Source organism: Camellia sinensis, chromosome 11, assembly GCF_055761805.1.
Source record: "Camellia sinensis isolate YWXY chromosome 11, ASM5576180v1, whole genome shotgun sequence".
NCBI lineage: Eukaryota > Viridiplantae > Streptophyta > Magnoliopsida > Ericales > Theaceae > Camellia > Camellia sinensis.
The window spans coordinates 78,080,921-78,153,009 of NC_138971.1; the positions used below are offsets into that span (position 1 = coordinate 78,080,921).

Genomic DNA, 72,089 nt, shown 5'->3' on the forward strand with positions numbered 1-72,089 from the left:
CATCAAATGTGATAAACCAGTTGCTATCCTTTGCTAATTTTTTAACAGAAACAAAATTAGAAGAAATCACAGAAGCATGAAGAACATGATTAAGTTTCAAAGAATGATGAGGTGTAGGTGAAAGGCCTTTACTAGTATACTGAATAGGGATAGAATTACCATTACCAATGGTGATGTGATTTGGCCCTTGATAAGGCTGACAAGAAGTTAGATTGGTCATATCATTGGTGATATGATTTGTTGCTGCAAAGTCAAGATACCAAGGAACTTGAGAAGAGGCACTAGCAGAACCACTAGATGCAGCAACAAAAGCTCTGGAATGTGAAGAAGAAAAAGGAGAAGAAGATTGATGTGGTTGTGATTGATACTGAGAATCCATCCTATACCTACACTCAAGAGTAGCGTGGCTAGAACCACCACAAATTTGACATTGTTGTGTAAAATGAGAATTTCAACCTCTGCCTCAAACAGAACCTCCTGTGAACCTGCTAGAACCACCACCACCACTTCTGGAACCTTGAGATCGACCTCTATTACCTTTGTAAGAGTTTTTGCCTCTGAAACAATATGTTTGTCCTCTAGACTAAAAGTGTGATGAAAAAGAAGGGCTTTTAACAGTTGGAAAAGCTACTGTAGGTTCTAAGAGAGTCTTCTTAGTTTTGGACTCCATATGAATGGCTTCAGACCAAAGCAAAGAGGATAACTCATTCATGGTGATTGTTTCAGACCGAGATCGAATAGAGGTGGTAAAAACATCAAATTCATCAAGAAGACCATTTAATGTGAGTAAAACAAGATCTTCATCATCAATGATGATTGAAGCAAGGGCTAACTGATTGACAATTTCTTTGATTTTGAACAAATAATCTTCCATTGAATCTGTCTTCTTCACAACATTGTTTAATTTGTTCTTCAACTGATGGATGTGTGATCTGGAAAGCGTAGTAAACCTCTTGTGCAAAGCAAGCCAGATCTCAGATGAATGTTGACTTTGTAATACAATGGAGTAAATTGAAGAAGACAGAGTAGCTGAAATACAACTCAACAGGTGAGCATCGATAAGATTCCATTGGAGTCGATCAGGATTAGGAACCTCTGTTCCAGTTGAATAGGTGATCATAGTAGAAGGACACGAAATTGTACTATCAACATATCCAGTTAGATTTGTAGCTTTGAGGATATTCTAAATTTGACTTTTCCAAATCAAAAAATTACTAGAATCAAGCTTCATAGTAATGAATGAAGAAAGATTGGAGATTAACATTGTGAGATTAGATGGAATCGAAGAAGAAGAAAATAGATCGGCCATAGATGATAGATTGGCCATAGATCTATGCTCGTAGGAGCTTTAAAGCTCTAATACCATGATGAACTTTAGATTTAAGATGAATTCTTATTTTCTCACTAATAGGTTTGTACAGGTTACATTGTATATTTATCAGTTGGGAGTCCGTTATAACAAACTCCTAATACACAATGATTTACACACTAAGCTAATTGACTTTGTAACCAACTGATCTGATGTGGCTGCAGCTGCACTAACTGAAGCTGGCGCTGGCTTAGCGGCTGAGCTGAGCTGGAAAAGTTGCTAAAGTCTGGGAAGTATTCTCAACATCCTTACCCTTCCATTAACTTATGTAGACCTTATGTTAATACCTTGTTAAAATCTGTCAAAAATGTAGCTTCGCTATCTAAGGAAATTGGACTTTGAATGGAGACTATATTGACTCCTCCGATCTTTCCTAGGATCTTGTTTGGTTATTGACTAAAGGACTCATCAGTGACATATCCTAGACTCGTAACTTTAGAAAAATCCTGTATTTATTTGTTAATAGATTCCCTGATGTCCTTGATTTTTAGGGCGTTATAACTTGGTATCAGAGTGTAGGTTCAACCCTTATCCATGTGTTTCGGCCTGCGATTAGAGACAACCTTGCCACCAACATTATTATATTATGATAACACTATTTATTCTATCAACTAAAAGACATCAAAAATAAAAATAAAAAAATATTCTTGACCAACCTTAGGACATTTCTTCAAATTTCGGGCATGGCAATGATGACTCATGAAAGTATATAGTGGTGCAACAGTGATTCTGGTATCGGTACTAGGAGCTAAAAAAAGCGTTTTAGATAAGAGAAAGGGAACTAGAATTTCATAACTAAGTAAGGTAAGGTTGATCAATGAACCGAATTATGTAGTTTGCCACAAAGCGACCGAGAGTGGTGACGGAGACGGTAGATGAGTAGGTTTACATTATGTGCTTATCAGGTGTGTTACTTGGACTGCGTATCTCACTTAGTAATTTCCTTGACTAACCGTGTTGGAAAAACCCTATCTTTAAGATTAGTTTATTACTCTTGAGAAATTGCCTCTATAACTAGACCCAGACTTATGCCTCACCCATACTATGAATGGAATAGTAGACTACACTCAAGCCAACGATTACACTAAAACAAGCAACAATATCTAAGCCCACGAATAACAACACAACAGGAACGAAACACCAGGGAATCAAAACCCTGAGAAAGGACCCGTGCATGCAACCAAAATCCCAAATGATCTAAGTTATTTATATACTAGTTAGCATGTTTTCAGCATAAGATAAGTGGAAAATTATTCATGATTGCCCTCTTTTTCTATTACTCTTCTTATTTCAAGCTTTGTGCAAGAAAGACCTGTATTTTCAGCCCATTTTCAAAAATTCTAGAAAACGACAGAAAAATCCCATTTACCTCATTTTTATATCAAAATTTTCCATAAAGTGTTATCTTCCATGTAAAATTGGTTACATTGAAAAAGAATGAGTGGTTCAAGAAAAAATTCGATTTTCGTAACAGTCAACGAATCTGGATAGTGCTGGAGTATTTTCTTAAATAAATAAAAATATAGAAAAGCTATCCCATTTCTGAAAGATGATATGAAAATTAGATAAAATTCTCTACAAACTAAAGAAAGGCCGAGTTCAGAAAAAATCTATAAATATCTCTTAGATTGTGATCTTTAAAGTGTATCTAATATGGAAATTTAAGTTTGGATGATTTCATGCTTTAAATTTCATGAATGTGCTTCTTATCACTTGTTTGGGCCTTGGTATGATTTTTACATTCTTATGTCCATATTTATTTACCATGGTGCTTTGATTGCTCACACGTTGATAGAAATTATTGTCTCAGTGGCTTATTCTAACCTTAGCTTAAAACATCTAACTCAAAGAGAAACTAAATGTAATGGTATTGGCTCTTTCGATCACTTGAATAATTTTATGAGATAATGTTATATGGATTGATGGGATGCATTACCTAATTGAAAATGAAATTCTTGCTCAAGTTGTGTTGTGGTACTCAAGTTGGCTTAGGTTTAGAACGCGATTCTTTATGTCAGCCATGTAGGGGTCATGCCAAACACAAATGAGAATACTTGTGGCACAGATGAGAATTCCCATGGTAGACTTGAACACAAATGAAAATTCTTGTGGCCACGACAAGTTGTGACTATCCTATATTCCAAAATGACACAACCGGGGGTTCATAAACTTAGGAGTGGGGCATTTGGAATAGTGAGCAGGAAAGGGTACCGGTTTGCCTTAGGCCAAGCTTGTAGTGTGCGGTAGGAATGGCATTCCACGAGGAGTTTCCTATAACTAGATTAATTGTTATTCATAAGAACTGAATTTTATTATAAGCTCTGCCTGATTATTGTTTCGTTATATGATATGACCATGCCATTGTTGCAATTGTGTATTGGATTGGGAAAAGGGGAAGGGGTGTGCTTGCGTTTACTAGGCAATCCAAGCTTATGACATTTCATGCCAAGTACCGAAGAAAATTACGTAGATGAAGGAGAATCGAAAACGTTGGAAGACTATTTCATGACATTTCATGACTGTGATGACAGCTATCGATCAGACGACATCGCACTACGTTGTTTGGAGCTCGCACCTGCAGTTGGAGATCAAACCTCCAACGCCGCTGAATCAATCAGTTCCAAAGAGAAGAGAGAAATGATGAGGACCCCATCGTCGCCGTCGAGCTCATCAAATATCTATATACAAGTAAATACATGTATATGTATGTATATATGGATATTGGAGGGTGTGAGTGGTGGAGATAATGGACGGGTTTTAGAGAGAGAGAGAGAGAGTTGTTGATGGATTTTCACATGGTGAAGATGGTGATTAGGTGATGAAGGTAGAAAATGAGTTTGGTGATTAGGGGATAAGAGAAAGAGAGACAAAGAAATAATGAAGAGGGAGATAGAGAGAAAGAACGATGTGGGTTTGTTGAATAGAGATAAAGAGAAACGAATTTGTATATATAAGTATGAATGCCATGCATTGGTAATATGCATGACTCTAGTGACGAAATGAGTAGTTTGGTCACTTCACACAAGCATGCCTTTATAGACACAGTAATTTAAACCAAGTTTGGCAAGTCCAGAATAAGTCAAAAAGTCAAAAAGTTCCTCAAAAAGTTAAAAAATTAACACTATTCACCAAAAGTCAACAATTACGGCTGCACAACTCTCAATTCTAATTTTCTCTTACAAACCAATTTTTACAATTTTTTATTACACATTTTTCTATAAAAATTTAAAAAGTTAACACAAACATCTATATTTTCTTCCTCAATTTTTAGTTCCAAAAGATAAAAAGTACACTTATTTAGGACACTCCAAATAACTCCTTAGAGTGTGTTTGGTAACGTTTACGTTTTCAGTTTATATTTACAAAAATTTTATAAACTGGTTTTTGTTTATTTTTTGTTTATTTTTAGAAAAACATAAACTACAAACGCGTTTGGTAATTGACAAAATATTTAAAAAAACTTTAAAAATATAAAAAAGAGTGAGAAATGGCAAGTGGTGGCAAGTGGCAGCGGAAGACGGTGGTGGAAAATGGTGACGGTGGGTGGTGGGTAGCTGGTGGTGTTGGGTGGGTGGGTGACGGTGGTGGGTGGTGACGAGTGGGTGGTGGTGGTAGCGACGGTGGTGGTGGCGGCGGGTGGTGGTGGCAGGTGGGTGGCGGATGGCTGGTGGTGGTAGGTGGTGGCAGGTGGGTGGTGGTTGCGGGTAGGTGGCAGGTGGTGGTGGTTGGTGGGTGGGTGACGGTGGCGGGTGGTAGCGAGTGGGTGGTGGTAGTGGTGGCGGCAGTGGCGGGTAGTAGGTGGTGGTGGTGGTGGCGGCAGTGGCGGGTAGTAGGTGGTGGTGACAGGTGGGTGGCGGATGATAGGTGGTGGTAGGTGGTGGGTGGTGACGGTGGGTGGGTGGGTGACGGTGGCAGGTGGTGGGTGGTAGCGTGCGGATGGTGGTGGCAGGTGGACGGCGGATGGTGGGTGATGGCGGGTATGTGGTGGTGGTGGTGGGTGGGTGACGGTGGCGGGTGGTAGGTGGTAGCGAGTGGGCGGTGGTGATGGTGGTGGGTGGTGGGTGGTGGGTGGTGGTGGCGGGTGGGTGGTAAGTGGCTGGTGGTGGTGGGTGGCTAGTGGTAGCAGATGGTGGATGGTGGTGGCAGGTGGGTGGTGGCAAGTACGTGGCGAGTGGTGGTGGCAGGCGGTGGATGGTAGTGACAAGTGGTGCGTGATGGTGGGTGGATAGCAGATGAGTGGTGGTGGTAGTGGTGAGTGGGTGGGTGGTGGGTGGGTGGTGGGTGGTGGTGGGGGTGGGGGGGTGGGTGGTGGTGGCAGAAGACGGTGGTGAAAAATGGTGGCTGGTGGTAACTAGTGTTGGGTGGTAAAAAAAAAAAAACTGAAAACTCAAAATGGAAATACATTTTTTGTGTTTTCATTTTTTGACCAAATTTATAAACTGAGACCAATGATTTATAAATCAAAAATTTTACCAAACAAGTTTTTATTTGAGTTTTATAATTTTTTATAAATATAAACAGAAAACTGAAAACGTAAGTGTTACCAAACGACACCTTAGTGTTTGGAATGTCAAATTGAAGAAATTCAAAATTGGACTTACAGTCTGAATGCCCATATTATTTATTTATTTATTTATTTTGTGCACGAACCTAAAGGCCCACCTACAAATGTCCCAACTCAGTGAACAGCTGGGCGTCCCACAATAACCAACTCGATAATTTTTATTTTTATTTTTTAATTATTTTTGTATGGCATAGCCAATTGGTTTACGCCCCGCTTGTTTGGGTTTATAGGGAGGGGATTGGGATTGATAGTGAGGTAGGACTACTATATAGAATGTTTGTTTTGAGAGATGTGGAGGGGACTATTAATCCCTTGGTGTTAGTAATGACCTTGGAAGGGGATTGATAAGGAGGAGGTAGAGATGGTATTAGAAAAATAGTGGACGGATTAAAAAAAATTATTATTTTTTTATTTTTTATATATTGAGAATTTTTTTAAAATATTAATGTTTAATTTTTTATATATTTTTATTTGTTTTATTATTTTATATAAAAATAATTTAACAATTCCTCACTATTAATCCCTCATTATTAATCTCATCCATTCTATCTCTGAAAACAAACTTAGAGCCTAGAGGAGATAACTATGAGTCCCCTCCATTCTATCTCTGAAAACAAACTTAGAGTCTAGAGGAGATAATTATGAGTTCCCTCCATTTTATCTCTGAAAACAAACTTAGAGCCTAGAGGAGACAACTATGAGTTGAAATCTTAGAAAGAATGAAAATTCAACTTCAATCCAATTTTAAGCGTAATGTAAAATTTATATTTAACCCTAGTTAGGAACAGACTTTTTTGGAAGTTTAAATTTTTTGACCCTATGTTTTTTATTTTTTTTAATATAGATATATATAAATTTGTTTCGTTTGAGTGTTAAAAATAGTTTTTTGAATTTTTAATCCATTATTTTTACTTTTAGTACTTTTTAATATTTGAGATCTACTTCATTTAGATGAACTTAAAAAGTACAAAATTTATATGTATTTTTTAATTTACTAAATATAAAAATTCATTACATTTTTGTATTTATTGAATTTCTACAATATTTCTTCACAAATATTTTACTTTGAAAGTGTATCCAAATTAAGTGGATCTAAAATCAAAACCCACAAAAATATATATATATATATATGATTAAAATATAAAAAAAAAGCCCACTAAAAATATAAAATACGGATTGAAATTTTTTAAAAGAAAAATGTTTTTAAAAAACTCAAAACCAAGCATAGTGATGTTTGTGAATGACTTTTTTGGGATAAATTACATTGATCTTCCCAATATTTTGCCTCCTGTGTTATTTTGATTGATGCACTTTCATGTTTAATTTTGATTTTTATGTCAATTTAGTTCAATTGATAACATCATTATAATTTTTAACAAAAAATAATTACTGAATTGATTGAGATTAACTCATAGAGTTGATAAAAATTTATAATTTTGCCTCTAATATGCAGCCCATGTGTGTATTTTCATAAAAAAAAATAAATTAATAATTGTAATCAATTTGTTAAATTGAGATAAAATCATAAATTAATGATAAAAATCGAATCAATTGAAATTATAAGACCAAAATAATATAATGATCAAAATATAAAAATTATCAGTGTAATTTACCTTTTTCTGTAGCTTTTTAGTTATATAAAAAAACACATACAAAACACACTAGATTTTACTTTAATTTTTTCGACACATACAAAGCGTGCTAAATTTTTACTTTAATTTTTTTAGGGCAAATTACAAACACCTCTAACGAGATTTGGTGAAAATACAGATTCTCTCTGAGGTTTGAAAAATTACATCCCGCCCCCATGAGGTTTATATTTTCATAACAAATTGCCTCATGAGATTTTTATTTTCATACAGATTCCCCCCTAATTTTTCCTAATTTGTTATGAAAATTTGACTTTCAGGGTAATTTCTCAAACTTCAAAGAAAAATTTATATTCTTACCAAAACTCGAGAAGATATTTATAATTTGTCTATTTTTTTAATAACCTTTTAACTTGATGATGTATCGATTCCCGGGTGGATGGGTCGGACCGGCCCAGGTTCTCCAGACTCCGACTCAAAAAGGGGGCTCCGCCAGATGACCTGCAAGCAAGTTCAGGGGGGGAACGGGGTAGTCCCCCAGTGAACCCTCCGGTGCAAGAATTAGAAGAGCAGAGTACGAAAAGACTGTATATCGAGAGATCAAGAGAGAGAGCAACTTAACCTTCTTTTCTTCCTCTTATCCTTGCTTATATCCTTTTGTCATCATTTTTCCTGTCTCTTGTGACGTGTTTTTTCCGCCGAAAGCCTGTGCCATAGCTCATCTTGTTTAGGGTGATGGAGGCTCTGTTCCGGCGGGGAGTGCTGTCGTAATAAATGCTGTGATGGGTTGCATTAATGGTGATGTGTTGTGATAATAACTCTGCAGATCTTTGTCTGCTGATGTGGCCCGTGTCCCACCTGCCGTGTGCCTAAATGCCGTTGGCCCTTCATGCCTAGGTGGGCTCCAGCTGTTCTGGGCCTTGTCACCCAAGCAACCGGGTTGTGCCATTGGCCCCAAGCACTGGGTTCGGGGTGGTTTACCGTGGGCCGTGTGCCTTGTGGGCCTATCCATGTCAGTAGTCCCCCATTTCCGAGTGCAGCTTTAGACCAACGAAGGGAATAGTGAGAAGGGAGAGAAGTGTGAAACGGGTGGAGAGGCCGACTGGAAGGTGTGCCGACTGCGAGGAGAGCCGAGCGGGAGGTGTCGACCGTGAGGCGGGCCGACCACGAGGGTGGCCGAGCGGGAGGGGTCGACCGTGAGGCGGGGCGACCACGGGGGTGACCGAGCGGGAGAGGTCGGCCGTGAGACGTGCCGATCATGAGGGTAGCCGAGCGGGAGGGGTCGGCCGTGAGGTGGGCCGACCACGAGGGTGGCCGAGCGGCAGGGGTCGACCGTGAGGTGTGCCGACCAGGGTGGCGTGGGGTTCTAAAATGTGCTGATGTGAAAATGGAAAAGACAGGGTAAGGGTAGGGGACAGTGCATCGTGGCCATACACGTGGCAGTGTCGTGGGGGAAGATGAAGCGTTGGAGCAGGAAATGAAGCGATAGGTCACGGGGGGTTTTGAAAAGGCGTTTTTGGCGGTTGATTTGAAAGGTTTTGAAACGGGTGAAAATTAATGTGGATCCGTGGAATACGGGCAAAACCGTAGGTTTTAGGTATAATGCGTTTTACCTACCGTGGGACAAGAACTCAAAATATCCAACTCTTTCACGGCGTGCGACATATCTGTGTAGCATTCTCTCAACTTTCTTGGGGTTGCGTCAGAAGTGTTTTGTGAGCAAGCCCTAGAAATGGCACAAGAAGGAGTAGTTAACGTGAGGGTAGACCCGTTGGGGGACGATGATGGGGAGGAGTTAGCAGCGCAGTACAGGGCAGAGGCATCGGGCTTGATATTGGCCCCAAAGCCATTAAACCAGGTGGAGTCGGGGCAGTGGCACACTAAGGCGGACAGATCCACGCTCACGGTGGCGGATTTGGAGGCGATTAGGGAGCGATACCAGATTCCGGCGGAGGTAGATTTACGGTTGCCGACGCCAGAGGAAAGGCCGTCTATGGTGAAGCCAGGGGAGTTTTCCCTGTACGAGGAGGCGCTGAAAGGGGGGCTGAGGCTGCCATTGCCTCAAGTGGTGGTTGATGTGCTAAATCGCCTGGAGGTAGCGCCGGGGCAGTTGATGCCCAATGCGTGGAAGATTCTGATGGCTTGTGCGAGTGCGTGGCCTAAGGCGAATGGAGGAGAGGCCATGACGATCGACGAGTTCTTCTCATGTTACAAAGCGTCGGGGCAGCAAGAAACGTGGGTCACCCTACAGGCGGTGATGGGCAGGGGGTTGGTGGCGGGGCTGCCTACGTCGATCAAGGGGTGGCGGCCACGGTGGTTTTTCGTGTCAGTTAATGGGGGGATGGGGGTGCGCACCATGTGGAAGGTGCCAAATCGGTCGATGGAGTCTAGGCTGGGGGTGGTGGCGGAAGAGAGGGTGAAGAAAGTGAGGGAGTGGAGAGAGAGAGAGAAAGCCAGGTGGGACGATCTTGTCCAGCCGTCAGCACTGTTTGAGGCGGGGCTGGGACCGCAGCCGAAAGGTGGAGACCTCGACCGGGGGGAGTTGGAAGAGAGGAGAAGAGCACAGGAGATGGAGGATCGAGCCATTATGGCCAAGGCCGCGAAGTTGATAGAGGCGCAGAGGGGCCGACCGGCTGAACCGCTCTCGCGGGAGAGGATCCGACCGCGCCCTAGGCCTTTGGGGGAAAAAGACTTGGGTAGCTTTGAGCCGCTTCCGCCGCCTGTAGACCCTGTAAAGGAAAAGGCCAGAGGGGTTGTGACGGCCATGAAGAAAAAGAAGGAGAAGAAGAAGAGGGGGGCCCCAGAGGAGGCTGCAGAGGAGTCTGGGGCCAAGAGGGCGAAGGTGGCCCCAACGGATGCAGAGGAGTCGGCGGCAAAGGACGCCCCAGAGGAAGTGGAGATCATCCCAACGGTGGAGGTTGTGGAGGTGGGTCCACCAGTACAAGCGGAGGCTGGGGTGGGGGAGGCGGCGTCGAGCGGGAGGGAACAGGTTCAGAGGAGGCCCGACCCCCAGGAAGGGGGGGTTCGTGTGGCCACGGCTATTTATCATGCGCGCGCGGTAGCTGGGAGGATGGAGGGAGAAGAAGGCCCAGCCAGGGCGGGAGCCGACCGCCTGGTGAGGATTGTGGACGAAGGAGCTCTGCGCGCGGCATCTGGGTATAGTGAGGCCGACCTGCTGAGGGGGTTATGCTCCGCCCAAATGGAGGTGACTACCTTAGCGGGGGCTCTTCTCAGGAAAGCTGGGGCCGCCAAGTTGAAGGCTGAGGAGGTCAGGGTCCAGCTGGCCAAGTTGAGGGAGGATAGTGCCGACTGGGAGACTGCCTATGCCGACCTGCCAGCAGTCAAGTTGGAACTGGAGGACACACGCCGTAAGGTTGTGTCGCTGGAGTTCCAACTGGCTGGTGAGCACAAAAAATTGGAAGAGTCCGAGAAGGCCTGCGCGGTGGCGGTCGAGAGGCATGAGGAGGCTATGACCAGCAATGAAGAGCTGGTCAGGCAGAAGGATGAAGCGGACTCCAGAATTGGAGACCTGCTGAAGGAGCTGGGGGAGGAGCGCACCAGAGCAGAGGAGGACAAGGGGAGGCTTCTGAGGGAATGGGAGATGGAGAAGGTGAAGATGGCGGCGGAGCTAGAGGGTCTGAGGAAGGGGATGGAAGAGGAGAGGGCGACGGCAGCTGCTGGAAGGGTGGCTCTGCAAAGGGAGCTGGACGAGGGGAGGGCGAAGGCGGCGTCTGAAAAGGCGGCCTACCCTGATCTATGCGTCACAGCAGTGGAGCAGTATAAAGGATCCTCCGAATTTCAAATGGAGGTGGATGCTGCTGTCGCCAGGAGTCTGGCTGGTCAAGAGCCTGGGGGGTTGGGCCCGTCAATGAAGACTGCTGGAGGTAGGACAGAATCAGAGGTGATTGAAAGCTTCCAGCAGTCCGACTTCTATAAGCATGAAATGGCCGAGTACTGGGACAGTGGTTGGAAAATGTTCAAGCGTAGAGCTGAGGAGCTGTTTCCAGACTTGGACCTGAGTAGTGTGACAATAGGCGAAGATGATGTGGCCCAGACCCCCCTGGACGAAGGCGTTGAAGAAGAGGATCTAGCATCCAGCGAGGAAGAGTAGCCAAGGAGAAGAAGAGCTGGGCGTGTTCTGTGGGGTTTGGTTAAGTGTATACATTGTAATTTTTGTGCATTGTTTTTTTTTTTTTTTTTTTTTTTTTTTTTTTTTTTTTTACATTGTAATTCTATGAGTGAATGAATAAATACGTGAAGAGTTTGGTTAAGATGAATTTGTGTACGAATGTTATTTTGTGTCTGTTGGCAGCTGACTGTTTGTGCAGCAAAAGTGAATAAAAACCTTGTGCAGTAAAAATGAGTAAGAAATTTTGTGCAGTAAAAGTCCACAAATGAGGGTAAAGGGTAAGTTACAAGTAGTAGCTAGACAGTTAAGTGTAAATTTGAAAGTGAATGTGAAAAATGTAAGTGTTATGAGGAGGTTTCAAAACGGACGAGTGAGCGTGTAAACATGAAGGTAAGAGCAAGTAAGTGTTGTGGTGAAGTTTAAAAATGTGACCAAGTGTGAAAAAATGTAGCCTTGTTTGGTTTTGAAGTGCTCGGTCGAGTGTTCAGTCTAGCTGGGGCTTTGAAGTGCTCGGTCTGGCCGAGGCTTTGAAGTGGTCGGACTGGCCGAGGCTTTGAAGTGGTCGGACTGGCCGAGGCTTTGAGTGCTCGGTCTGGCCGAGGCTTTGAGTGCTCGGTCTGGCCGAGGCTTTGAGCGCTCGGTCTGGCCGAGGCTTCGAGTGCTCGGTCTGTCCGAGGCTTTGAGTGCTCGGTCTGGCCGAGGCTTTGAGTGCTCGGTCTGGCCGAGGCTTTGAGTGCTCGGTCTGGCCGAGGCTTTGAGCGCTCGGTCTGGCCGAGGCTTCGAGTGCTCGGTCTGGCCGAGGCTTTGAGTGCTCGGTCTGGGCGAGGTTTTGACTGCTCGGTCTGGCCGAGGCTTTGAAGTGCTGAGGCTGGCCGAGGTTGTGAAGTTTTGAGTTGCTGTCGGTGGCAATGTTATGGGATCGTCATACAAACATTTGAATTATGACAGTGTAGATCTGCAATCGGAATTTGCTTTATATATAAAGAAAAGGGGAACACAACAATATTGGTAATACAAAAATATGAACTTATTGATAGTAACGCTTCAGATGTTCTGCATTCCAGGGATGGGGCAGGTCTCGGCCTTCCATGTCTTGGAGTCGGTAAGTGCCTGGTCGTGGTCGGGCTTTGACGATGTAGGGGCCCTCCCATTTGGCTGCCAGTTTGCCCTCGGCTGGATTCTTTGTGGCGAGAGTCACTTCTCGTAAGACAAGATCCACGACGGAGAATTCTCGAGGTCGGACTCGGCGGTTGTAGTGTGTTCTCATTTTCTGCTGGTAAGAAGCCAATCTGACAGCAGCGGTTTCTCTGAGCTCTTCGATTAGATCGAGGTGTGTTCGATGGAGCTCTTCGGCTGAGGCCAGATCCGGGTGTAAAACCCTAGGAGTGGGGAGGCCGACCTCTACCGGGATAACCGCCTCAGCGCCATATGTTAAGCGAAAAGGGGTTTCGCCGGTGGGGGTGCGAGCAGTGGTTCGGTAAGCCCAGAGTACATTGGGCAGTTCCTCGGCCCAAAGGCCTTTAGCAGCTTCGAGCTTGGTTTTGATGATTTTGAGAAGGGAACGGTTGGTGACTTCAACTTGGCCGTTTGCCTGGGGGTGACCGGGGGAGGAGAAGCACGGTTGGATCTGGAGATCTGCACAAAATTTTCTGTACTTCGCGTTATCGAATTGTTTGCCATTGTCAGAGATGATGGCTTGAGGGATGCCAAATCGGCAAATGATCGATTGCCAGATAAACCTGGTTGTGTTCCGCTCGGTGATTGTGGCAAGGGGTTCAGCTTCGACCCACTTGGTGAAGTAATCGATGGCAACGATTGCGAATTTGGTCTGACCTCGACCGGTGGGAAGGGGACCGACCAGGTCAATCCTCCATTTGGCAAACGGGTAAGGACTGCAGAGTGTGATTAACTCTGTAGGAGGAGCATGAGGGATGTTGGCGAAGCGTTGGCATTTGTCGCATTTGAGCACGAAATCAGTCGTATCCTGACTGAGTGTTGGCCAAAAATACCCAGTACGGAGTACCTTCTGGGCAAGGGACCTGCCTCTTGAGTGATTGCCACAAATCCCCTCATGGATTTCCTGCATTACGTAAGTTGCTTGTGCTGGATTGAGGCAGCGTAGGTATGGCCGGGAGAAACCGCGTTTGTACAATATGTCGTCGATGATGACGTAATTGGACGCTCGGGATCGGACTTTGGAAGCCTGCTGCTGGTCCTCTGGGAGTGCTCCTGTGGTCAGGAATAGGAGGATGTCGGATGCCCATGGGATAGGTTCATTTTGAATGTGTTGTATAGCTTGTAGACTCGGTGAAACGGCCGGGTGGTGTAGGTATTCTATGCGGACGTCATGGCTGAGAGTAGGATGGTCAGCTGAAGCCAACTGAGCCATTTCGTCTGCTTTGGAGTTGTCTGCCCGAGGAATATGTCTGATGTGGAAGGTATTGAAGAGGCGAGCAAGAGGGAGTGCCAGGTCTCTGTAGGCTCGCATCATATCGTCCTTGGCGTCAAAGTCCCCCATCATTTGACCGACGACGAGTTGGGAGTCGCTGAAGACTCGGAGGTGGTTGACCCCTATGTCCTTGGCGAGGCGGAGTCCTGCTATTAATGCCTCATATTCGGCTTCATTGTTGCTTGCTTCAAACAGGAAACGGAGGGCACATTTGAAGTGACCGCCTTCAGGAGAGGTGAGGATGATGCCGGCACCGCTTCCTTCTCTTCGGGACGACCCATCAACATTGAGGGTCCAGGAATGAGGATCTTCTGGCTCTGTTAGAGTTGGTAAGGGCGGGGGTGTGGTGGTCGGGGTCGGTTTAGTGAATTCCATGATGAAATCAGCTATAGCTTGCCCTTTGATTGCTGTCCGAGGGCGGTAAGAGATGTCAAACTGGCTGAGTTCTACTGACCACTGCATCAATCTGCCTGAGAGTTCCGGTTGCTGCATGACCTTCTTCAGGGGCTGGTCGGTGAGGACCACTATGGAGTGGGCTTGGAAGTATGGGCGGAGTCGTCTAGAGGCAATGACCAAGGCCAGGGATAGTTTTTCCAGCAAGGGGTAGTTCTGCTCCGCGCCCCTGAGAGCTCGGCTAATGTAATAGACCGGTCGTTGGACTGAGCCATCTTCTCGGAGGAGAGCCGCACTGACTGCGGTTTCGGATACTGCTAGGTAGAGGAAGAGAGGCTCACCCGTGATTGCTTGAGAGAGAAGGGGGGGTTAGCCATGCATTGCTTTAACTGTTGGAAGGCCTCTTCGGACTCAGTTGTCCATTCAAAGGTCTGCCGAAGGACTTTGAAGAAGGGCAAGCACTTATCTGTCGCGCGGGATATGAAGCGGTTAAGGGCTGCCACTCGGCCGGTGAGCCTCTGAACTTCTTTGACCGTCCGAGGTGACTGCATCTCGACCAAGGCTTTGATCTTCTCAGGGTTAGCTTCGATGCCGCGTTGGCTGACCATAAAACCCAAAAATTTGCCAGATCCTACGCCGAACGCGCATTTCTCTGGGTTGAGCTTCATCTGGTACTTACGCAGGGTGGTGAAGGTTTCTCGTAAATCAGTGAGGTGGTCGGAGGAGTATTTGCTTTTGACTAGCATGTCATCGACGTAGACTTCCATATTCCGGCCTATTTGGTGATGGAAGATGGTGTTAACCAGCCGCTGATAAGTGGCCCCAGCATTCTTCAATCCGAACGGCATTACCCGGTAATGGTAAGTACCGCGGTCGGTAATAAATGATGTGTCCTCCTGGTCGGATGTGTGCATTAGGATTTGGTTGTACCCAGAGAAGGCATCCATGAAGCTGAGCATTTGATGACCGGCGGTGGCGTCGACCAACAGATCTATGCGAGGGAGGGGGTAACTGTCTTTAGGACATGCTCGGTTCAAGTCCGAGTAGTCGACACAAAGCCGCCATTTGCCATTGTGTTTTCGGACGAGGACCACATTGGACAACCACCTAGGATAGTCCACATTTCTGATGAATTGGGCCTCGAGGAGTTTGTTAACTTCGGCGGCTATAAGGGTGTTGCGCTCCGGATGGAAGATGCGCTGCTTCTGGCGGTGGGGTCGAAAATGAGGTTCGATGCTAAGGCGATGGGTTATGAAGGAGGGGTCGATGCCTGGCATGTCAGAATGAGTCCAGGCGAATACATCTCTGTGCTCGGTTAAGAGGGCAGTAAGGTCGGCCTTGGCTTGGAGTCGGTAAGTGCCTGGTCGTGGTCGGGCTTTGACGATGTAGGGGCCCTCCCATTTGGCTGCCAGTTTGCCCTCGGCTGGATTCTTTGTGGCGAGAGTCACTTCTCGTAAGACAAGATCCCCGACGGAGAATTCTCGAGGTCGGACTCGGCGGTTGTAGTGTGTTCTCATTTTCTGCTGGTAAGAAGCCAATCTGACAGCAGCGGTTTCTCTGAGCTCTTCGATTAGATCGAGGTGTGTTCGATGGAGCTCTTCGGCTGAGGCCAGATCCGGGTGTAAAACCCTAGGAGTGGGGAGGCCGACCTCTACCGGGATAACCGCCTCAGCGCCATATGTTAAGCGAAAAGGGGTTTCGCCGGTGGGGGTGCGAGCAGTGGTTCGGTAAGCCCAGAGTACATTGGGCAGTTCCTCGGCCCAAAGGCCTTTAGCAGCTTCGAGCTTGGTTTTGATGATTTTGAGAAGGGAACGGTTGGTGACTTCAACTTGGCCGTTTGCCTGGGGGTGACCGGGTGAGCGGGTAATTGGCTGCCGATCTTGGCGGTTCTGATTGGATTGGTGGGATCAATGTTGACTTCAACAAGTTCCTCTACAGGTTCACCTCTGACCAGCTCGTCCTCGTCTCGGACGTCAAGCCCTTCGATGATCATGGCCTTTTTTAGCTTGACTTCTTTGAGTGAGGCGACATAACACTCCCTGGCTGTGGTTTGTTCGCCTTTGACGGTTCCGACGCCGAGGTCGGTGGAAAATTTCATGGCCAGATGGTACGTGGAAGTGATGGCTTGGAAGGTATTTAGGGCTGTGCGGCCAAGGATGATGTTGTAAGCGGAGGGGCAGTCGACCACGAGGAAGGTGAGCAGCTTAGTGGTCTGCCGCGGGTGCTCACCGATGGTGATAGGCAGATCGATGGAGCCGATGGAGGTCACTCGGTCTCCGGTGAAGCCGACCAGAGGGGTTTGGAGAGGGGACAGGCTCTCTTCCCCAACCTTGAGTTGGCGGAAGCAATTGAGGAAGATGATGTCCGAAGAGCTGCCGTTGTCTATGAGGACTCGTCTGACTTTGTAGTTGGAGAGGATGGCGGAAATGACAAGGGGGTCATCGTGTGGGTAACGGACTCCGGCACAGTCGGTATCAGTGAAGGTGATGGGTTCGATCCATTGTTTTGACTGTTTGGGTGGTCGGTCCACCGTCATTACTGATTTGTCTGAGCCTTGTCTGATTTTTCTGAGTTCTGCCTTCTGGGCGGAGCGGGATGGCCCCCCGCAAGCAAGGCCTCCTGAAATGACTCTAATTTCGCCGACTGGTGGGGGGGGATTGCCCGGAGGTCGAGGCTGTGGTGGGGGGCGATCGTGGCCTTCGTTTGGTGGGGCTGGATTGCGGGGCGGTGTGCGTCGGCGATTGTTCCTGGGATGGTCAGTTCTTTGTCGCTGTGGGGGACGGGGGTCTGTGAATCGGCTGAGACGGCCCTGGCGGATGAAGGTCTCGATCTGGTCTTTGAGGTTAATGCACTCGTCGGTGGTATGGCCATGGTCTTGGTGGAAACGGCAGTATTTGGACTGATCTTTCCGGGTGGAAGGGTTTCGGGATGGTAGGGGCCATTTGAGGGGGTAGTCCCGCTGGATCTGGTTTAGGACGTGACCCATAGGGGAGTTGAGAGGGGTGTACCGCTCGAACCGACCGGGCGGTCGGGTCGGAATCGATCGGTCAGTTCGGGGGGGGTGGTCATTATACTGGGCGGTTCTGGGCTCGGAGTCTTTCCTCTTCTCTCTGGGAGTCGGATTTTTAGGGGTCGGCTCTTGTCGAGCGGCCAGGGAATCTTCAGCATTCATGTATTTCTGAGCTTTGGATAGTAGGGTTGCCATGGTGGTTGGGGGGTTTTTGGAGAGGGAGAAGAGGAAGTCAGACGACCGCAGGCCAGCCATAAAGGCGGTGAGGATGACCTTGTCGTCATTTTCTGCTACTTGAAGGGCTTCGGTATTGAAACGGGTGACAAAGCTGCGGAGCGACTCCCCCTCAGTCTGACGAATGTTAAGGAGCTGGGTGGCCGGGCGCCTCTGACGCTGGGCTCCAATAAAATGGCTCAGGAAGGAGTCACTGAGGTGTTGAAAGGCGGAGACGGACTCCGCCGGTAGCTGGCTAAACCACAGCCGAGCTGATCCCTTTAGTGTCACTGGAAAAGCTCGGCACATGATCTCATCAGGAAAGGCATGGAGGACCATGAGGGTGCGGTAGGTTTCCAGATGGTCGACTGGGTCCGTCGTGCCATCGAAGGAGTCAATGGTAGGCATCTTGAATTTGGCAGGCAATGGTTTGTCGCGGATGGAGGCAACAAAAGGTGAGTTGGCGGTGGCCGAGGGCTTGTGCTGGATGTTCTGCATGACCCCTTGTAGTTGGAGTTTCATAGCTCGGATTTCAGCGTCCCAGAGGGGGGTGGTGTCGCCATGGTCGGCCAATGGAGGCTGGACGCTGCTAGCTTCCCCCTCAGGGGTCAGTACTGCAACCGGCGGGCGTGGAGGTGGTATGTTTTCATGTTGGGGAGGAAGGTGCTGCGAACCTTCTGGGTTAGGTGGAGGGGGCTGTGGAGCGAGATGGTCTGGGGCTGTTTCTTGGTTGGGTGGAACGTTTGGAGGTGGAGCGGGGGGGTTTCTTTGGAGTAACGCATTGATCAGGGCCTGGTTTTGCTCGGCCATGCGGTTAATGCTGTTGGTGAGCTCGATGATGTATTGTGGTGGATTGATCGGGTGGGAGGGGTCTGTTTGGTGGCCGGAGGCATTGTGGTGAGAAGCCATGGACCTAGTCGTGACCATACACCTAGATGGGCAAAAAGGAGAGGTGATAGTGAGAAGGGAGGGCTCCGGCGGTAGTGAACACAACTACCGCGCGAATAAACCAGTAACTTCCCACAGACGGCGCCAACTGATGATGTATCGATTCCCGGGTGGATGGGTCGGACCGGCCCAGGTTCTCCAGACTCCGACTCAAAAAGGGGGCTCCGCCAGATGACCTGCAAGCAAGTTCAGGGGGGGAACGGGGTAGTCCCCCAGTGAACCCTCCGGTGCAAGAATTAGAAGAGCAGAGTACGAAAAGACTGTATATCGAGAGATCAAGAGAGAGAGAAACTTAACCTTCTTTTCTTCCTCTTATCCTTGCTTATATCCTTTTGTCATCATTTTTCCTGTCTCTTGTGACGTGCTTTTTCCGCCGAAAGCCTGTGCCATAGCTCATCTTGTTTAGGGTGATGGAGGCTCTGTTCCGGCGGGGAGTGCTGTCGTAATAAATGCTGTGATGGGTTGCATTAATGGTGATGTGTTGTGATAATAACTCTGCAGATCTTTGTCTGCTGATGTGGCCCGTGTCCCACCTGCCGTGTGCCTAAATGCCGTTGACCCTTCATGCCTAGGTGGGCTCCAGCTGTTCTGGGCCTTGTCACCCAAGCAACCGGGTTGTGCCATTGGCCCCAAGCACTGGGTTCGGGGTGGTTTACCGTGGGCCGTGTGCCTTGTGGGCCTATCCATGTCATAACTAAAAAAATCGCATTCTCAAACAAGGCCTTTAGTGATATGCTCGAATTAACCACTCGTTTTCTTTTGTTAATAATTTAATTTTTATATGATAATCATCCTGACTTAAAAAATGGTGACACATCTCCCAAGATTATATTAAATAACTAAATCAACTACATTTAATTGTTATCCCCACTGAATTGAAAGAAAAGCTAAAAAGTTAGTCAGTCAAATAACAGAAACCCAGCAAGTTAATGAATTTGGAATTCTCTTGTTTCATTTTTTTTTTTTTTTTGGGAGAAAATTCTCTTGTCGAAGATTTGTATTCTATTGTAAGAATTTTTTATCTTGATGAAATAATATTATTTCAATAAGAAAGAAAAGAAATAGAAGAAAATTTAGAGGAAAATATTTTCTAATGATTAATTTATAAAAAAAATATTCACCTTGCTTGGTTTTGGTTTTATAAAACACTTTTTAAAAAAATTTATTTTTTCTTTTTCGTATTTTTTTTATTTTCACTGATTTTTTTTAATATTTTAAGTATTTTTTTAATTTTTAAACAGACGTAACATAAATACACTTAAAAATTATAATATTTGTAAAAAAAAATCTTTAAAAAATTTACTAAATACCAAAAATATTAAAAATATATATGAAAACTTAGTATATTTTTCATATTTTTGTGTATTTATTATTTTTTGAAAATATTTTTCACAAATATTTTACTATTTAGATATATCTAAGTAAGGTACATCTAAAAAAATAAAAAAATAACTTAAAATTTTTAAAATATTCACTAAAAATAAAAAATAAAAAAAATAAAAAACACAATTTCTAAAAAACTGAACTCACAAAACTGAAACCAAACACACTAATTATGATTTATAAATTTGGATATTGTTTAATGTGGTCCCTTGCATTTTATTGACCACGTCATATGATTGATGCCACTTTTATTTTAGGAAGCATTGACACTAATATCTTGCAAGCCCATCAAATGCAGTACTTCTTCCATGTATAACACCACATCCAATTGTATTGAAATTTGATCACATTAGGATCACTGTTAATAAGATCAAAATTTAACCAAAATAAATTTACCTGAGGATAGGAAGCTTGATTTTGAAAACATTTCTCGAAGTTATCATACCCAACTTCGTCAACATCTCAAATATGTCTTTCCCTTTCAAATAACTGCTCCCAAAAGCTGTTCTCGAAATAACTTCTGATGTTAATACTTTAAACTCTTCAAACACCTCAATTTCTTCGCCTTCATGTTGCTTCCACCTTTCTAGCATTATCTCTACACTGGAGATCATAGTCGGAATCATATTCTACACAGTACATATACACCATTGTTTGTGTATTGTTAACTCCATATTCACAAAAATTCCTATTTTCATATATGTAATTTCTCAAAAATTAAAAATTATTTGGTAAGAATGATGCATTATACAAACTTTATTGGAAAACTATTATAAAAATTAGAAATGAGAAAATTAAACTATAAGTTATTGAAGTGCATGCAACACCAGTGCCCTCTTTGCAACTGGAGATGATTTACACTATACACCAACTTGCAATTTACTGATTTACAATTAATTTATCAATTTTTTTATTTTTATAATATTTTCTCACCCATAATTTAATAATAATAATAATAATAATAATAATAATAAATAACTAATAAAAACAAGATTGGTAGAAGCATACTTTCAAGCTCTCTGCATGGAAAGCATGGTTGGCTAACTTCCGTAACTTTGACCATTTTTCACCTTCTGATGTCACGAGGCTGCTGCCTAATAGCTTCTTTAAGTAGTCTTCGAATTCCATTTGCGGATAAGCTTTTTCTTTGTTTTTAAGTATTTCTTTGGCAAATTCTGATTCTGTAATAATTAATTGAGCTTTTGGACCATTCCAGGTAAGAAAATTCTTCCCTGTTTCACACCCAAAAATAAATAAATAATTTAACAAAAACTCGAACTTAGTTAAATCATAGTGTAATGAAAACATAGAACTAGAAACCAGCCGCTACATAGCAAACTGGTTGGGTTTGAATCAGTTTTTGAACCCACCGATTCGATAATTTCATAAGAAAATTGGCCGATTTGTATTGTTTATCGCCATGAACTGAATATTGACTTCAATTCGAAATCGAACCCACCGATTCAAAATGCAAAATTCAAAAAAAAGTAAACTATATATATATTTCTTTTTTCTTTTTGTACTTTCTAGATTTTTTATTTTTTATTTTTTAAATTCAAAATTTTTTTACTTTTTCATGTTGAGCCCAAAAATATAACATTTTAAAAAAAATAAAAATAAATAAAAAAAAGAAAACAAACAAACAAACAAACCAACCTCCAACACCCACTAAATTAATATTTTAAAAGGATTTATTACGAATTTACAAATAATTCATTTACAAATTACATTTAGCATTTACCGACGATGTATGAAACCGAAAAAAATAAAATAAAAATATATATATTTGTTACCCGCCCCATAAGCTAATAACCAAATCATACCAAGCTAAACCAAGTCTTAAATCTCATCATATGGGATCAGTTATATGAAATCTTTTTTTTTCTTTTTTTTTTCCATCGATTCTATCAACGACCATTTAAAATTCAAGAAATTCATATATTTATTTAGTACATTTGTCCACGTCAATCTATGTTTGTCTCTTCCCTAACACTTCTAAATATTTTTAAAATTTGGAATCAACTAATGGATGTCATGATTAAATTTGATATATTTAATGGCAAGAAGAAAATAGTTGAAGGAAAATGTTATTGATCCCAAATGAATTATTAAATTTTTTATCAACCTTTTCATATGGGTGTGAAATTCACACAAATCACATGTGTATGGATCTCATACCCACGTGAGAGATTTGGTAAAAAATTTGATAATTTATTTAGAACCCTTAACATAACTCATAGTTGAAACATGTGTATTATTGAGTTTAAGAGGAGTTAGCTTCTTTTTCTTTTTTTTTCCTTTTTGAACAGAATTGGAGGAGTTAGCTTATGATTTCATGAGCTCATTGTGATATATATCATTTGAAACTCACAATACACACTACAAGAATTCACATTTTTGTCGACTAAAAATTTGGTCGGCAAAAGTCCATTTTTAGTAGGTAAAAGTTATCCGCGACTAATTTTTTTGGTCGTCACTTTGGTCGCCAATTGAGGGTCGCGAAAAAGTTGTATTTGCCGACTAAATTTTAGTCGCTAAATATATAATTACTGCGACTAATCCATTTAGTAGCTAAAACACTTTAGTCGCGAAAAGTCATATTTTCCCGACCAAACATGTTAGTCGCCAATTCGCACATTCAACGACCAAATAGTTTGGTCGGCAATTGTCGCCCATTTCCACGACCAACTAATTTGGTCGCCAATTGTCACATTCCGCAACCAAAAAATTTGGTCGGCAATACATTCCACGACCAAAAAGATTGGTCGGCAATATTAATATTCAAGAAATTACACTTTTGCCAACTAAATATTTTGTCGACAAAAATCTATTTTTAGTCGGCAAAAGTCATTCGCAACTAATTTTTTTGGTCGCCACTTTGGTCGCCAATTGAGGGTCGGCAAAGGTAATTGGCGACCAAAACTTTTGTTAGTCAGGAAAAAAATTAGATTTGCCGACTAAATTTTTGGTCGCTAAATATATCATTACCGCAACTAATTCATTTAGTCGCTAAAACACTTTGGTCGCGAAAAATAATATTTTCCCCACCAAATATGTTTGTCGCCAAAAGCAAAAAATCAACAACCAACTATTTTCGTCGCCAAAAGGTAAGGAATTGCCGACCAATTATTTTAGTCGCAAAAGTGTAGAATTTGGCAACCAATTATTTAGTTGCTAAAACTTTTCTCAACCAAATATTTTGTCGTCAAAAGACATTAAACAATCAACGACTAATTAGTTAGTCGCCAAATCTCTTCCTTTATTTATTTATTTTTTTTTTGAACAATCAATTTTTGTTTATAAACATTCAATCCAATATTAAACAAAATTCATTCAACCCAACCTAAATATAACATTAAAATTCATCACATTTTCCTGCTCAATCCCAAACTTTACAATCATTCCATTCAAAACATTAATTGAGACAAGTTTTAAACATCCATCCATTGAAAACCAATAAGTAACTGAACAAAAATTAAAAGGAAAATCAATGAAGGAATCCAAAAAAAATTCTAAAGCAGGAAGGAATATATATGGTTTTGAAGCATCAGCCTTGTGCTTGATCGTTTTTGGAAGTCACCTACAAATAAAATAAGAAAAGTTAGAATTCATAAAAAACATTTAACCATATGGCAAAAAATTGGAAAACAAAAAATTGAGATTCTGAGATGGCTCAGCCTGATTTGCTTTCTTTAAAAGATGCTATAGTTTACTAGAGTATATAGGCAACACTCAGAAGTACAATGGTTATAGTATTTTCATTTGTACTTCAGTTGAGACTTCGCTTTTCAGGTACAAGACAGCTTTCAAAACTTAGCTATTATAATGTAACAAAAGTAGAAAATGAACCAGGCATTTCACAGCAGGATCAGGTCTTCTGAAACTTTAGCAAGTAAGCATAAAAAAATAAAAAATCAAGTGAAATTTGTTGAAATTACACATTACCAACAAAAATGGATCTATTAAATTACAATTTTTACAAAATTACCAGTACTTGCGAGCTAGATCAATCTGAGTATGGAGATGATTGAGGTTTGTTCAAACATTTAATAACCATGAATTTTAGACTCAAGCGTGACCCATGAATACTACCAAGCTTTGCTCTAAGCAAACCAAACTCGAGAAGTTGGACTCCTTTTTTATCTTAGCATACCATATGAAAACATCACACCAACCCCGCAAAACAACAGATAATGTGTACATACCTTCAGAGATGATAAAGCGGCAAGAGTGGAAATCTCAAGTTCATGGTTTTTGACAGTCTCTGCAACTACATCGGTTCAGCAGAGTGCAAAAGCAGCTCGCCTGAAAAAAGAATAACATTTTGCCACTATTATTACGATATTCTAAAAAAGATTTCAGAACAATATTCTTAACCAGCTAGAAATTTTAAATATTGAGTTCTACTTGGGATCCTAATTCCTACCCATTCTCCCTGAATCACATGACACAGTATTTGAATTTCAGAAAACCTGAACTAACTCTGCTATTTATATTTTAAACAAAATGAAGATACAGAACATATACAGCACTGACATAGCATCTATTATCAGAAATACAAAAGAGAATTATTAATATAAAACAAAGATACAACAAGAGAACAAGAAGTCCTCTACAATGAGACAAAACGCCTAGAAAAGGCAAAGGCAAAATAAGCCCTTAAATCACAAATCGCCATTTAATTCTTGTTACACCATCCCTCTTTAGAAAAAAGCAAAGACCAAAAACAAGAACAACAATAATTCTGCATTCCACTTTGCATGATTAATCATTTATTGTCTATCGAACACGTAATTAGAAATGAAACAAATATTAAAATCTCTATTTAAAAAAACATGAATAAATAAAACAAGTTTGCACCATCATAACCAATAGTTGATAAACAGATACAGTACAAATCAACACTATTTAGTTTATCCAATTAGTTCTTCACATAGAACAACCCAAACTGATGAATACTTGTATGTATTATGCATACCAGCTGCTGCCAATACATAAAAATCGAGAAAGATTTTCTAGGAGAAAATTTATAACCGTCCAAAAAGTATAAATCTCTTGCATGAAAGATTCATTTCCATAATTACAACATTAAATGCTTGTCATAACAATCCATGGAAAACAACTGTTGTATACAACTAGAAGCAATATAATAATCATACCCAACGCAATATGCATAACCATAGGCATTTCATAAAATAATGATTGAAATATTTTGAATGAGGAATGAAAAAAAATTAAAAATTAAAAAAAAAAACTTAGATGCTTTAACAAAATAACTTATAAAAAAAATGGTATTAAAAAAAAAATAAAAGAAGAAAAAAAACAGAAAAAAAAGGTAACAAAACAGTATCATTCAAAGCTCTACCTTTCATGCCTTTACTTTGCAGGCATCAATGACCTGAGTGATTTAACCGCAGACTCAACCATATCCATCTCATACTCTATCCTACCATTGGTCCAACACTGCAAACAGTAGAACAAAAGTCAAGCAGGAGCATTAATTGATGTTACTATTTTGTATTCAGAAAGCTTATTACCACCACTAATGATACACAATAAAAATAACAGCAACAGACCCATCATCCAGCCAGTCTTTCATTTATAGGCCCAAACAAAGAAAAAAAATGCAAATTAACATGTCAGCTAACAATCAACATGCTTTTTTCCAAATCGTTAGGACCACCACTCAATCAAATGTGTAGTGTAGAGTATATCTAGGAATAAACATTAAATTCAAATACACTGACCTAGGAAATTTCGCAACATTTGCCTCAATATAGGATAACTCAAAGTGAAAGTCTGCTCAGTGACTTCCATAAGAAAGCACATAACAACATTAAAAAATGAAAAGAATAAACCAAGTACTTGAAACACCAACCAACATTAAATCAAGTCACACAAAAGCTTCTTCTATGCCAAAAATTACTACCTACTTTGCAGACATTTATATTTATTAAAATTGGCAGGGTAACCAACAAAAAATTCTAGCTCAAAGAACAAGATTCCAAAATAGGTATTGCTTATGGCATGGCTTGGCCCAACACAGCTTAATATTGACCTATATGCCATGACATCCCACTTCTCCACCTAGAAATAACCTAAAAAGCAACTCGAAATGCCACCAAAACAATGCAAGAAACAATAATATGGACACATCTTACAGTTTACAACACAAAAATGACCAGTTAGTGGCTACCTAATCAAATGAGTGAAAATGAACATTAACTAAGCACTTGTCCCCTTTTCACAATCAAAAAGTTAATTTATCAATAACTCATTCAACCGACCCACATAATATTTTGTAGTGCAAGAAGATCGAGCTAAAGATGCACCTTTAGGTTCTATCAAACGAAAAAGTAAATAAATTTCCAATATTTGTATGGTTACTGGTATCTATAGACATAATTTGTGTATTGCCACTCTCGATGTCTTCCCAATTCAAAATGAAATCCCTTGTGCTTTGCATACTTGGAAAACAAAAAATGAAAATAGCTCAAGATAGATACAGTGTAAACACAGACCACAAATGAATGCTCAGTGTGTGGATCCCATGCTACAGTTTCAACATCTGCTGAAACTGACCACTTAAATCCTATATGAGAAGGTATCCTTCCATCCTTCTGCAATCACATAAACATAAATTTAATCAAAATAATGTTGAGGCAAGGCAACTTAGCAAAGTGAATGCACAAGCGCGCACAAAAAAAAAAGTAAAAAAAAGAAGCAAAATGCAAGAAAACAATAATTTTGAAGTTTATAATTAATAAACAGACCCGATAAAACATTTCCATTACCATCACTACTGTATGATCAAAGGATCCACTAAGTACAACTTGTGGCACATGATGATTCCATGCGACGGCTTGAACCTGAAAACCAACTATAGCAAGGTCATAAAAATTATAAACAAATGAAGTTTGGCCACAGTAAAACAGATGACTTGAATCCTGAAAAAAAGAACTGTTAGCCTATAATTTGTGGATACAGATACAAGTGCCGAAATAGATACAAGGTGTCAGACTGTGAACACCTTCGAATTCCAAAACATATTTGTCTACATTCTCAACAGAAAGAATAAGGTAAAGCATTAAAAACTTAATCTTATTAAGAATGAAGGATGACATAACTTTTCTTTCAGTCACTCTTCAATTACAGATACAAGAGTTTTCCAAAACTAAGCACTACAATGCATTGAAATGCATAGTGGGGTTTAGCATAATAACCAAAACAATTAAACTAATCTAAAAACAACAAAAACCAAAACAGAATTTAACTGCAGACTTGAGACTTAAGGTGGTTGCACGACTGTATTGTGAAAACAAGCAATTTAAATCAATAGATAACAGTCCAAATAGCTAACCTAACGCCACCCATTTGTTTAGAAATCCACCCTGCAACATTTAACTTTGCACCCATCCTTGCGGCTACAATATCATCACCACTGCCTCTTAATCGCTCCTGAAAATAAAACAACTCATGGAATAGATTAATTAATAATTAATAAAGTTCACTTTTGATGACAATTTGTTCAAAGACTACAAGACATATACCTCCGTTCTAGCCTTGCTTTGGGAAACAAACTGCTTAAACCACTTCTGGTCTTTAAATTGAACATCTTGAAGAATGCGGTTGACCTACAACCAACCAAAGGGATAACACAAATTTTTATCAAAAACATTAAAATGATTAGGCAATCAAAGTGATAGGCTAAATATAAGACACAAGTTGATACATTTATCACAATAAGGAAAAAAAATTCAGCATTTATATTTTCAACTGTACCTGCTTATTTTTCCCTTCAAGTTCCCAGCCTATACAAAGCTAATGAGGAAACCGACATTACCCTCAGATTCAATGTGCTCCACTTAAATATATTTTCTTTTACTCCAGCTCTTGGAACATCCTACTTAATTAAAAGTTGCCCATGAATGAGAATTTTCTAACAGATCATATGATGAAAACCATTGGCCTAAGGTATAGTGACTCGAAACCTAACTATTTTTCTCTTCTCTCTCTTTTCTGTTATTTTCTTATTGGGTAATTTACAATTAAATTTTTGTTTTCTTACTCTACTCCATCTTCCCCTTTTGTCAATCTATATATAATAATCAACACTCCCATATTTTTATAAAATTTAATTTGAAATCCTTCCATTTGAAATGCATTAATCCAAGCAGAACCTTGGTTTCTCGTAGCATGCTACAATCACTCCACATAATGATTTGTGCCACATATACCGGGTTGGGGGGGACTTCAAACAATGTAAGCACAATATTTATCTTTCTCTTTTCTTTATGGATGACAGGTGCAGAAATAACTCCTTGTGCAACTATAAGATCTTTCTTGTAAACTTGGGAAACAAAGTCCAAATTCTTATAACGAAGGATATAGTATCTTCCATTGCATTTCACATCAAACAAATCAATTGAATGAACAAATTCAATTGAAAGTATCTTCCAAATATGAACAAAAATGCCTAATGAATGAACAAATTCTCCTAACCCCATTGCATTTCACATCAAACAAATCAATTGAAAGTATCTTCCAAATATCTTCCAGTACTAAGTGAAAATCAATTGAAAGTTTCTTCCAAATATAGCCCACAAAGCTTGATTATTCATAAATTGAAACCCTATGGCCAGTCGGCTCTTCAATTTGACTGATTAGAAGAGGATTTAAGTGTTTTGGATCTGAGATCATTTGCATTGAGTTAGAGAGCCATGAATGAGAGTGCAAGGCTGTTCAAAAAAATAAAAATAAAAGAATAAAAGAATGAGAGCGCAGGGAAGATGGGTTTGTCTTTGGCCATAGTGGAGATGAACCGAATGGCCATAGGGTTTAAGATCTGTTCGGATTATAAAACTACATCATTGTTGTTCCAAGGATACACAGTCACATAGAGATATAGAGGAACCAATTCAACCCAGTCAATAGAGGAACCGACTGGAGTGAGAGAGTGGAAAGAAGAGTCAAAAGAATCGTACCGTCTCACCGCCGAACCAGTCTCGCCGAACTAGTCTCGCCGCTGCTGAACCAGTCTCGCCGCTGACTGAAACCCTTCCTCTTCAACCCCAGTCTCTCTTCAAACCCTCTATCTTCTCTCTCTTAGAATAAGGTTTGCACACTTTTTTGAAACAGTGTTGTGAAATTAAGGGGGGGAAAAGAAAAGGCAGAGGGAAAAAAGGGGGAAGTAAGTTTGGCGGGCCGTCTGGTGAGTAAGTGAAACCGGGGGGGGGGGGGGAATTAGTTTTATTTTTATTTGATAGAAATAGAGGAAATTAGTTTTATTTTTATTTGAATGAATTTTTTTTTGTTTGATAGAAATAGAGGAAATTGGTTTTATTTTTATTTGAATGATTTTTTTTATTTGATAGAAATAGAGGTAATATTTTAATGAAAAATATTTTTTGTTAAAATAAAGTTAATTTTTTATGTTTGATGAATAATTTTTTTTGTGGCCCATTTTTTTTTTGCTACTAAAAATCAAGAGCTAATTTTTGTGGTAGAGGAGAGGGAGCGGCAGTAATGGTGAAGGTGGTGGATAAGAGGTGAGGGGGTGGCGGCGGCGAAGGAGATTAGTGGTGAAGTTGTGATAATGGTAGAGGAGATGGAGTGGCGGTGGTGGAGGAAAGGTAATAGTAGTGGTGGTAGTAATAGTGGTCGTGGTGGTAGGAGTGGTCGTGGTGGTAGTGGTAGCGATGGTGGTAGTAATGATAGTCGTAGAGATGGAGTGGCAACATTGGTAATAATGGTGGTAGTGGAATGACATTTGCAGTAGTGGTAAAGGTGGTAGCGGAGATGGGTGGCAAGAAAGAGAGGAGTGAGAGACAGATAGAGCAAGAGACAGAGCAATGAGTGGGAGAGAAAGAAAGAGAGAAAAAATGGTCGCTAAAAGTACATTTTCTTGTAGTGGAGAGCTCGGTAAATAGAGAAGAGGGGAGGGAGAGAGTGAGCAAGGTGAACACAATGGGGGAGAGAGAAAGACAGACACGGAGAGAGAAAGAAAGAGAGAAGAGTGATGAGTGAGAGAGAGAAAGATATATATCTATATATAGAGAGAGATAGAGAGACAGACAGACAGAAAAAGAGAGAAAAACAAGAGATGAGCGAGAGATAGACAGAGAGAAAGAGTAAGAGAGCAAGAGAGCAAAAAGAGATGATCGAGAGAAAGACATAGAAAAAGAGAGAGACAGAGAGAGAAGAAAGATAAGCAAGAGAGACAGAAACAGAGATAGAGAAAAGATAGATGAGCGAGAGAGATAGAGAAAGAAGAGAGATAAAGCGAAGAGAGATGAGCAAGAGACAAATAGAGAAAGAGACAAAGACAGATAGACAAACAGACAGACAGAGAAGAGTGATGAGTGAAAGAGAGAAAGAGAAGAGAGAGAGAAAGAGAGAGACAGAGAGAAAGAGATAGAGAGTGAGAGACAGAGAGAGAAGAGAGATGAACAAGAGAGACAGATAGAGAGATAGAGAGAAGAGAGATGAGCGAGAGAGACAGAGAGAGAAGAGATATGAGAGATAGAGAGATGAGAGATGAGCGAGAGAGATAGATAGAAAGAGAGGGATATTTATACCTCAAATTGTTTTTAGGGAGAGTTGAACATGCTCTAGAAAATTATTTTAGTTGCCAAAACTATCTATACCGCGACTAAAATATTTTTTTAGTTGCTGAAATTAAATTTTTGCAGACCAAAATTTTGGTCGTGCAAAGATAAAAAGTGAATTTTTATTTTTCATTAATTTAGTCGCCAAAACTATCTATACCGCGACTAACATATTTTTTAGTTGCTGAAATTAAATTATTGCCGACCAAACTTTTGTGGTAGAGGAGAGAGAGCGGTAGTAGTGGTGAAGGTGGTGGATAAGAGGTGATGGTGGTGGCAAAGGAGATTAGTGGTGAAGTTATGGTAGTGGTAGAAGAGATGGAGTGGCGCCGGTAGAGGAGAGGTAATAATAGTAGTAGTGGTGGTACTAGTGGTGGTAGTGTTAGTGGAGTGATAACGACGGTGATAGTAATAGTAGTCATAGAGGTGGAGTGGCAACAATGGTAATAATGCTGGTAGTGGAATGACATTTGCAGTAGTAGTGAATGTGGTAGAGGAGATGGGTGGTGAGAGAGAGATGAGTGAGAGACACAGAGAGAGAGAGACAGACAGATAGAGAAGAGTGATGAGTAAGAGAGAGAAAGACAAAAGAGAGTGGAAAATGAAAAAATTGGTGAAATGAGACAGACAAAGAGAGAGAGAAAAAGAGCGAAAAGAGATAAACGAGAGAGAGACAGGGACAGATGAGTGAGAGAGGGAGAGAGATAAAGAGAAGAGAGAGAGAAAAGAGATAAGAGAAATAGAGAGAAGAGAGATGAGCGAGAGACAGAGAGAGAGAGAGAGACAGACAGACAGAGAAGAGTGATGAGTGAGAGAGAGAAAGAGAAGAGAGACAGAGAAAAAAACAGAGACACTGAGAGAAAGAGAGTGAGAGGCAGACAGACAGATAGCGAAGAGTGATGAGTGAGAGAGAGAGAGAGAGAAAGAGAAGAGAGACAAAGACAGAGACACATAGAGAAAGAAAGAGACAGAAGACAGAAAGAGAGAGAAAGAGTGATGGGTGAAAGATAAAAAATAAATTTTTATTTTACATTCAGCGACTAAATTATTTTAGTTGCCAAAACTATATATACAGCGATCAAAATATTTTTTAATCGCTGAAATTAAATTTTTGCCGACCAAAATTTTGGTCGCCAAAGACAAAAAATAATTTTTTATTTTTCTTTCAGCTACTAAATTATTTTAGTCGCCAAAACTATGTATACCGCGACCAAAATATTTTGTAGTCGCTAAAATTAAAATTTGGCCGACCAAACTTTTGGTCGCCAAAGATAAAAAATAACTTTTTATTTTTCATTCAACGACTAAATTATTTTAGTCGCCAAAACTACCTATACCGCGACTAACATATTTTTTAGTCGCTAAAATTAAAATTTTGCCGACCAAACTTTTGGTCGCCAAAGATAAAAAATAAATTTTTATTTTTCATTAAGCGACTAAATTATTTTAGTCGCCAAAACTATCTATACCGTGACTAACATATTTTTTAGTCGCTGAAATTAAAATTTTGCCGACCAAACTTTTGGTCGCCAAAGATAAAAAATAACTTTTTATTTTTCATTCAGCGACTAAATTATTTTAGTCGCCAAAACTATTTATACCGCGACTAACATATTTTTTAGTCGCTAAAATTAAAATTTTCCAGACCAAACATTTGGTCGCTAAAGATAAAAAATAACTTTTTATTTTTCATTCAGCGACTAAATAATTTTAGTCGCCAAAACTATTTATACCGCGACTAACATATTTTTCAGTCGCTGAAATTAAATTTTTGCCGACCAAACTTTTGGTCGCCAAAGATAAAAAATAAATTTTTATTTTTCATTCAGTGACTAAATTATTTTAGTCGCCAAAACTATGTATACCACGACTAACATATTTTTTAGTCGCTGAAATTAAAATTTTGCCGACCAAACTTTTGGTCGCCAAAGATCAAAAATAAATTTTTATTTTTTCTTTCAGCGACTAAACTATTTTAGTCGCCAAAACTATATATACAGCGACCAAAATATTTTTTAGTCGCTGAAATTAAATTTTTGCCGACCAAACTTTTGGTCGCCAAAGATAAAAAATAAATTTTTATTTTTCATTCAGCGACTAAATTATTTTAGTCGCCAAAACTATGTATACCACGACTAACATATTTTTTAGTCGCTGAAATTAAAATTTTGCCGACCAAACTTTTGGTCGCCAAAGATCAAAAATAATTTTTTATTTTTTCTTCAGCGACTAAATTATTTTAGTCGCCAAAACTATATATACAGCGACCAAAATATTTTTTAGTCGCTGAAATTAAATTTTTGCCGACCAAACTTTTGGTCGCCAAAGATAAAAAATAAATTTTTATTTTTCATTCAGCGACTAAATTATTTTAGTCGCCAAAACTATCTATACCGCGACTAACGTATTTTTTAGTTGCTGAAATTAAATTTTTGCGGACCAAACTTTTGGTCGCCAAAGATAAAAAATAATTTTTTTTTTCATTCAGCGACTAAATTATTTTAGTCGCCAAAACTATCTATACAGCGACTAACATATTTTTTTAGTCACCAATTGTGGAAAATTTAGCGACTAAATTTTTTTTAGTCCCCAATTGTGAGATTTTTAGCGACTAAATTTTTTTTAGTCGCCAAAAATTAATATACCCTGACTAAAAAAATTTAGTAGCTAAATATTGTACTTTTACCGACTAACATAATTTTTGGTCGCCAATTCCACAACTTTTGGCAACCAAAATATTTTTAGTCGGCATAAGTGGTCGCCAAAGCTGTATTTTCTTGTAGTGACACTGTGATCAATACCGTTAGATATCTCAATAAGGTGATTTAAAACCAAAAGATTGAAAAAAAAATAAAAAATAAAATAAAATGATCAGTACCGTAAATCTTGAGCCAAGAGTGGAAATGAGGCTGGAGTCTAGCAAATATTTGATGGGATAAATCCATGGGTCTGCTCATTGATTCAGTTTTCATCATGTGCATTTCTTTGGAGTTTCCATGGATGAATCTGTAAGTAGGGCCTCTGATTCCTTGTGAACCCAGCACACGTTGTACGTGAATTGGATGCAACCATAGTTTGTGAAAGAGCTTGATCAGAACCAAGAACAGGTAAAGACACAAGAAGCTCGAAACAAGGATGGCTATGCTTCCCAGCACACCCATATTGAATCGGCTCAACTGTGGCAACGCTAAAAAGTAGTAGCTAATGTTTGATATGACAAATTGGTGGTGGTGCACCTTTTTCCTTTTGGAAAATGTCTCGTAACTCAAATTTTGTGGCTCAAAAGTGACTCAAATGGCCAAAACTACGTCGTTTTGAGTACAGAACAACATTCAAATGGCCAAAACGACGTCGTTTTGGCCATTTGAGCCACTTTTAAGCTACAAAATTTGAGCTACGTAGCATTGTCGTTTCCTTTTTGGTGATTTCTGATTAGTTGGGTGGGTATTCATAGGAGAAATGGCAAGTGGTATCTTTGGAATTTAGCCGGCCCTGTTTGTTTGTACACGTCAATAATATTTCTGAAAGAACACGCAATGGTCAACCCGCTTTGGAAAATAAAAGTATTTCTACACTTTTTTTACGTGATCCTCTGCTTGCGCATATCTTTTTGTCTTGTTGCTTAAGAATAATGCTTGGGCCCCCTTTTGGGGGTCACCCCCTCACCCCCTTTGCCACGTGGCGGGTGGTGATTGGAGGAGCAGGAAAAAAAAGAAAAAGAAAAAGAAAATGTAACCAATGAGAGAGAGGGGGGGTCAAAGGGGGTGGGGAGAAAAGGGGGGATGAATCATTGTTATACCTTTTCATGAAGTTTACCATTTCATGGAAGTAGTGTTTTTAGGCCAATGCTTGATGGTTTAGAAAATACAGCATCCACCTTAACGAAAAGAAAACTTCTATTCGTAATGGTAGTTGAATATTAAAATAACAAACGATATTGATGCTGCAAAATATAATCACTTGATCTATGTAGTTGTACTCCACTATTTCCCCTACAAGAAGCATGAGTTGTCTTCCTCATCCTAATTCTCATTCATCATTTATACACTTGTGCGGTCAAATTTGGAAAAGTACTGATGATATAGATTCAGAAAAACTTGAAAAAGGGATACGAGATTCTATTTTAGAGATTATAAAGAAAAGAGAAAATGCAATGACAGAAGTAGATAACTATGGGAGTGATATTCTTGGACTACTTGTGAAAGCAAGTAATGATCCAGACAAGAATAAGAGGATTACAGTGGAAACAGTGGTTGATGAGTGCAAGGCTTTGTACTTTGGTGGACATGAAACTACAACCACCTTGCTTGCATGGTCTGTTCTTCTTCTAGCAATCCATAGAGAGTGGCAAGAGGAAGCAAGAAAGGAGGTCCTTGAGTTGTTTGGCCAACAACATCCAAATGCAGAAGGCATTCCAAAAATGAAAAAGGTATATTAACACTAATGATCACAAAATCAAACTATATCTTATTTTGTACAAATACACTGAAGAACACATACCATTCAATATTAACTGGACTTTTCGATTCCTTTTTGTGTAGATGAACATGATCATCAATGAGTCTTTAAGACTATATCCTCCTATCATCACCATGACAAGAAAAGTTCAACGCAAAGTCAAACTGGGACAATTCTTCCGGCCAATATAAATGTGACTATTTTGACATTGGCACTACATCTTGATCCTCAAATATGGGGAGATGATGTGTATCTTTTCAAACCAGAATGATTTTCCGAAGGAGTTGCCAAAGCTACAAACAACAACCCAGCAGTGTATCTTCCGCTTGGTTTTGGACAACGAAGTTGTGTTGGCATGAACTTTGCAATCAATGAAACAAAAATTGCTCTGTCAATGATTCTGCAACGTTTTGCCTTCACTTTATCCCCAACCTATAGTCACTCGCCCATCCATGTTGTAACAGTTCGTCCAAAATATGCGATTCAAGTCAAGCTTCATGCTCTTTAGTACAATATAGACAAGTTCTGTTAATAAGATGTATTATGGATGAACATAGTAATAAGACTTTGCTGCTATTAATTCAGTTGTATTCTGCGATGACATTTGAAGATTGTTGAACTATGGAGGAATGGCTAATAAATTTGTAAAGAAAATAATATTATCACATCAGTTTGTTTGAAGGTAATCATGTAAGGGAGAACAATAGTTTTGTCTGAATTGCAAGTGAATTGCTAAGAATCCATATGAAAGCCTTGATGCCACTGAAAAGCCTGTATGAATTGGGAAGCATCCGCATAAAAGATTAGATGGTTGATGTGTATCATTGTAATATTGGTCAAAACTTTTTAAAGCTTCGAACCTAGTATCTACCATCTATCCAAAGATTTGTTACTCAATGATTGATACTATATATTCAAAGGCAAAGGACTATTTTCTTTGTCTACCTTACTCTTTGTTTTTACTTATATCAATAACTCAATCAAAATGCCATTATATCCAAGAACATATTGTCTATTATGCTTAATTCTTTAGTTTGATTTGTATTTGTATAAGTATTCCTTTTATTGGAGTAGTTTTTTCTTCACAAAATTTCCCAAGGACAAGTCAACCCAATTAAACCCTATTACTTGTTGTGCAAGTTTGGTTTGGCTTTCCAAAAGCAACAATTTAAATTAACCTAATTAAAACCCACTCAAACATGCCCATTTGTCATCCTACCCATCAAAGATTTTATGGACTTATATTGAACCTTAAAAGAAAAGTTGAAAGTTAAATTGGATTAAGTTTTTCTCTCCATCTAATACAGATGTTCATAAATCCTGACCTTTTGCTCCACACCCAACCCTCAAACATAGGCAAAATATGTTTATTTGTTCAAATCATAAATATTTGAAGAAGGGATAGCAAAAGCAACCAACAATAACAATGAAGTTCCTTTCATTTCATAAGAACCTCAAAGTTTTGTGAACTTAATCTTTGCAATCTGAATCTTGGATTCTTAATAATGATTTTGCTTTACTAAAAAAATTCACCCTCTCGAAGAAGTATGTGTTGAAATGTGATATTTTAGCCCAAAATAAATAAATAATAATAAATAAAAAAAGAAAAAAAAAGACTATCAAAATTAATAAGTCTCAATGGTGTGGAAGTATAGAGCAACTAAGCACGCTGTAAAGGCCCCAAATTATTCAAATTAAAACATTACTCAAAAACGTGTCTGCTTCGAAATCTTATCACACTACAACAATTTTTACTTTTGGCGACTGAAATATTAGTCGGCAAAAACCTATTTTTTAGTCACCAATCACTTTTGCCGACTAATATATTTAGTTGCTTGTTTGGTTGCCAATAGATCATTGGGGAAACAATCGGCGACTAAAATTATTTTGGTAGCAAAAAATAACCTATTGGCAACTAAAACTTTAGTCGCCAAATATTTTTTAAAAATAATTAAATATATATATTTTTACTTTTAGCGACTAAATTATTTAGTAGCCAATTGAGCATGTATGTTTGGCGACTAAATTTTTGGTAGCCAATAATTTCACTTTTCGAGAATTGGCGACTAAACATTTAGTAGTCAAAAGTTTCCTTTTTACAATTGGCGACTAAAATTTTAGTAGCCAAAAGCCAACCTGTGATATTTGCTTAGTCGCCAAAAGGTCTCATTTAGTTTTTATAATTTGTTCTGTAATATTTTTTGCGCTACCTAAAACCTGTACATATACAAAATTATTCACCCATTCATTCATTCATTCAATTCTCAATCATTCAATAAAAATATTTCTCCACAACCTGTAACATTCAATTTCCAACCATATACAGAATTTAACTATTAAAAGCCATTTGAATGCCTTATTTCAACAAAATGTAATAAGCAGTGAAGAATAGAGACATAAACAATGTAATAACCCTCAATCCTCCTAAGCCCTTTGATCTCTTAGTTGCTCAAGCTCTTCAATCAACACCGTCAAATTTCTATGAGATGATCCACCTTCTTTAAGTGCTTTCAATGCCATCTCTCCCAGCACTTTAGCCTTCTCTATCATCATCACCGCCGTCCATCACCCTCCTCACGGCAGCCTCTATATTCTCTCTCCTCATCACATTCTTTCCAGCATCAATCCACAAGTTTCAATCCTTCTTTTTAATTATTGAATTGGAATTGTTAAAAGAAACATTATAAACATTGCGGAATGAATTTATGAGACTATGATTCATAAAAAAAATTAACAAAATCCAACATTGCCGTTTAAATGAAGTGATAAAATCCTCCTGAACCTGGCTCTAAACCAAGTGATAAAATCCAACATTGCCGTTTAAATCTTTTACACTAGAAATATATAAATTTTGAATCGTATTATTATAGACAAATTGTAAGTGATTTAACAAAATGTATAATTTAAGACTTTTTTTTTTTGGTCATAAATTTAATTATATAAGATTCAACTCTCTCATCATTATTATTATAGAGAAATTGTGAGTGTCTAATATTTTGGAACTAATATTTTTATTTTACAATTGTCATGACCCGAACCCGCCCCCATGGGTTAAGGACATAACCGGCCAGTAATCTTGAGATTACCTACGGCCTCAAGCCAAACCAGACATAACTCATTAGAGTAAAGGGGTCAAACGGAAGGAAAATTTATAACTTTGTCCATAGAGTTGTGCTTACATGGCACATCATAACAAACCATATATATACATATTAATAACTCACATCAGAAAATACAGTAACATAAAGTTCTGTACAGACAGGATCATTCAAGTCTAAGTCAGCCAATTAAAACTATATACAAACATATCCAAAGTCCTCGCCGACATGAAAAAATAAAACAAGATAGCAAAAGGGCGAAAACGGATCTCATGCGTGAGACGTAAGGGCTGACTCTTCAAAACCTTGGTTGTTCTACACAAACTTCACTGAGGCTGGGTTTGGACCTCTCTTGGCTCACCTACAAATACATGAATGAGCATGAGCAAAAGCCTAGTGAGTAATATCAAATAAAGAAGTTATACAAACGATATATAGAACAACATGCTTCAAACGGCCTTGTGCCTAATTCGTATTTCTATTTAGCATATATATACAAATTTAGATCAAGTGACTGCGGTTCCAAACACATCATATGGCCTCGGGCCCAATTCGTTCGTATCATACTGGCCTTTGGCCCATTTATCTTTCATTCACGTCAGACCAGCCTTTGGCGCAACCATTCTTTCATTCAGATCAAACTGGCCTTTGGCTCATCCATTCTTTCATTCAAATCAAACTGGCCTTTGGCCCATCCATTCTTTCGTTCAGGTCAAACTGGCCTTCGGCCCATTCATTCTATCATTCATGTCAAACTGTCCTTTGGCCCATTCATTCTATCAATCAAATTAACAAACTCATAAGACTTACACAGGAGTAAGCAATTGGACAAATAGCATACTTCAGATATCTTTATGAAGATATTATTCACAGTGATCGGCGGGGTGATTTGCTCTGGAGCTTGACCCTACATATTACATAACACACATGGGTCACAAACGATTCTATCCGTTCCTTAATTCACATATTCCTCTTTAGGCTTCTTTCTTATCTTTTTAACTCATTTACAATGCTCAATGCTAGCCTAAGAGTACTTATAAGTGAAAGAGGGCGGAAAACGAAGCACAGAATGCATTTTCAAAATTTCAGAAACAGGGGTCTCCTGCTCGAGCATGGACTTCCCCGCTTGAGCGGACCCATAAGGTCTGCAAAAGTACTGGTTACATCATTTTTACACTCGAGCGTAAAGTCAGGCGCTCGAGCTGAAGGTCATCCTAGATAGCTCCCCGCTCAAGCGTGAACTTCCCCGCTTGAGCGGACATCATGTCTGCAAAAGTTACTGGGACCTCGTATTTCCCGCTCGAGCGGCGCCTTCCCGGCTCGAGCGAACATCCCAAATTCTGGAAAATCCAGAATTGTTCTTGAGCTCAAATTCAACATTCAAATCAACATATCCTGCATATTATGGCTCAAACTACACATATACATGTACTAACATGATCCAACACCAAATTTATTACATTATGAAACTCAATTTTACAAATTAATCACATGCATGTCCCAATTTACACCAAACTCATTTCCAACATAACAAATTCATGAATTCAAAACTCATATTCTTATGAATTGTACATGCATGTGAGATATAACCCTCATTCTCAACTTAGATGATGAAGAGATGGTCAAAAATATGAGCTTCAACTAAAATCTCACATGGATTATACATTTTTGTGGTCAAACATGCAAATTCAAAGCAATTTCTCACATGTATGTGCATATTGACTTCCAATTCAACAAAATCAACTCAATTTCATCACTTATAGTACAATTCTTGTTCTTGATCACCAATCAACTTTAAATTCACAAAATCACAAGCTCAACTCGTGAATTTATTCACCTAGGAGCTTTAACCTTCACAATTTCTAGTTGAATCTTGAGTCCAACCTCCTAATTTCACAAACTTGAGCCAAACACACAATTCTCCTTCTTCTCCCTCTCTAGAGACGACCCTCTCTCTTTCTAAGGCACCAAAATCTGATTATGAGCTCAAGTAAAGGAATTGAATGTAAAGTGCCCCTCTTTACATAAGTTCCACTAATCACAATTATTAATATTAAATAATTTGAGCACTACCCATTAATTAAATCTAATTAATCTGATTCGAATCAATTTTCTATTAAATTTCACTGTAGGCTCTAAAAATTACGCTAATCACAATGGCGTAGTCAATTTCGAGTTTGGTGGCCGATAAGGCCTTCAATTTAAATTCCAAAGCACAAAGTCAAACAGATTTTCCTACGGTGAATAGATAGAAATTCAAAACCACATATATTCATATAAATGGCACACCAAATCATGTTAGACACATAACCACATTCATAATAAAGACCAATTAGCATAATACGGAACAGGGTTATCACAATCTTCCCCCCTTTAGGAAGTTTGGTCCTCCAAACTTATTTTACCTTCGTCGGGAAACAAATGTGGATAGCGTTGGCGCATTTCATCCTCTTTTTCCCACGTGGCATCCGCCCCATAGTGTTCTTTCCATTCCACTTTCACCTTTGGGATGGACTTGCTTCACAATTGTTTCACTTGCCAGTCAACGATTCGTTCCGACCACTTGGTGTACTCCATATTTTCATCAAGAGCTACCTGGTGATAATCAATCACTTGGAACAGGTCTCAAAGATAACCCCTCAACATCGACACATGAAACACATTATGAATTTGCTCGAATCCCGGCGGCAAAGCGACTCGATAAGTAACTGGGCCAAGCCTTTCCAAAATTTGAAACGGCCCAATGAAACGGGGCGACAACTTACCCTTCTTTCCAAATCTGACTTGGCCTTTCATCGGGGTCACACGGATAAACGCATGGTCACCAACCTCATACTCAAGAGGTTTTCTTCGAACGTTTGCATAATTCTTTTGTCGGTCCTGAGCTATTTTGAGCCTTTGCTGAATAGTTTTGATTTTCTTAGAAGTGTCTTACACAATTTCAGGCCCAAGTAAAGCTCTATCCCCGACCTCCATCCAAAAAATCGGTGATCTACACCTTCTATCATACAAAGCCTCGTATGGTGCCGTAGCGATGCTGGAGTGGAAGCTGTTGTTGTATGCAAATTCTGCAAGTGGCAAATAGTCTTCCTAACTCCCTTGAAAATCCAAGGCACACATCCTTAGCATATCTTCTAACGTCTGTATGGTCCGTTCTGATTGCCTATTTGTCTGCGGATGGAATGCGGTACTAAATCTCAGTTCTGTCCCCATAGCTTCCTGCAAACTCTTCCACAATCTAGATACAAATTTTGGATCTCTATCCGACACAATAGATACCGGAACTCCGTCTAAACGGACAATCTCATCAACATATATGGTAGCTAGTCTATAAGCATTAAATGTAGTTCTAACTGGTAAAAAATGTGCAGATTTAGTCAATCTATCAACTACAACCCAAATAGAATCCATACCTCGAGAAAGTCCGAGGTAGACCAACAACAAAATCCATAGTCACATGCTCCCACTTCCATTCAGGAATATGGAGAGGTTGAAGTAGACCGCCTGGTTTCTAATGTTCAGCTCTAACTTGCTGACATTAAAGGCACTTGGACACATATTCTGCAATTTCTTTATTCATTTTAGGCCACCAATAGCTTTGTTTCAAATCCCGATACATTTTATTATTACCTGGATGCATAGAAAACAGTGACTTATGGGCTTCATCTAAAACCCTTTTCTTTAGTTCCGGAATATCAGAGATACACATTCGGTTTCAAAATCTCAACACTTCGCTTTCAATGCTGAACTCTGCTTTTGGACTTGTCTCAAATTCATCAATTACTTTCTTGAGGAATTCATCATCTTTCTGCTTCTGTTTAATTTCATCAATGATTGTTGGTTCGGCTGAAATAGCGGCTATCAATCCGCCTTGTTCACACAATACCACTTCAATTTCAGACTTCTCAAACTCTTGCAAAATCTCTTTCTGTTCAGTAAGCAACCAAGCCATACTCCCCATTTATTTTCTGCTCAAGGCATCAACAACTGTTTTAGCTTTCCCGGGGTAATACTGAATCTCAAGATCATAGTCTTTTATCAGTTCGAGCCATCTCCTCTGACGCATGTTCAACTCCTTCTGCGTAAAGAAGTATTTCAGACTTTTGTGATCCGTGTAGACTTCACACTTTGCCCCATACAAATAATGTCGCCAAATTTTCAAAGAAAAAACAACTGCGGCCAATTCTAAATTATGTGTTGGGTAGTTCTTCTCGTGTGGTCTCAACTTTCGGGAGGCGTAAGCAATAACCTTTCCATTTTGCATTAATACACAACCCAAACCCTTATAAGACGCATCACTGAAAATTACAAAAATTTTCGTACCTGTGGGCAATGTCAATACTGGTGCAGTGGTCAGTCTCGTTTTCAGTTCATGAAAGGAACATTCTCTTTCGTCATTCCATTCAAATGATTTCCCCTTGTGTGTCAACTGGGTAAGAGGTACAACTATCATTGAAAAGTCTTTCATAAACCTCCTGTAATAACCGGCTAGGCCCATGAAACTGCGGACCTCTGTTACATTTGTCGGTGTAGGCCAATTCACAATTGCCTCTATCTTCTATGGGTCCATTGAAATCCCCTCTTTGTTGATAACATGCCCTAAGAAAACAACTTCATCCAACCAAAACTCATATTTCTTTAGTTTAGCAAATAATTTCCTTTTTTTAAGTATTTGCAGGACAGTTCTCAAATCATGTTCATGTTCAAGTCTATTCTTGGAGTATATCAAAATGTCATCAATAAAAACCACAACAAATTCGTCAAGGTAAGTTTTAAAAATTCGGTTCATTAAGTCTATAAACGCTGCCGGAGCATTAGTCACTCCAAATGGCATAACAAGAAATTCAAAATGACCATACCTCGTTCTAAATGCGATTTTCTCAATATCTTCTGCCTTTACTTTCAACTGATGATACCCGGATCTCAAATCAATCTTGGAAAACACTTGTGATCCCTGCAACTGGTCGAATAGGTCATCAATACGGGGTAGGGGATATTTATTCTTTATCTTTACCTTATTTAGTTCCCGAGAGTCGATGCACAAATGCAAAGTTCCATCTTTCTTTTTCAAAAATAACACCGGTGCACCCCATAGTGAAGTACTAGGTCGGATAAACCCTTTGTCCAGTAGGTCTTGCAACTGTTCTTTCAGTTCTTTCATTTTAGCAGTAGCCATTCTGTAGGGAGTTTTAGAAATAGGCTGGGTGCCTGGCATAGTCTCAATTGTAAACTCTATCTCCCTATACACCAATTCCCTTGGTAATTCATTTGGAAACACATCTGGAAATTCTCTAACAATAGGGATATTATTCAATTCAGCATTCACAGGTTGTTCAGACAACACATAACACAAATAACCCTGGCACCCTTTCTTGATCAGTTTACGTGCCTTCATTGCAGATATTAAATAAGGTGGAGGTACTACCCCGTTACCCACAAACACAATTTCTTCCTGTTCTGGTGGTCTAAACACAACTTGTTTTATCACACAGTCAATAGTGGCACAATATTTAGTAAACCAATCCATACCCAAAATTACATCAAAGTGCCTAAAGTTCAAGGGTAACAAATCCACATATAGAATGACATTCCCAACACGCATGTCACAAAAACGATATACAGATTCACACAATACAGATTCCCCGGATGGGGCAGATACACATAGCAGATATGGCAATAATTCTACAGGTCTATTTAGTCTAGATGCAAATGCACATGTCACAAAAGAGTGCGTTGATCCGGAGTCAATTAACACAAAAGCATCCTGATTACATATAGAAATAGTACCTAAGTCAACTGCGTTAGCATTCCATGTATTGCCCGGAACAAGCGCAAAACTCTCCCTTGCCTCACGGTATCTCCGGTGGTAGTAGATCTTATAGTATTTCCCGGCTTCGGGATTGATGCAGTTGAGCTAGCAGCTAGCCTCCCACTGTTCTGGTTATAATCTCGGGCCATATGCCCTTGTTTGCCACATTTGAAACAGGCTTCCGACACACGGTAACAAACTCCACGATGCCTTTTACTGCAAATATTGTACATAGGAGATGTATCTTGGGAAGAATTTGCAGTACTTGAGGAGCTCGTGTTTTGCTTTTTCAAAAATTTCTTCTTTGAGAAAAAGCCTTGCCTTTTGTTGCCTTTCCAGTCAGTTGTCGACTTAGTCTGTCTAGCTATGTTGGCTTCTAATATTTTGACCCGGTCTAACACCCCAATGTAGGTTTCCAGCTTCAAGACATTCACCCTTTCTAAAATGTCGCTTCGAAGCCCACCTTCAAAATGCCTCACTTTCTTATAATTAGTATCAATCACATGTGGTGCAAACCTGGCCAATTAAGTGAATTTGGCCTCATACTCAGCCATAGTCATACTGTTTTGCCTAAGTTCCATAAACTCCGATACGTTCCTGTCACGGACACATTGAGAGAAGTACTTATCATAGAAGACTTCCAGCTATTTCGCCCAGTCAACATCTTTATGATTTTCGCGCATTAACATCCATCACCTTCTTGCTTCATCCTCTAGCATAAAGGTGGCTAGAAGTACTTTCTGTGTCTCCGAACACGGGAACACTTCAAATAGCTTTTCGATGCCGAGGACCCATGCTTCGGCTTTCAACAGGTCTAATCCCCCGTGGAATTGTGGTGGTTTCATTTTCTTAAACTCCTTGATGAGAGCTATTATTCAGTCATCATTCTGATTATCTGGCATGGGTGGTGCCGGAGGTGGAGGTGGAGGATGTGGTTGCTGCCACTGTTGTTGCCACTCTTGTTGTTGCCTCAATGTTTCTGCCATTTCCTGAATCAACCTTTCCATCCTATCCATTCTGGCAGTAGAAGACTCCTCTATCTCATCACCTCTTGTTCTCACCATCTGATTAAACTTGCATTATGCTTTATACAATAGATTCACAAGTATGCATATACTAGAGAGCATACATATTCAAATAATTTACAATGCAAGTGAATCACAAACTTTTAACACATAGTTGTTCAGATTAAAACATTTAAGCGTATTCTCGATGCTTTCAAATTCATACTTATCACATGAATGCATCCTAGATCTTTTCTAGATGCTTATTGCTCTTTTGGACAAGTGTGTGAGTTATTAACTCGTGCCCTGATACCACTCTGTCATGACCTGAACCCGCCCCCATGTGTTAAGGGCATAACCGGTCAGTAATCCTGAGATTGCCTACGGCCTCAAGCCAAACCAAACACAACTCATCAGAGTAAAGGGGCCAAACGGAAGCAAAATTTAAAACTTTGTCCATAGAGCTGTGCTTACATGGCACATCATAAAAACCATACAAATACATATTAATAACTCACATTAGAAAATACACTAACATAAAGTTCTGTACAGACAAGTCTAAGTCAGCCAATCAAAACTATATACAAACATATCCAAAGTCCTCACCGACATGACAAAATAAAACAAGATAGCAAAAGGGCGACGACGGGTCTCGTGCGTGTGACGTAAGGGCTGACTCTTCAAAACCTTGGTTGTTCTACACAAACTTCACTGAGGTTGGGTTTGGGCCTCCCTTGGCTCACCTACAGACACATGAATGAGCGTGAGCGGAAGCCCAGTGAGTAATATCAAATAAAGAAGTTATACAAACGGTATATAGAACAACATGCTTCAAACGGCCTTGGGCCCAATTTGTATTTCTATTTAGCATATATATACAAATTTAGGTAAAGTGACTGCGGTTCCAAACACATCATACAGCCTCGGGCCCAATTCGTTCGTATCATACTGGCCTTTGGCCCATTTATCTTTCATTCACGTCAGACTGGCTTTTGGCCCAACCATTCTTTCATTCAGATCAAACTGGCCTTTGGCCCATCCATTCTTTCATTCAGATTAAACTGGCCTTTGGTCCATCCATTCTTTCGTTCATGTCAAACTGGCCTTCGGCCCATTCATTCTATCATTCATGTCAAACTGGCCTTTGGCCCATTCATTCTATCATTCATGTAAAACTGGCCTTTGGCCCATTCATTCTATCATTCAAATTAACGAACTCATAAGACTTACACAAGAGTAAGCAATTGGACAAATAGCATACTTCAGATATCTTTATGAAGATATTACTCACAGTGATCGGCGGGGTGATTTCCCCTGGAGCTTGACCCTACATATTACATAACACACATGGGTCACAAACAATTCAATCTGTTCCTTAACTCACATATTCCTCTTTACGCTTCTCTCTTATCCTTTTAACTCATTTACAATGCTTAATGCATGCCTAAGAGTACTTAGAAGTGAAAGACGACGAAAAACGAAGCACAAAATGCATTTTCAAAATTTCAGAAACAGGGGTCCCCTACTCGAGCGTGGACTTCCCCACTCGAGCGAACCCATAAGGTCTGCAAAAGTACTGGTTACATCATTTTTACGCTCGAGCGTGAAGTTGGGCGCTCGAGCTGAAGGTCATCCTACATAGCTCCCCGCTCGAGCGTGAACTTCCCCACTCGAGCGGACATCATGTCTGCAAAAGTTACTGGGAGCTCGTATTTCCCACTCGAGCGGCGCCTTCCCCGCTCGAGCAGACATCCAAAATTCTGGAAAATCCAGAATTGTTCTTGAGCTCAAATTCAACATTCAAATTAACATATCCTACATATTATGGCTCAAACTTCACATATACATGTACTAACATGATTCAACACCAAATTTATTACATTATGAAGCTCAATTTTACAAATTAATCACATGCATGTCCCAATTTACACCAAACTCATTTCCAGCATAAGAAATTCATGCATTCAAAACTCATATTATTATGAATTGTACATGCATGTGAGATATAACCCTCATTCTCAACTTAGATGATGAAGAGATGGTCAAAAATATGAGCTTCAACTAAAATCTCACATGGATTATACATTTTGTGCTTAAACATACAAATTTGAAGTAATTTCTCACATGCATGTGCATATTGACTTCCAATTCAACAAAATCAACTCAATTTCATCACTTATAGTACAATTCTTGTTCTTGATCATCAATCAACTTTAAATTCACAAAATCACAAGCTCAATTCATGAATTTACTCACCTAGGAGCTTTAGCCTTCACAATTTCTAGTTGAATCTTGAGTCCAACCTCCCAATTTCACAAACTTGAGCCAAACACACAATTCTCCTTCTTCTCCCTCTCTAGAGCCTACCCTTTCTCTTTCTAAGGCACCAAAATCTGATTTTGAGCTCAAGTAAAGGAATTGAATGTAAAGTGCCCCTCTTTACATAAGTTCCACTAATCACAATTATTAATATTAAATAATTTGAGCACTACCCATTAATTAAATCTAATTAATTTGATCCGAATCAATTTTTAATTAAAATTTCACCATAAGCTCTAAAAATTACGCTAATCACAATGGCGTAGTCAATTTCGGGTTTGGTGACCGATAAGGCCTTCAATATAAATTCCAAAGCACAAAGTCAAACAGATTTTCCTATGGTGAATAGATAGAAATTCAAAACCACATATATTCATATAAATGACACACCAAATCATGTTAGAGACATAACTACATTCATAATAAAGACCAATAGCATAATACGGAACATGGTTATCACACATATGCTATCAAAAATGCACTTTTCTATTATGAGAGGCACATATCATAATGTTTGGAGTAGACCAATATCACACTTTGCCACTACACTACCTATTATAGACCAATCCATCTCAGTTGCATTTCTGCTTGGATCTTGGATTTTCTTTCAACCTCATCAGACACAAATGGGAGGCAAAAGGAAGATATGACAAAACACATATACTCTTGAGAATTATGATTGGGATGCCAATAATTATATCATGCATAAGGCTATAATATAATAATACATCTTGATGAGAATATTATGAGCATCAGTGACCTTTCACGGCAGTAAAATTGAGACAACCCATTTTGCCACAAACTAAAATAGACAAATGTTACCAATAATTAAATATAAATTACACTAATTTTCTAAATCAGACTTGAATTTCCTTTTCCTTGAATCATAATTCTAGAGTAAAACTTTCTAGTTCCCTAACCCTAGAAGTCAAAGAATTACCGTATCTTCTAAACTAAATAATGGGACCATGCTCTGGAATACAAATTTAGAAAACATCAGTAGCCCGAAACATCAAACCATATTGACGAATATATTGTACATATGAATTCAGAAGATGTAGTTTATACATGATATGCTGCTATTGATCCAACATACTGATCATGTTTCCATCACACATTTGTTTATGTTTACACATATCAGTCTCTCTATTGTAATATTTCATTATTCCATACTAGCAAGTGTTAACACAACAGAGAAGAATAAATTAATCTTTTAGTAAGTAAATGTAAAAATAAATTGATAAAACGTACAAACGATCCTGACTCCCAATGAACAATTGATTGCAATACACAGAACAAAGTCAATACCTCTTTCCTCTTCAAGTCTGTCAAGCATGACTCAAGTAGTCCATGGTAACTTGTATACCCACAGATTAAAGCAGAACCCCTTGGGCCCATTCCATGTGCTAGGGCTGCCTAAAATAGGAGGGTCAAAACAATTTAGGCAAATGTCTAAAAAATAGTTAATACAAACAAAGTAAATAAAATGTTGTTGACCATTAATGATTAAACCCACCTTTGCAGCAGCTTTTGAAACTGTAGGATGTGAACTCAAGCCCAAGTAATCATTTCCATAAAATAAAAGTAGCTTTCTAAACTTCTAAGGGCAGGCCCCGGTTTCAGCTTCTTGGTTGCCACAGTCAGCATCATCTCCTAAAACCATACAAAAGATCAAAGGTGTCACACCCCAAATCCAGGCATGACCGGCCGTGGCCCACAGGGACTTAGCCCAAGGCACACGTAAGCCTAAACACGAATCCAATCACATTGAACAACTGAACAATAGTCCAATAATAAATAACCAAAACTCAATCCAGACATGTCACAATTATAAACGGCAAAATCAACCGTAATAAAAAACCATCCAAACTTATGGGATATAAACAACCCACATATCAAAAATAATCCTAAATGAACTTCGATAAGAATAAATATAAATATGCACAAACTTGACATAACACTCTAAACTAAAGGAATGCCCTATAGGTCCATGCAATTGAGTCCCCGCTATGCCATGAGCCCACTCTAAGTCCTTCTAACACCTGGAAGTGATAAAAACTAAGTCAGCTGATAGCTCAGTGAGTAGCAACATGGATAGTAAATATAGTTTTGAAAACAGGGTTCAATTCCAAAATAAGATATATATCACAGAAACTAGATTGGCATACTGTTTGGTAAATACAATCTGTTTCAAAAAGAAGGTTCCACAAATCAACACTTAAAATACTCATGTCTCGCAAGAACATGATAAACGGCATTTTCCACTTAAAACAGATTATAACATGAACACCAATAATTTTCTGGTTACCAATAAAAACAAATAATCTGCCACACATTTCTCAGGCTATAAGCCCCGTTGGATCCAATACCGAACTAAGAGTCATCCTCAGGGTGGCACCTGGGCCTTTTCTCAAAGACGATCCGATTGAAGGTCACCTAGTTGTTTTTAAAGGTCTATTCCTTACAATCGTTGAGCACTAGAGTCATCACGGCCCAACCCGGATCTGTTCCCTAGTGGCCAGAGTCACCACACACAGTGGAATAATTTCCCTGGACTAAATACACACATGGTCCCAATAATCAATACACATCAGTTTTGCAAAACATGGTGGTTCATCATTATAAACACGAGACCAAAACAAATAGTTTACAGTATGCCAAGTTCACACATGTTTCAGAAATAATTTGATTCAATTGATAATATAATAATTTATCAAAACAGTTTAGTCTTGAAACAACAATTTGATTTTCCAACAATTTAGGGTAGGGGAACATTTATAAAAATATGTAGCATGAAACTACTCACCTGAAACGCAATAATATAATCCTCGAATAGAATATGAAAGTCCAACTAGTGCCCTGAACCAATATAAAAACTACACGTCACTACTAATTTAAAAATACTAAAGAATACGAACTAAGTAACCCCAAACTAAAGCGCACTAACACGGCTCAACCCAACTCACCGTTACTCTTAAATATTACCTAAGTTTATGTTCTTCAAGGTCTAAAATCACCCAAGACATAGGTTCCGATCGAAACTTAATTAATTGTGACTTTAAGATAAAACAGAATTTCAAACAAGCCTTCTCAACCTATTCGCTAACTTTGAAAATTACAAAACCCACTCCACGCTATTCGAAAAATTCCAATAACCTCCAGATATGATCTAATATATCCTAAGTTTCAAACTCAATTGGTTTCACTTGATTTTCTTATCAAAATAATTATCTACAATTTATTATATCCAAACAGGTTGTTTTCTGCAGCACTTTAAAGAAATTGACGGTTCTCTTAATATACAAGAGCAATCAATGCAAGGCCAAAAAAGTACGAAACTAGACTCGTAACCGGTTCTAATGACACTAATTTGATAATTTTTGGATTTATACCCAAAGAGAACAACACTCCCGAATTTACTGTTTCGGACTGGTTTCCTGGACAGATTTGAATACCTCAATTTATATGGATTTTGACTCCCAAAAATTATAAAAAAAATTCAGATATGCAATTCAATATGTAATTAATCTACTGTAAAAATTTCAGATTAAAATTCATTCGTTTGGTATGGTTTCTTGATTTTTAAAGTCTATGATTCTGCACAGAATTTTTCCTTGAATAATACCCAATCTTTATGCATGAATGTGTTGAACCTTAAACATTATATCTAGACCTATACCAAACAAGGGCACCAGTCCACTGCCAACAAAACACACAAAAAAATAATGCCACATCTCTTCCACAATGAGACTCACGCAACCACACAGCACCTCTTCTTCCATCATTATTTCCCATAACCCAAGTTTGATATACTAAACTTCCCTTCACACCAGCCCATAAATTAATATATACCTGAATGATCAACCATGCATTTCACGAACTCAACTATAGAAGATCAAAAAAAATAATAATAGAAGTGAGAATAAACAATTAAATTACCCACAAAGTATTGGTTACCTAGAATTCCTCTCCCTCCTTGATTGCCACAAGCTTCTTTGTCTCTCTCTCCCTCAATGACTCACGACTGTTAAGCCTAAAGTGGCTGCTGTTGTGTTGATTAGAAAAATGAATTGATATCTCACCATTAGGGTTTTATCCACCTAATATAAATTTCCAAAATGACCCCTTACTAACTAGTTTATTATTATTATTATTATTATTATTATTACTATCATTAAGATTATTATCAAAAGTCTTAAAAAATTGTGAACTTCCATAAAAATTTATTTATACTTTAAAAATTAATTAAAGATCCCCCAAATATATAATTTGCACTTTAGGATTCACCATCAAAATATTTGAGATTGTAATATTATTGTTGTTATTATTTAATTATTTACTAAATTTTTATATTTGGGTCTTCACATTCTCCCCTACTAAAAGTAAAGTTTCGTCCTCGAAACTAACCTGAGTAAATCATGTGAATAGATGTGGGTACTTCTCGCTCATCTCGTCCTCGCGCTCCCAAGTCGCCTCTTCAATTAGATGATTACGCCATAATACCTTAACCAATTTAATGACCTTTGTACGCAACCTTTTCTCTTTCGAATCCAAAATCTGAACAGGTATCTCCTCATACGAAAAATCCTCTCTAATCTGAAGCGGCTCATAATCTATCACATGCGCCGGACTGTGCACATATTTCCTCAGCATAGACACGTGAAACACATTATGCACTCCTGCCAACCTAGGGGGTAGAGCAACACGGTACGCAACCTCACCAACCTTCTCCAATACCTCAAATGGACCAATGTATCTAGGACTCAACTTTCCTTTCTTTCCAAACCTGATCACTCCTTTCTATGGTGATACTTTCAAGAATACCATATCCCCCTCATGAAACTCTAAGTCTCTCCTACGATGATCAGCATAACTTTTTTGTCTACTCTGGGCAGTCAATAATCTCTCTCTGATGGTGATAATTTTCTGTGTAGCATCCTCCACCAAATCAGTCCCAACATTTGCCTCTTACCAACCTCATACCAGCACAAATGAGACCTACACTTCCTCACATACAAAGCCTCATAAGGCGTTATTCCCAAACTAGAATGATAACTATTATTATACGCAAACTCCATGAGCGGCAAATAATCATCCCAATTACCTCTCCACTCCAAAGTATAAGCCCTCAACATATCCTCAAGGGTTTGAGTAGTCCTCTCTGATTGCCCATCTGACTGAGGGTGATAAGCTGAACTAAAATTTAAACGAGTACCCATAGCTGATTGTAACGCATCCCAAAACTTAGACACAAAACGAGGGTCACGATCTGACACTATTGACACAGGTGCACCATGCAATCTAACAATCTCCTTCACATACAACTGTGCAAATCGAGCTAGAGAATAGTTCATCCGAACTGCAATAAAATGTGCTGACGTGGTTAATCTATCAACAACAACCCAAACTGCATCGTGATTACTACTAGTACAAGGTAAACCACACACAAAGTCCATGGTATCATGATCCCACTTCCACTCTGGTATAAATAAGGGTTGTAGTTTCCCCGCAGGTTTCTAATATTCTACTTTAACTTGTTGACACACCAAACACTGAGCCACAAATTCTGCAATATCTCCCTTTATACCATTCCACCAAAAATGTTCATAAAGATCACGATACATCTCAGTACTTCCAAGATGAATGCCATAACTATAACTAGAACTATGTGCCTTCGTCATAATCTCCTTCCTCAAATCACCACCAGCAGGAACACAAATTCGGCTACGGAATTTACGCAACCCATCATCACTAACCACAAAGTCTATATGTTTACCCTCTGTCATCTCTCTTTCAATACGCTCACACTGGAGGTCAATCTCCTGAGCTAAACAAATACGTTCTCTCAAGGTCGGCTGAACTATCAATTGACTACAATCAGCCCTATCACTAGGCGTAACAACCTCAAGCCTCAAACGTCTCATGTCTTCCATAAAACAACTCTTAATACACAAAGCAGATGTATCTCCAATTGCGACCTTCTTACTCAAGGCATCCGCCACCACATTTCCTTCCCTGGATGATACAAAACATTCACATCGAAATCTCTTAGTAACTCAAGCCATCTTCTTTGCCTCAAATTTAGTTCCTTCTGTGTGAAAATATACTTCAAACTCTTATGATCAGTGTAAATCTCACATGACTCTCCATACAAATAATGTCGCCAGATCTTAAGAGCGAAAATCACTATTGCTAACTCCAAGTCGTGCGTAGGATAATTTCTGTCATGTACTTTCAACTATCGTGACGCATAAGCAATCGCCTTCCCATGTTGCATGAGCACACATCCTAAACCCTATCGTGAAGCATCACTATAAATCACAAAACCACCACCATTAGTAGATAAGGCAAGGATTGGAGCTGATATCAACCTTTGTTTAAACTCTTGGAAGCTACACTCACAATCATCATTCCACTCAAACTTTACCTCTTTCCTAGTGAGGTTTATAAATGGCAAAGCAATACGGGAGAACCCTTCCACAAACTGTCTATAATATCCAGCAACCTTAGAAAGCTACGTACCTCTATCACAGAAGTAGGTCGTGGCCAATCAACGATTTTCTACCACCTTTGTGCTATCCACAGATACCCTATCTTTACTCACCACATGACCCAAAAAGGATACACTGCTCAACCAGAATTCACACTTCTTAAATTTTGCACACAATCTCTTCTCCCTGAGGATCTGCAGTACTACCCTCAAATGCTGCTCATGCTCCTTCTTACTCGATTAAATTAGGATGTCATCAATAAACACTACCACAAATTTATCTAGCTGGGGTTTAAATACTATGTTCATTAAATCCATGAATGCGGCTGGTGCATATGTGAGACCAAAAGGCATCACCAAGAACTCATAATGCCCATAACGGATTCTAAAAGCTGTCTTAGGAACATCCTCATCCTTTACTTTCAACTGGTGATAGCCTAACCTCAAGTCAATCTTAGAGAATACTTGAACTCCCTACAATTGGTCAAATAGGTCAACAATACGTGGCAAAGGATACATATTCTTCACTGTGACTTTGTTCGGTTCTCAACAATCAATACACAACCTCATAGACCCATCATTCTTCTTCACAAACAACACATGTGCTCCCCAAGTTGAAACACTAGGCTTAATAAAACATTTCTCTAACAACTTCTATAACTAAGTTTGAAACTCCCTCAACTCCAATGGTGCCATTATATAGGGGACTTTAGAAATAAGTGTTGTGTTGGGACCAAGTTAATGAAAAATTCTACCTCGCGATCTAGAGGAAGTCCAGGTAGATCCTTTGGAAAAACATCAACACAATCACTCACTACAAGCAACTCCTCTAACTTCTATTCTGACAGTTCAATACTCACCACACAAGCTAAATAATCATTACACCCTTTACTTAACATTCGATTAGCCTAAAAGGAAGAAGTAAAACAGATAGAAGACCCTTTCCTATCCCCCTGGAAGAAAAACTCAAGTTGTCCCAGCATAGCAAAAACTACCCCCATTCTAAAACAATCAATAGAAGCATGATGCTTCGTCAACAAATCCATCTCCAAAATCACATCAAGATCCTTCATCTCTAAAGAAATCAAATCCACTAGAAAAATCCTACCATCCATCTTTATCTGACAAGATCTACAGACATCTCTCAACACTACTGTTTCTCCTAATGGATTACACACGGTAATACAAACATCAAAGGCTCACAAAGAATCAAAAATCCATGTAAATATCTAGGTACCAACGCTTAACCTCAAACTGAAATCAAGAAAGATTCAACACAAGTTTAAACAAAACTAACTTAACCAAACACTACTAAGGACTATAAGGACTCGGACCTCGTCTAAATGATGAAATGCAAGATATGTAACTCGATAAATCTACAACTCTGATACCACAATTGTCACACCCCAAATCCGGGCATGACCGGCCGTGGCCCACAGGGACTTAGCCCAAGGCACACGTAAGCCTAAACACGAATCCAATCACATTGAACAACTGAACAATAGTCCAATAATAAATAACCAAAACTCAATCCAGACATGTCACAATTATAAACGGCAAAATCAACCGTAATAAAAAACCATCCAAACTTATGGGATATAAACAACCCACATATCAAAAATAATCCTAAATGAACTTCGATAAGAATAAATATAAATATGCACAAACTTGACGTAACACTCTAAACTAAAGGAATGCCCTAGAGGTCCATGCAATTGAGTCCCCGCTATGCCATGAGTCCACTCTAAGTCCTTCTAACACCTGGAAGTGATAAAAACTAAGTCAGCTGATAGCTCAGTGAGTAGCAACATGGATAGTAAGTATAGTTTTGAAAACAGGGTTCAATTCCAAAATAAGATATATATCACAGAAACTAGATTGGCATACTGTTTGGTAAATACAATCTGTTTCAAAAAGAAGGTTCCACAAATCAACACTTAAAATACTCATGTCTCGCAAGAACATGATAAACGGCATTTTCCACTTAAAACAGATTATAACATGAACACCAATAATTTTCTGGGTACCAATAAAAACAAATAATCTGCCACACATTTCTCAGGCTATAAGCCCCGTTGGATCCAATACCGAACTAAGAGTCATCCTCAGGGTGGCACCTGGGCCTTTTCTCAAAGACGATCCGATTGAAGGTCACCTAGTTGTTTTTAAAGGTCTGTTCCTTACAATCGTTGAGCACTAGAGTCATCACGGCCCAACCCGGATCTGTTCCCTAGTGGCCAGAGTCACCACACACAGTGGAATAATTTCCCTGGACTAAATACACACATGGTCCCAATAATCAATACACATCAGTTTTGCAAAACATGGTGGTTCATCATTATAAACACGAGACCAAAACAAATAGTTTACAGTATGCCAAGTTCACACATGTTTCAGAAATAATTTGATTCAATTGATAATATAATAATTTATCAAAACAGTTTAGTCTTGAAACAACAATTTGATTTTCCAACAATTTAGGGTAGGGGAACATTTATAAAAATATGTAGCATGAAACTACTCACCTGAAACGCAATAATATAATCCTCGAATAGAGTATGAAAGTCCAACTAGTGCCCTGAACCAATATAAAAACTACACGTCACTACTAATTTAAAAATACTAAAGAATACGAACTAAGTAACCCCAAACTAAAGCGCACTAACACGGCTCAACCCAACTCACCGTTACTCTTAAATATTACCTAATTTTATGTTCTTCAAGGTCTAAAATCACCCAAGACATAGGTTCCGATCGAAACTTAATTAATTGTGACTTTAAGATAAAACAGAATTTCAAACAAGCCTTCTCAACCTATTCGCTAACTTTGAAAATTACAAAACCCACTCCACGCTATTCGAAAAATTCCAATAACCTCCAGATATGATCTAATATATCCTAAGTTTCAAACTCAATTGGTTTCACTTGATTTTCTTATCAAAATAATTATCTACAATTTATTATATCCAAACAGGTTGTTTTCTGCAGCACTTTAAAGAAATTGACGGTTCTCTTAATATACAAGAGCAATCAATGCAAGGCCAAAAACGTACGAAACTAGACTCGTAACCGGTTCTAATGACACTAATTTGATAATTTTTGGATTTATACCCAAAGAGAACAACACTCCCGAATTTACTGTTTCGGACTGGTTTCCTGGACAGATTTGAATACCTCAATTTATATGGATTTTGACTCCCAAAAATTATAAAAAAAATTCAGATATGCAATTCAATATGTAATTAATCTACTGTAAAAATTTCAGATTAAAATTCATTCGTTTGGTATGGTTTCTTGATTTTTAAAGTCTATGATTCTGCACAGAATTTTTCCTTGAATAATACCCAATCTTTATGCATGAATGTGTTGAACCTTAAACATTATATCTAGACCTATACCAAACAAGGGCACCAGTCCACTGCCAACAAAACACACAAAAAAATAATGCCACATCTCTTCCACAATGAGACTCACGCAACCACACAGCACCTCTTCTTCCATCATTATTTCCCATAACCCAAGTTTGATATACTAAACTTCCCTTCACACCAGCCCATAAATTAATATATACCTGAATGATCAACCATGCATTTCACGAACTCAACTATAGAAGATCAAAAAAAATAATAATAGAAGTGAGAATAAACAATTAAATTACCCACAAAGTATTGGTTACCTAGAATTCCTCTCCCTCCTTGATTGCCACAAGCTTCTTTGTCTCTCTCTCCCTCAATGACTCACGACTGTTAAGCCTAAAGTGGCTGCTGTTGTGTTGATTAGAAAAATGAATTGATATCTCACCATTAGGGTTTTATCCACCTAATATAAATTTCCAAAATGACCCCTTACTAACTAGTTTATTATTATTATTATTATTATTATTACTATCATTAAGATTATTATCAAAAGTCTTAAAAAATTGTGAACTTCCATAAAAATTTATTTATACTTTAAAAATTAATTAAAGATCCCCCAAATATATAATTTGCACTTTAGGATTCACCATCAAAATATTTGAGATTGTAATATTATTGTTGTTATTATTTAATTATTTACTAAATTTTTATATTTGGGTCTTCACAAAAGGGATAGCAGCTCATTGGGCTATCAATAAGAGAGGAAAATGCCCCCTCCCCCCCCCCCAAAAAAAAAAAAAGAAGTTAAAATCCCACAGTGGTAAGACTTGAACCCATGCATCAAACTTGGCAGGGAAGCACACATCCACTAGGCCAACCTCTTAGTCCATTCTTCTATATTTTAGGGAACCAAAATGTATAGAAAGAAAATGCCATACCTTGAAGCAAGAAAAACTATGTAGCATCGTCATGGTAAGGAATTCCCCTATTTAGTTACTAGACTTCGACCACAGATGAAGAGTTACAGTTTTATTTGAATATAACAATTCCCTTATTTCTCAAATAAATTCCCTTATTTAGCTAGGGGAAGTGCTACTATATACACCTCCAAAATGATACATGTATGCACTCAAAATTTCAACTACAACAGTTAATAAATTTCATCAATTTGGGTCACTCATAACCAAAACCACATTAGTTCATAAACAAAAACACCACTAATAACTCATAATAACCAAGGCAACTTCAGTCTATAACAAAAAACTACAAAAGCTCATAACCAAGACCTCTTCAGTTTATAAACAGACACTACAAAGAGGCACAACCAAAATCAAATTGAATCATAATAAATAAATAAATAAAAATCACCATAAAGTCTCACTACCAAGTTCACCACAAATTCTCATAACAAAGCACCACATGATCCATAATTCAGACCATAATTCATACATCACCATATAATTTTCCTACAAATAACATTGAATGAAAACAATGTTAATGTGCTGAATTCAAAACCACAGAACTCATTCAAATCAAAACAAACCCACAAAAAGAGGAAACATAAGAAAACAAAATGAAACCCAATTAAATTAACCGTATCACAACTCAGAACCTCACTAACCCATCTCTGAAATGTGCTATCAGCAATCACTACTTCAACAGATGCCCTATCCCATTGCTGCAAACCGTCGAACACCTCAAATTTATCGTAGTTTGAAGCATTCTTCATCTGGGTATCAATGGGTTTCGATTGTTCATTGATAGGGAGGTGAATGGGTCTGAGAGAACAGAGGAGTTTCAGAGATTCCAACTTGGAAAGTGCCTCTTCTATCCATTGGTCCCATAAGCTCATCTCCATTTGCTGACACCAAAGAAATGCTAATGCCGTGAACAAATTGAGTTCAATATATATACTTGAAACTAGTAGAGCCAAGAGAGAGAGAGAGAGAGAGAGAGAGAGAAAGAGGCCGAGATGGACAGAGAGGAAAAAAGAGCGAGATCGACAGAGAGGGAGAGAGACTAAGAGCGACAGAGAGGAAGAGAGCCCGAGAGTGATAGAGAAAGAAATATACCTGTGATTATGTGGTGGTGGTGATTTGCTGGCTGCGGTGGTGAAGTGTGACGGTGGCAAGCGGCGGCGGTGAGCGCTGGTGGTGAGTTGGGGTGAGGTTTGGTAGTGTTTCAGACATAAGTGTATATCGTGTGTGTGTGAGAGAGGCAAAACAAAGTGTAAATATATTGAGTGCCAAAAATAATTTATTTCCCTCTAAAACAAATACTACAACCTTTAGCGACTAAATATATTTGTAGTCACTGAAAGTATTTTATAAACCCCTCCAAAATATTTGAAATGTCTCCCTCTAAAAAACTTTACTTCTTTGGTGGCTAAAATTCTTTTTTGCTGCTGAAAGTAAACTTTTGGCGACCAAAATTTTGGTCGCCAAAGGTAAAATATAATTTTTTATTTTTCATTTGGCGACTAAATGGTTTAGTAGCCAAAACTCAATATACGACAACTAAAATTCTTTGTTGTCGCTGAAAATAAACTTTTGGTGACCAAAATTTTGATCACCAAAGGTAAAAAAATAATTTTTTTTTTCCATTCGGCGACAAAATGATTTTTGTAGCCAAAACTCAATATACGGCGACCAAAATTTTTTTTTGTCACCAATTCTAGCATTTTTAGCTACTAAATTTTTTTTTGGTCGCCAAAAACCAATATACCCTGACTAAAAAAAAATTAGTAGCAAAATATTTTACTTTTGCCGACTAAAAAAATTTTTGGTCGCCAATTCCACAACTTTTGGCGACTAAAATTTTTTTAGTCGCTAATTTTGGTCGCCGAATGTGCATTTTGTTGTAGTTTCATGATCATAAAGACATTATCCCAAAAAAGTCATCTTTCTTATTGAACTAAGGTTTAACGATAATATAATTCAAAAAGCTAGAGGATGAAATAAAATGCCATAATGGCTTACAAATAAACAAGGCATGGCCTTGTACAACAAAATGCACTCCCGGTCCCAAAACATGTATGCTCTGTGCTTCTACATATTACATCCAAGAGCCATCGTGCTCCATCAACAAGAGAGTTTTCCCCTCCTAGTCATTGAGGTGGTTGCACATCACCAATTATTGAAATTATTAGATAGGAATGAGAAGTCAAAATAATGTGGCCGCTCCACCGGCCCAAGACGCAATGGAAGTGCTAGCTTGAGAGATGGCTAGAGCACTTAGGGAGCCCATGGATATTCTTAGAGCTGAATAAGTTGCTACATAGGAAAAAGAAGAAGAAATGCAACAATGGTACCCGTATCAATTTCTGAATAGAGGTAACTTAAGTTTGGAGGACCAAACTTATTAAGGGGAAAGACTATAACAACCCCGACCTTCATACTATTTTTCCATAATATTTTATTGAGCATATATGCATGATTATGTGTTTATTTGATGTTTATCTATTTTTTGGTGAAATATTTGTTTAAATGTCAACGTGTAATGCGAAATTGAAAGCCCGAATGGGTTCAGAAACAGAAATTGATAATTCAATAGACTAGTTTGAATTTGTAGAACCATATGGTAAGTTTAATTAAAATTTGATTCGAATCAGCATAGCTGGAATAAATTAATTGTAATTGTTTACAAGTAAATTCAGTTGATTAGACTTAATCAAGATTAATTAGCTAAGCCTAATCTCTCTATATATAAATGTTAAACATGCTTAAGCTTCATATTTTGACATCAAATTGTGTTGAGAATTTAGATTTAGAGAGAGAATTCAACATCGTAGAGAGATAGGAGAAGAATTCAAGAGAAGCCAAGAGAGATTGTAGAGAATAAGCTTAGTGAAGGCCAATTCAAGCTCTAGGTAAGATTCTTATCCTTAATTCAAGAAGTTAATCCATGTAGGAAGATGAATTTATCACTTTGTAGGGCCAATTGCATGTACATGAAAGATATGAGCATGAATCATCAAGAGTTTAGTGAATTCAAGTGAAACGTGTGCATGCATGCATAATATTTCATCTTTTGAACTTGATTTTGTCAAATTCACACATGAATGGGCCTCACTCAACTTATTTCTTAGAATTCTTCAAGTTTTGCACTCAACATTCCATATATTCATGGTTTTTGAAAGAAAAAGAGTTGAGTTGATTCCATGCATGTCAAGAACATGATGTTTTGAGATTTGTTTTGAAGAATTGAAAGAGAATTTGAAGGTATGGTTTCATACTTTCCAAAGGTACATGCTTTATAAAGTGTTTCCAAGTGGTCGAGACCAACCATAAGAGTTTTGATCATGAAAACATTATTGTTGGATTTCAAACTCAAGAATTCGTACAGTTCGCTTGAGCGAAGGAACCATGGCTTGAGCAAACTTTGAAGGCATCCAGTAATTTTTTAGGCATTTGGCCATTGGCTCGAGTGACAAAGTGTGCGCTTGAGCGAAGCCACTTTCGCTTAGTACTTTGCTCGAGCGACTATCAAGCGATCGTCAAGCATAAAAATCAAATATCCAGTACTTTTGCAGTCTTTTCGGACGGCTCGAGCGACCAAGTGTACGCTTGAGCGAACCCTTTGCTTACAGTTGGACGGCTCAAGCAACCAAGTGTGCGCTTGAGCAAATAGCCTATTTTCAGCAAAATTTGCAAAACACATTTAAGTGCATTGTTGCATTCTCATGCTCATTTAGGCATTCTTAGGCCTCATTTGAACATCCATAATCAAGGAACAACCTAGAAATAACCTAGAAAGACCCGTAAAGGATATGAATTAAGACACATTACTTGTTTTGGATGTGTACTTCAATTTGTACTTGTGCTATGTGTTTGTTTAGGTCGTTAACCGAGGTCTACCGTCAGTACCTGCCCACTGTGTGTAGTACTTTTATAAAGATATGTTGTAAAATTGTGCTTTAATGTACCGCAAGTTCATATTTTGAAATGCTATTTTGTTACAATGAATGATTGTCCCTTTCAAAATGTAATTATGGCATCCTTAGTGTAGCCCTCGCCTGGGGGTACCAATACCAAGGCCCACGACCCTCGCCTAAGGAAAACAGTACCTTGGCCTACGGCTCTCACCCTGGTGAAACAATACCGCAGCCTACAACCCTCGCCCAAGGGAAACAATATCATGGCCTATGTTATATAGCCCTTGCCGGGGGGATACAATACCGTGGCCTATTGTGACAGAGATCTGTGAAGAAGACCCAAGAGGTCCTTATGTGTGTTTGACCTATATGATCCCATCGTGCACTATTGGATGTACCACATATGTATATGATTTGTCAACTTTGATATGACGAGTAATCATTTATGATATGATTCTAACTCATGTGATATGGTTTTGTACAATGATAGACATCACTCATTTAACCTTTTTATACTTGTACTACTCACTGGGCTTTAGCTCACCCCTTTTCCATATATATATGTAGGTGAGCAAATGGAGTATCAAGCATGAGGCAACCTTGAGAGTCCACCATTTTGTCAGCTGTTTTGGAGTGCCTCCGTGATGGGGGTGAACTTGGTCTCATGCAGAGCCAAATGTGTGTCTTCTTTGTGAACCATGGAATGTGTTCTAGTTCTTTTGTTTCTTTGTTTACTTCCTTTTGTTTGGAACTTGATTGGATGGACAAGCTATATTATGTTAAGATGCTATGACATATTTTTGGATCCATATCTATGAAAGAGTTGGAGTCTTAATTTTGAATGATTTTCATGTATGCACCATCCAATGGACATGCTTGTATTTTAATATTGGTTTCGCAGTGCCTCTTTACTCATATTAATTATCATATTTGTATGTGATCCCGAAGGTAATCTAGGATTTATGGCCGGTCATGGCCTAAACCTTCAGGGGCGGGTTCGAGTCGTGACAGTTAATACCTGAGTGAACCTTAGCCAGAACTATGTATGGCCTGATTCCTATCTATGGGATACATAGGTAGCTTCATATTGAAGCTTGGCCCTAATCATTTATCAACTCACTCATCCTCATCCATGTTTGATTAGTATATCTTTATTCAACTCAGCTATCCTATCTATGTTTGATTGGCTCGTCCCGTTCAATTCACTTGTCCTATTTCTCCTTTATGACAAGTTTAGTTGCAAGGCAGATTCAGTTGTGCAACTCAAGGGTTCATTTCATGTTGGTCGGGTAGTGGTCATTTGCAAAAATAGATTTTGAGGATTTTTAATGAAGTTGATTGATTTTCTCGACAATTATTCCATTTTTGCGAAGCCCGGACCATTCTTTGGACCAAAAAGGGAAAATTTTCAGTACTCGCAACCTGACTGACATGATTTCAAAATGGAGAAGTGGAACAAGCATGCTAAGCAAACTTTCATGTTGATTAAAATCTTTTTAGTATAAAACCAAAAGGGAAAAACAAAAAAGGCAAAGTGATTAACTAGGTCACATTCCAGTTAGGTTTTCTGTCTTTTCCCTGCACTCTTGAGTCCTTGTTACCAAGGTCACATTAACTTGTACTTTTTCTTTAAGTCGAGCATTCGCTGAAATATGCACAGTAGTTGTCTCCGGCAATGTCCTATAGTCAGGTGGTCTACCTAGTGGTCGACTAGTGATGCTTTGTTTTGTGTCCATTTTATTCTGGCAAGCGTAAAGGGGTGTGTTTGGGATGGTTTTTGTTTTGTTTTCCTTTCCTTGAGTTATTTTTTTGATTTGGTCAATGATATGCTCAATATTCAATTCGGAACTCATTGAAATGCAACTATTTTCAATTTCAAAATTCAAAACAAAATGGTTTTCATGCTCAACTGCCATTCATTCCATTCGGATTTGCAAAACAAAACTCTTTCTATTAAATGTTAGGGATCAAGCCCCGATCAAAGTGATACAGAAGAGAGTTGAAGCTATAAGTGCCCACTACCAAGCAAAAATACACAGAAAAAAAACCAAAAATAAAAATAAAAAATAAAGATAGAGAAATGTTCTTGGATCACTGGTGGCAATCCGGCAATTGCAAACTGACACCATTTGCAGATGGCTTCATTACTAGACTCTCCATCGGTTGCCTTACACATCTTCACTCCTTGGAAGCTCTTAAAGACTATGCTTCAGCATTTGCAGAGCTTCCAAAAGAGATGACTCACTGCTGTCCATCAAATGAGGAGCACTAAGGAGCTCCGAATCGAGCTGCAGAGGTTGTCTTCCGTGTCAACTCTGTATTTCATTTTTTCAGTTGGTTAATCTCTTTTCAGGCATCTTGAAACATGTTGTGAAAAAAAGAAAGTTGTGCTTTCAATTGTTGCACCTCATTTTGTCCTGCTATGCAACTAGCAAGAAAAATTGGAGACCACAGTTACGGTCTCCACACAAGATTTTAATGTATATGAGTTAGTATCACTGTCAAATTACGCTGCCATAAATTGCTCAACTGACAACGCAGGAAAACTAGAAACAAGGACGAGGACAGGGACAAGGACAGGGGCAGGGGCACTCTATCAAGGCTCAGAGGAGTTAGCGTCAATAATCTCTATCGGAGATTCATTAAGGTTTGGAAAAAGGGAAAGAGTACGGCAGAAAGAGGCCATGTTAGAGGAGAATAATGCCAAAGGGGAAAATGGTAGAGTAATGGCAGAGAATGTTTTGTTTAGTAGCCTTCTGCACTGTCTCCATAGCAAGCTGGGGTTAAGAAAACGAAAAAAGTGAAGAACAAGACAATAGAGAGATCAAGGCAATCGTTGAAGATCAAGGTAGGTCTAGCTCTATCGGTTAGGCGCCGTGATTGTTTAAATTGCACGCCAGACATGATAGTCAAAGAAGACGATTTGGAGAGAGAGAGAGAGAAACTATAACAGAGGAGAGAGAGAGAGAGAGAGAGAGAGAGAGAGAGAGAGAGACATATGTATATTATGTATATATTGTGTATATATGTATGTCATAAATTGTATATATGTATGTGCATCTGTATGTTATGTATATGTATATGTATATGTACATATGCATATGTCTGTATGCATGTATGTATTTGTATGTTTGTCTGAATATGTATAGGCATCTCCATATATTTGTATTTGTATATGTATGTGTCTGTATATATTTTCTATGTGTATGTTATAGTATACTAATGTATGTTGTATGTATACTGATGCATTTGTGCATCACTTAAATACGGTTAAAACCTTCCCCCTCTTCGTATGAGATACGATTAGGTATGTCTGTTGGTTACACCACATTTTCTCCTTTCACATGAAACGTGTTAGGCTTTGAAGCTTACTCAGTTAAAACCTTTCCCCTTCTCCGTATGAGATACAGGTAGGTATGCTTGTTGGTTACACCACATTTTCTCCTTTCATGTGAAACGTGTTAGGATTTCAAGTTTACTCAGTTAAAACTTTCCCCCTCTCCATATGAGATACAGTTACATACACATGTTGATTACACCACCTCATCTCTTTTCACATGAAACGTGTTAGGAAGTTTATTCGATTAAAGCATTCCCCATTTTCGTATGAAATAGGATTAAGCATGCCTGTTGGTTACATCACCTTTCCTCATTTCGCTTGAAATGTGTTAGGATTCCAAGTTTACTCGGTTAAAATCTTCTCCCTCTCCTTATGAGATACGATTAGGAACACCTGTTGGTTACACCACCTTTTCTCCTTTCGCGTGAAACTTGTTAGGATTTGAAGTTTACCTAGTTTAAACCTTCCCCCTCTCCGTATGAAATACGGTTAGGTATGCATGTTGGTCACACCACCTTTCCTCATTTCGCGTAAAACGCATTAGGATTTGAAGTTTACTTGGTTAAAACCTTCTCCCTCTCTGTAAGAAATATGGTTGGGTATACCTACTGGTTACACTGTCTTTCCTCATTTCACGTGAAACGCATTAGGATTTGAAGTTTACCTAGTTTAAACTTTCCCCATTTCTATATGAAATACAGTTAGTTACATCTGTTGGTTACACCATATTTCTCCTCTTGCGTGAGACGTGTTTGGGTCTTAGCTTCACTATTTCTCCTCTCGCGTGAAACGTGTTTGGATTTTGAGTTCACTATTTCCTCCTCTCACATGAAATGCATTTGGATTTCGAGTTTACTATTTCGTTCTCCCGCGTGAAGCACAGTTGGATCTCAAGTTCACTATTTCTTCTCTCGCGTGAAATGCGTTTGGATTTTCGGCTCACTATTTCTCTTCTCGCGTGAATCGCGTTTGGATTTCGAGTTCACTATTTCTTCTATTGCTTGAGGCGCATTTCGATCTCAGGTTCACTATTTCTCCTCTCGTGTGAAATGTATTTGGATTTTAGATTCACTATTTCTCCCCTCGCATGAAACGCGTTTGGATTTCGAGTTCACTATTTCTCCTATCGCGTGAGACGCGCTTGGATCTCCAATTCACTATTCCTTCTCTCGCGTGAGACGCGTTTGGATTTCATGTTCACCTTTCCCCTCTATCAGTTTTGTTGTGGCATATTTGTATGTGATGTACGCTCTATTATTTGTGTTGTGGCATATTTATATACGATGTACCCCTTGTTGTGATTCATATCATTTGCACGAGACTTGCCTCTCATGTTTCCATCTTCATATCTTTATCATCATTCCATTACCTTACGTTGTATAATCATGAATTTTTGAAACAACAGGATGCCTGAAACGTGTAAGTCCAACTTTCAAATTGCATTTGGAGCATGTCATTTGCATTTTGCCCCTGAACTATGTTGTTTTGATTCCTTGCAAAGGGATACATAGACAACCCTCAAGTTCAACCAACTACTTCTACATCTTGTTTGTTTGCCGAAGTCTTACGGCCTAGTCAAACTGTTCATCTTTGGGCTTTGACATTCACTCACATCATGAAATGACTTTGAGTTCTGTCAAAGAGGGCCAACAGTAAACACCACATTTTGATCAGCCCTAAAACTTGGGATCATTTTTCTGAACATCCGATGATGAAAATTGGAATGTGCTATTTTACGAATTTCTCATTAGAAAAGTCGGGTTTAAGCTTTAATTCCAACCTTAGATCCTTTTTGGAAAAATTATTTTAGATCTATTCAAAAATATTTTTCTAAATTTTTTTTTCGAAAAATTTAGCGGTTTTGAAAAATTAGCTCTCAAACCACATGGCAAACCATGTGTTTTTGGAGATACCACATGGCAAGCCATGTGTTTTGGGTGTTTTGGAAGTCTATAAACCTGATTTTGTTTAGAGAGAGAGAGAGAGAGAGAGAGAGAGAGAGAGAGAGAAATAATTTTGAGAAAGAAAATTTTGTTTCAAAAAGTGGGAGAAAATTTTGACTAAGAGAATTTTTGTTTCAAAAATCTTGAGGGGTAGAAATTGATTTCGAAAAACCTTAATTTATTTTGAGAGCAAGGCATCTTTTTCAACCATCCAAAATTCCATTAATGCTAGAACTTAAGACATCTCGCTAAAATTTCAAAGCATACACCATAACCGCAAGGGTGTAAAGAAGAAAGTTTGTTAATCAGAAAATTCAACCTTTCCTCCAAAGCTGAATTTTTGCAATCTTCTCATTTATTTTCTTGTATCTTCTTTATTAAACATGTGATATTTAGGTTGTGGATACGGAAGGCTAAGCCACTGGTCCTTAAATTTCTTCTTATTTATTTTCTTGTATTTTTTTTATTAACTAAGTGATATTTAGGTTGTGGGAGTTATTCCTTAGATTTCTTCTCATTTATTTTCTTGTATTTTCTTTATTAAATATGTGATATTCAGAATATGTGATATAAATATGTAATTGAAGTTATAAAGACTTCCTCAATAAAAGCGTTAAAAACTCTCTTCTCGACCAATTTTGAACATGGAAATGAATTTTACATACATATTTCATGAGCAAGATGATGAGTTTTTTTAACTACTTTATGTATTATTCCCCTTTTCTTCCCTATTTTCTTGGATGTCCTATAGAGCTTTCACAAGCTTTGTAAGACTTCCCCTTTGAAATGATGGCAATTTACTCTCTCTCTAATTAATAGCATGGATTTGAGTATTAATTTACTCTTATTCACAAAGAGATGAATGTAGATTTCCATCTGTTTCTTTGGTCTGGTGTTTCCTAGCTTCAATTCTCATACTTATTACATTTTCCATTTGATAGCTTTTTGTACATATTCATCTCTTGGAAAGGTTTTGTTTGTTTTGTCTTGGTTTGGCTACTTGAAAAATAGGAATTCCCAAATATGTAAAACAGAGTATTTCCTAAGCAATAAACAAGGTGATTTCCGGCGGATGATTGTAGTTTTTAGTTAAATCTATTTTATACATTCTTATGATTTTGCTGTAATAATTTTCCATCCCACATCTTTTATTTTCTTTTATTCTATTCTGCAATTATTCGATGTTGTAATAATTCCTAAACCCCGTTTTTTTCTACTATTTTCTATGTATGTCTTCCAACCCTATTTCTTTCTATCCCTTTTATTTACTCGCTTTCCATATTCTGTAAATATCATCATATTTTCTTTTTTTTTATCATATCTATGCTCTGCATCCATATTTCATGCATTTAGATTCGGCACATTTGCCTCTGTGGGTTTAATCAATTATTGTGTGATTATGTGCGCTACCTCATTCTTTTGAGATAATTCACATGTCATGTTTTAGTAGCCAAATCTCTAGTCGCATTTCGTGTATGTATTGCATTAGAATTTTGTATATAAGATCATGCATATTTCACTAACTTTGCTTTGTAGCTATTCGCGGAACATCGCTAAACATGTAAGTTTTTATGCTTTAGCTCCCGCTTGTGTGTGTTTTTTCTTACTACATTTAGCATTCTACTATGAGGCTATGTGCTTACTTGATATAACTGCATGAATGCCGGTGGATGGAAGTTGTGTCGCTTAACTTAGAATGATGTTGATTTTTCGTGTTTGTAAACTCAATTTCTTTGGGTTGTACATCTTCAAAACTCTTTCAAAACACATGGATCAAATTGTTTCAAAAATGAATGACATAGTCTATACTTGTATGCTTTACATAGTAACTTTTAGGATTTATTAAATAATCGGAACATGGACATATAAAGTAAATAAAACTCATATCATGGTTTAGTAAAGGTCGATCTTTGATCGGGTGAGAGGGGATAATCAATTAATGACCTTCCCCTCTCATATCTAAGGTTTCGAGCCAAACATTTTTGGTTATGATGAATAGTGGTCTTGGCATGAGTCATGGGTTTCCTAATTTTTCCAAAAATATGAGGTGGCGACTCTAAGATCTGGTGATATAGTCCATTTCTAGCAAATATTTTTTAAGAAAATGGAATCTAATAAAAGTTTCAAAATATGTACTCTCATGTATGTTGCACATTGCACTTATGAGACTAAATCAAAGTAGTTGAGGGTTCGAACTGTTTAATGAGCACGGGTACCCCCTCGGGTGATGTTACAATGGAATTAAATTATTTCTGAAACATGTGCAAACTTTGCATACTATAAACTATTTGTTATGGTCTCATGTTTATAATGTTGAACTACCATGTTTTGAAAACTGAATTGTATTGATTATTGGGACCACCTATATCTAAAGTCTAGGGAATTTATTCCACTGTATGTGGTGACTCTGGCCACATCAGAACAAAATAAGGTTGGGTTGTGATGACTCTAGTGCTCAACGATTGTAAGGAAAAGACCTGGGCTAGGCTAGGTGACCTTCAATCAGATCGTCGTAGAGAAAATGCCCAAGTTGCTGCCCCATGGATGACTCTTGGTTCGATATTGGATCCAACATGCTTATTGCCTTGAGAACTTTGTGGCATGTTACTTGTTATTTTTGGTACCCAGATTGTAATGATGATCATGTTGTTATCTATTTTAAGTAGAGAATCGCATTTGTTGTGTTCTTGAAGGACGTTGATATTTTTATCAAAATTGTGGAACCTTGTTTTTGAAACAAATTATCTTTATCAAAACTGTATGTCAATCTAGTTTCTGTTATATACATCATATTCTGGAATGGAACCCTGTTTTCGTAACTGTATTTTACTATCCATGCTTCTACTCACTAAGCAATCAGTTGACTTAGTTGTTAAACATTTTATGGTGAGAGAAGGACTCAGAGTGGACTCATGGCTTAGCAGAGACTCTATCATATGGACCTGTAGGACATTCATTTATTTTGTTTCAGTTTGTTATGTCGGTTTTGTGCATACATTGTGGTTAGATTTTATTTAGAATTATTTTATTTTGTGGGCAGTTTGTGTTTCATTTTGTAGCGATCCCAGTTTTACCACTTCCCAAAGTATGTTGCGGATCGAGCTGCCCTGTCAGCTCGTGGGGGTCCAGGGGGCAACACCCCTTGGCGGGTTTAGGGTAGCTCCCTGGCGGGGTTGAGGGGCAGCGCCCTTGAAGCAAAAATGTAAAATGCATTAGAAGTTGCTTGTCCACTCAAGCGGCCGTTTATGCGCTTGAGGGAAGAATGTTTGGTTCCAGAAGTTTGACCTGCCTGCAAAAGTACTGGGAAAGTGTATTTGACGCTCGAACGAGGCTTTCCACGCTCGAGCGGACCACGTTATATCAGTTCCTGAATCTGATATTTCAGATCACTTTTGTGTATCTCTCTCTCTAAAAAAAACCCTTTTCTCTCCCTTCTCTATACATTTTCCTATGCCAAATTGGATCAAAACCTTGATTTCTCAAGATCCATTAGAGTTCTGCCATAGGTTTTTCATCAAAGTTGGTTAACTTTTCGAGGGCTTCGTTGTGTGTGGTGAAGATCGAGTTTCGACACCGTTAATTTTGGGGGTTCCATCTCAATTCTTCTTCAAAACTTGAGGTAGGGATTTTCTTGGAGTTATATATATATTTTTGCAAGATCTATATGATTTTCGAAATCATCTTTCAATAGCTTTGAAAATTGATTGTTAATTCAAGAAGTTGAGCGACTTTGAAAGTGGGTTTGTCTCTTGCTTTTTTAAAATGATCTTATGGGTTTCGATCTTCGTTGATTGAAGAAAAGATGATTTTGGAAAGTTTTCTTTCAAAAAATTTGAGTTGTATAGTTTTGGTGAGAAAACTTAAAATTTGGGGATTTTTTTTAAGGAAACTGAAAATCCATGAATGATATTGTTATATTTATTTTGTGTGTTAAAATAAATGGATGTTTGAAATTTTTTTTATTTATATCTATATAAATGATGAATTTTAAGGAATATGAGAATTGTTGTTCATTTTGGAAATTATTGTTCAAAACGTTGACATAGTCTTGAAATGACTAATTGTTGAGGATACTTGAGAAAAGTGAATTGTGTTATTCCTTGGATGATGAATCAGAATAAAAGTATTTATATTCATCTTGTGAAATTGGCATATCAATTCATTTGATTACATTAAACTTTGAAAGTTGATTTGAAAACTTACATTGAGAAAAGAATGTTGAGAAACAAGTTTTCATGTAATGGTTTTGGGGTAAATACATCGGTAAGTCTTGATAGGTGGTGTAGATGATATTGAATAAGTTGGCCTGAGAGTCCGGATTGAAAGACCGAAAACCTGCGCGGATAGGTGACCAACCTTCCGGTTAATACAGGTAAAAATGACAATTTGGAAGTATTTGTATAGTCTACTTGCAGACACCGACTTAGGGATTACCAGAGTCGTATTTACCGCCCTTAAAATAAATTGTTAAGTTTTGAACAATTGAAATTGCATGATATCATTGAGCATGATGGTTTTCAAAAGATGAAAATGTGATTTATCTTCAAAAAGGGCATAGCATGGCATGTGCATTTCATCTGTTGAGACTTGTATAAAATGTATATTCTTTGTTAAGAATTTCATACTGGGCTTTATGCTCACCCTACGAGATTTTTGTGCAGGAAAAGATGTGGTGATCCCACCCAACTAGGGGCGTGGAAGTATGTGTGTTGGGAGTGCAATGCTCTCATTTTGCTGTGACTCTG

General features: G+C 38.7%; 1 protein-coding gene, 2 long non-coding RNA genes and 1 pseudogene across 3 annotated transcripts; all 4 read right to left on the bottom strand.

Moving 5' to 3' along the window:
- Nucleotides 1–12,573: 12,573 nt before the first annotated feature.
- Nucleotides 12,574–14,169, bottom strand: LOC145802430 (uncharacterized). The gene is made up of 2 exons (XM_082895144.1): nt 13,675–14,169; nt 12,574–12,606 (listed from the first exon to the last, which is right to left on the bottom strand). Exons 1-2 carry the CDS (start codon nt 14,167–14,169, stop codon nt 12,574–12,576), a joined length of 528 nt encoding a protein of 175 aa, XP_082751270.1.
- A 6,270-nt stretch (nt 14,170–20,439) lies between these two features.
- On the bottom strand, nt 20,440–21,175 carry LOC145802431 (cytochrome P450 CYP749A22 pseudogene; annotated as a pseudogene).
- Nucleotides 21,176–21,187: 12 nt separating this feature from the next.
- Nucleotides 21,188–33,904, bottom strand: LOC145803161 (uncharacterized). Its single transcript, XR_014345279.1, has 2 exons — nt 33,533–33,904; nt 21,188–21,279 (listed from the first exon to the last, which is right to left on the bottom strand). It is a non-coding gene; the product is annotated as an uncharacterized LOC145803161 (long non-coding RNA).
- A 21,445-nt stretch (nt 33,905–55,349) lies between these two features.
- Nucleotides 55,350–57,908, bottom strand: LOC145802016 (uncharacterized). Its single transcript, XR_014344164.1, has 2 exons — nt 57,509–57,908; nt 55,350–56,410 (listed from the first exon to the last, which is right to left on the bottom strand). It is a non-coding gene; the product is annotated as an uncharacterized LOC145802016 (long non-coding RNA).
- Between the last annotated feature and the right edge of the window lie 14,181 nt (nt 57,909–72,089).

What these genes read in the sequence shown, in the direction of transcription:
- LOC145802430 (XM_082895144.1), bottom strand. Translation starts at nt 14,169, where the DNA reads ATGGGGGACTTTGACGCCAAGGACGATATGATGCGAGCCTACAGAGAC. An exon ending in GCAGGTCCCTTGCCCAGAAG is followed by an intron (nt 12,607 to 13,674) that starts GTACTCCGTACT and finishes TTCCGATTGCAG; the next exon opens with ATCTACACTGTCATAATTCA.